At 43.8% G+C, this 72,089-nt stretch overlaps 2 long non-coding RNA genes across 2 annotated transcripts; both read right to left on the reverse strand.

Annotated features, from left to right (window-relative positions):
• Positions 1 to 3,209: 3,209 nt before the first annotated feature.
• On the reverse strand, positions 3,210 to 34,275 carry LOC137336123 (uncharacterized). The gene is made up of 3 exons (XR_010966578.1): positions 34,146 to 34,275; positions 31,282 to 31,404; positions 3,210 to 3,318 (listed from the first exon to the last, which is right to left on the reverse strand). It is a non-coding gene; the product is annotated as an uncharacterized lncRNA (long non-coding RNA).
• Positions 34,276 to 34,731: 456 nt separating this feature from the next.
• LOC137336122 (uncharacterized) lies at positions 34,732 to 41,763 on the reverse strand. The gene is made up of 3 exons (XR_010966577.1): positions 41,591 to 41,763; positions 39,367 to 39,437; positions 34,732 to 36,422 (listed from the first exon to the last, which is right to left on the reverse strand). It is a non-coding gene; the product is annotated as an uncharacterized lncRNA (long non-coding RNA).
• Positions 41,764 to 72,089: the final 30,326 nt, after the last annotated feature.

Here is a 72,089-nt window from a genome sequence, read left to right on the forward strand (position 1 = left end):
CCCAACATAGTCAGAAGATTTCCAGCAACGGCTTCTCTCCTCTCCCCTTCACTGTTCGCTCAGGAGCCCCCAAGGAATTATCCTTGGCCCCCTCCCTCTTCCTCATCTAAATGCAGTCCCTCGACTCCATCAACTTCAGGCATGCGGTCAGCTTCCACATACATGTCAGTGACTCCCAGCTCTACATCTCTGCCACCTCATTGATTGTCCCTGAGCTGTCAAACTGCTTATCCCACATCCAGGCTTGGATGATCCCCAACCTTCCTCCAGCTTATCAGGAAGTCAGGAAGACATTATTTTCATCTTTCACCGCAAACTCCACTCCCTTGCCACCGATTTCTTCCCCTTCCCTGGACACTGTCTCGGGTTCAACCTTGACAAGATGTTCAATCTGGAGTTTCAGGCCCCATATCTTTTCCACTCCAAAGACCACTTACTTACATGCCCACATCACCTGCCTCCACACTTCCAAACTCGACAATTCCAGTGCTCTCCTTGCTGGCCTCCCATCCTCCACTGTCCAAAAAGAAGAAAAACTTGCATTTGCATAGCGCCTTTCATGACCTCAGGACGTCGCAAAGTGCTTTACAGCCAATGAAGTCCTTTTGAAGTGTAGTCACTGTTATAATGTAAGAAACACCGCAGCCAATTTGAGCACAGTGAAGCCCCACAAACAGCAATGTGATAATGACCAGATAATCTGTTTTTTTGAAGTAAGGTTGGTTGAGGGATAAATATTGTCCACGACACCGGGGAGAACACCCCAGCTCTTCTTCAAAATAGCACCTCCGACAGTGCAGCACTCCCTCAGTACTGCACTGAATTTTTGTGCTCAAGTCTCTGGAGTGGGACTTGAACAAACAACCGTCTGACTCAGAAGTAAGAGTGCGACCCATTGAGCCACGGCTGATACTGCCAGCTTGTGTAAAAATCCACTGCTCATACCTGTCCTACACAAAGTCCTATTCTCCCTTCATCCCCGACCTATCTTGGTTCCCCATTTCTCAAAGCAGTACATTTTTTTAAATGCTCATCTTTAAATCTTGCCATGGTTCCATCAGTCAGTAGATTAATCAAAATTATATAGGTTTGGACGCCAGAGATAAATATCGACAGAAAGTACAAGCACATTTATACGTCTATATACTTACAAATAGGATATCCAGCGGGATGTGTGAACTACTAACCAATTCTCAGCGGCAATTTCTCAGCACAGAATATCAAAGAATTACTGAAAACAGTGCATATATACATATACACCTGAAAGACAGTTCCAAAGCAATGTCAGATGACTTGCTCTGGACCTATCAATTCTGAGATTATTGTCATGTGATCCTTACATGTCATATGCTATTACACCAGTGGATGGCAATGTCCCACCACATTTACTTCATTCTCACTGGAAGGTGGGCTGAGGTTTCATTTCTTATCAGTAAAAGATAAGGCAATTGTGCGTGGTTATAAACATCATACCTTTCCAGAATAATGGCAACTGAAACCAGATATTGTGTCTCCAAACTAGTCATAATTCTTACACAAAACTTTTGACGCTTCTTAAATTATATTAAACTGACCACACGTCCTTCTTGCTTAGCTTTTGCCTGGAACAACTTAATCTAAACCATGCGTTAGCCTCTATCACACAGAATATGTTCTCACAATGCAATGATATTAATACTGACTTCTGTATTGTGAAGCTATTTTACTCATCATTTCTCACCAGATGTTCTAAACTGTCTACTGGATCACACCCAATGTATATTTGCATTTTCTACACTTTTTTCTTTACTATAGCCCTCTATGCTAACTATCCCATATCACCCTTTCACCTATGACAAGCTGTTAACCTATTACATTATGCACTATCCTACAGACATGACCTTGCTCCACTCCATCGTTGCAACTTCCTCTGGCCCTAAATGACCCTCCCGCCCCCAAGCATTCCATTCCTCTGACTCCAGCCTTCTGTGCATCCCCTCTTCATTCATCCCTCCATTGGCAGCAGAGCCTTCACCTGCTTGGTTCCTCCTTTCTGGAATTATATCCATAAACCCCTCTGCCTCTTGACTTCCCTCTCCTTTAAAAACCCTTCTCAGAACCCATCCTCTTTGACCAAACCTTTGGTCATCTCTCCTGACCTCTCCCTCCATTGAGCTCTTAATCTTGGACAATTTGATCCTTCTCCCTGAAAGGAGGGTTCATGTAAAACTTTTACTTGGGGATGGCAACTGCCAACTCAACAAAACCCGATGTGATTTTTCAATATGAAAAAGAGAGTAAACAACCAGTGTGCAATCAGTTGCTACCTGCTGCCATCTTCCAGTTGCTGACGTGTCCAATGCTGCACAGAAGGTGGGAGAATTGGTTGTTGTAATCCATGAGTGTTTAGCATTCTCCATCTGCCAGTACAGGTTTTAGAATTCATATCAGGGGAGCAACATACCTCCAGATGAGAAATTAAAACCAGCACTCAAGGTAAAGTATAGGCCGAGCGGCTTTTCTGCACTGTTTTGGAGCAAATACAAGACAAATACTGCTATCATACGGGGCCTAGGAACACCAAGTGCCTGTAAAAAGCTGTGTAACTTTTATCCTCTATATTTCTCCTTTTCACAGGCTGGAAGTCTCCCCACATCACCTTATCTGTGCTCGAGAAGATGGATCAACATTTCTTCCCATGTCCCTACCAATGGATTGCATTAACAAGATAATGCGAGGAGTACCATGGGGGGACTCGCACTGCCTACCTCCCAGTGAGCGAAAGCAGGCCCTCAACTCAACACCACTCCATCATCTCACAGTTGAAATGGCAATCGTTGTGTTTTGGAAGCTGAAGGTGGGAGAAAAAAGAACACTGTTCAGGGCGAATTGCTCGTAATCTCTTAATTAGCCCCTTCCATCCCCAGGGGCAGATATTCAGAGCATCGGTGTGAGGATGCTTTACACAGTTTTACAGCGACAAGAGTGTTCAGTTAATTGAGTAACTGATGCTTATGCTTTCAATTGACTGCACTTTGACTCACCACTAGCAGTAAATTTAGAGCATCCAACTCAACGTTGAATGGATCTTATACAAACTTACTCTTCTACCGAGCCGAAATTGGCAATGTGACCCGAGCAAAGGAACGCAATTGACGACAGTGGTGATGCCAAACTGTCACTGTCCAATAACCCTTAGTTTTCAAGTACGTTACCGTGCTCCAGCTGCCATTGCTGCTCATTAGCACAGCTCCTTCCCAGCCGTCACCCCGGACAACACGGCCTGGCGTTGTGGGCTCCATTCAGTGCTCAAAGACTCAACTGCACCGATTATATATCCTGAATGAAAGGAAAAAAACATGACTTTCAAAAGGAAGTGGAAAAAGTACGGAACAGTTTTCTCTTTCAATTTAAAACACATGCTGATAGACTCCTGAAAACAACATCTCGCACACTGATACTTCCGTATATTTCTCCTCAACTGCATTTTAAGACATGAATTCGAATTGCACGAGAGGCAGAAGAAGGATGCAAACCAGAGGTATTATAGTGTCAGCTAATCGGTCTATTGCGACACAATTTGATGATGCTGCTCCATTGTATTTCCTCCACACCTTATAGAATTAAGAAAATGAAATTTTGCAATAACAAAGCACTTGGACTGCTCACAATGCTCCCGATGAGATATTCCCCTCTTCTCTATTTTCAGACAAAAAAATGTCAGTATCAAGACGACCACAACCTATAATCCTTATTACCCATTCTGATTTTTTTTTTCAAAAATAGATTTGCTTTAAACTCCAGATGTCACAAAGAGGATGTTGCACTGCGTTAAAGATATGGAACAACTTTTAAAAAAAGAGAAAGTATTACATAGAATTCACGCCATTCGGTATTTACACTCCACACGAGCGTCCTCCCACTCTATTCACTTCATCTTGCCCTATCGACATATCCTTCTATTCCTTTCTCCCTCATGTACTTATCTAGCTGCCCCTTAAATGCATCTGTGTAAGCCATTCATTGATCTGCAGCCTGAAATTTACAGGCAGTTACATCTGCTTTGTGAATGACCTCAGCATTTTACAGCCCGCCATGATTATCTTGATTTGCTTGTTTCGAGCAGAGTCCTCAAAGGTCAAGTCAGCAGCAACCGGTACAAGACAACAGTGCTCCAGGATCCCCAGACTCCCCTTGAGCAGCTCCACACGAGATCAGCCAAATATCACAAAGACAATGTTAGCAGACCTAAAGTTTAAACAAAACACTTGTGGGAACAAAAAGTAACACATATTGTGCTCTGTTTCTAATTCCACTGCACCCATTCTGTTCAATTTGTGTTCCCTTTTGCTAAGTGCAGGCCTGCCAAGTCACACTCTGAGTGGGATTCACTTTGTTCCATCTGGAAATGCAGCCAGTTCTCCCATGCCCCACTCCTTGAAAATATATTGCATCACATCTTGCGCTGTGTTCAACAAAGCTCACCCCAATAAATGTAACAAGGTCAGAAGCTCAGGAGAGGTTCTTGAAAATCTGACTCCAATTCCTGGTCCATTGTCCATTTGTGGATACCCCAACTTATCCACAAAGCTTTCGGGGCAGACTTCGCCCCACCTAAACAGGACAGGCCTGCTGGTAAAACCAAAACCCGCCGGGCACCAGCACAGCAGGTGAGCAGAGCAATAACGCAATGACTTACCAATAGGTCTCAGGGTCTACCGTGCATCTTACACCATGTACACACTGAGAATGCAATATAGATCAATGTGTAAAGTTCAAAAAGGTCACATCTCGGTGAACGAATTACATTTCTTTTGCAAAAACATCAACTGGAAAAAAAAGTCAATCAAATGATTTTCATGACACACATTTTCTGCAGTTGATAAAATTCCCCATCGTAGCCAACTCTGACCTCGGGATCAGTTGTTTCCAAAAGGAAAACCGACACTACCCGTAAATCGCATTAGGTATTTTGGAATGCACTTGGTGCTGTTGCAAAATAAAACGCACAGACCCAAGTTTTTTTTGTACCTTTGCCCATTCTGGTACATCATTGGCAATGGATTTGCTCTGAACTCAGCACCTGCCTGTCTTGCAATTCTTTCAAACCTTTCATTCCGCCAAGGAATTGGCTGAGAGAATCCCAGGATTGTGAAACATTTGCAAAAATATTTCAGATTCTGTGCTCACTTCGCATGCTGGTAGGGATTAGTGCTGGGAGGATGTTTGGCTATTTGCTAAATTCAAAGCCCGATACTATACATGCTGCCCGTCCGCATTTAGCACGCTGTCCAGGTGACCACGTCCTCTGGTACAATTTTCCGTTCACCAAAATTTTGCCAAGTTATAGTCCAAACCTCCTCTATTTGGGAAGCTGGGCTGGTTCTTGACGAGGGCAGAGGTCACATCACAGAGAAGGTAAGTGGATTAACAGATAACACTTGGTCCATGTGATCTCTTGGACTGGTTTCGATCACCTGAGGGGGTGGGAGAGGAATTTTCCAGAGTATTTTTTCCCTTATTGTCCCTGGCTTTTTTCTCCAGCGTATTGCCTCTCCCAGGAGATGACATGGCTGGGGTTGGGAGGCGGGGGGTTGGCGCGGGGGTAGGAAGTGTCTAGTCATGATGTTCCAGCCATCCTGAGTGTGGGGCAGGCTTGATGGACCAGCTGGTCTTTTCCTGACCATCATTTTCCCAAGTTCCTATTCCCTGGCTTCCCTCTGGATCCTTGAATGTAAACTGGTAAGTCCCATTGATTTGGCTACTTTGAGTTTGAGAAATTTCTTTAGAAACATTTCTCTTTTAACAATAACCTTCGTCTCTGGTGGTTCCACAATCCAGATATCCTCCTGCTCTGTGTGGGCAATGTCCTTATTTATCACTTCTGTCATTCCTTCACTTTCCACTACAAGCAGGTAGATGGATCTAATTGAGCCACAATCTAATTGAGTGACAAATCAGGCACGAGGGGCTGAATGGCCTACTCCTGTTCCTAATTTTACTCCATCCTTCACATCTGTGCTGGCTTTCTTTTTTTATCAGTCGTTCAACTCCCCTGTGAAACCCAGCCTTGGCCACACTCCCTCTTTCCCTCTTACTGTATTTATCTCTGCAAACACTGTGTATTCTTGTGGCGTGTGGAAGTAAAATAAATAAAATGTCCGTTTGAGTGAGCCAGAGAGACACAATGAAAACGCTACTGAAGAACCCCATGACCCTCTGTCCTTCCTTTCCCGATGAAGCAAAGATAAACACTAGCAAGTGGCGATTACGGCAGAGACACAATACCAGAAAAAAAGGGCAATTAAAACTGACCTTTTTCACGTATCCCAGCTGCTAGAGAGAAAGCAGCAAGTTTCCAATCTATTGAACTGAAGGGGTATGACCGTGGCAATCACACAGGGCAGCAATTCCTATGACAAATTTATATCGAATTTACAGCACAAAAACAGGCCATTCGGCCCAACTGGTCTCTGCCGGTGTTTATGCTCCACGTGAGCCTCCTCCCTCCCTGCTTCAACAAACCCAATCAGCATATCCTTCTGTTCCTTTGTCCCTTGTGTACTTACCTAGCTTGCGAGTTCCACAGTCTTACCCTCTTTGGGTAAAGAAGTTTCTCCTGAAATCCCTATTGGATTTATTGGTGACAATCTTAAAATTACAGCATTGAAGGAAGCCCTTCAGCCCATCATGCCTCTGCCAGAAATATTGTGTGTTCTTAATGCTTGGGGCAATTGTGTGAGAATGGAACAAAAGTACCCTTGGGTCAGTTCTGAGGTGTGTGACTACACATTTAAATGTACACTTTACAGATGGAACATTGAGAGCACCATGGACTGTCCATATTGAACAAAACAACGTGATGTCAGACCCTGCAACCTGACCCCTGGGAATTACATCTCAGTAAGAGACAGAGGGGTAGATTTTGACTTTGTGCGATAGTGTGAACGGGTGACAGCGAATTGGCAGCCCATTTTACATCTCTCCCCATTTTTATTTCCAGCGACCTCAACGGTCACCCTGCCGACTTGCTATCACCCGTTTTACACTATCGCACAAAGTCAAGATCTACCTCAGACAGTGGGGCGTTGGCCAGTCTGTGATCTGAGATACGCCAGCTTACACGGTTGCCTTATTGCTGGATACTCAAGTGCCGTAATCTCTACAGGTAAATATGTATTGCTGGATGAAATGAGCATTGGAATTAAATGTACAGTAAAGCGCTGCCTCTAGGATTGTAGGGTGTGTGAAACTTTCACGCAGCACTATTGTAGGTGTTTGATTTTCCATTAGTGCAAAAGTGCAATGGCGCATGTGTGAATTTTTCATACTACGTGTACTTAAGCTGTCCTTCCAAACTTGACTTGTACCAGGACAGAGAATAGGGTTAAGTGCATGGGCATCTTTCAAGACAATAAACTAGATATCCTATTAAAAAGGGGAGAAGCAGAATGCTTTTTGCCAAATTGCTCAATTTATTTGGCCTTCCTGTTGGTTGATCAACTGCAATCATTTCGTTTTAACAATTCGTGGTGCAATCTATAAAGTTTTTGCTCTGAAGGAGCACAGAATGGAGCCTGAGCAAGGAGGTGTAACAGAATTTACTCAGTACACTCTCAGCAATGAACTACATATCGTGCTTCCACTGAAGAACCGTGTGGAACTCACTTGCTTGGATCAAGTCAATGTCGAGCCAAACCCGAACCAGCTGTTTGGCCCGGTTGATCGGTTCCAATTTTCCATGGAGCATTTTAGTGGTTTTGTCGTTGCTCACAAGCAAAGCTTTTTGTGATATTTTTCAATTCAGAAAGATCTTTTGCGGTGAAGTGAAATCAAAAGATCTTCACAGAAACCACATAATGAGAGAACAATATTTGGGAAATCTCTGCACACAAGACACACTAATGCCTTTTGAAATTCTCACACGGGATGTTTATTCAACTTTTCGTGCATCATTGGGTGAAAAACTTATTTCTCATTGCTGGTTGTTATTTCTTGTAATTCATGTACAAACCTACACAAAACATAAATGGAACATGCAAGCACTTAAATGCCAAAAATGGGCAATAATGGTTTTATAAAGCATTTTATATCACACTCTAAGAGGCAACTACAGATGTTAGGTAGACCCACTGCTGTCTGAACTGTCGTGGCATTGTTGGGGCATCTAAAAAGAGAGGGTGGGGGGCGTTGGGCCACTGGAGGACAGAAGAAAAAGGGAAGGAAAGAATGGAAGGAAGGGAAATGGGATTGTTCCCCAATTGTGTATAGTCACTGGCCAAGGAGAAGGTGGGTCAACGGATCGCCAGGCCTTGGAAGACAGAGGGCAGAAGTGGGTCTGTCAGATCTTTACCTGACTGTTTCACCCTCTCACCGGTTCTACCAAGGAAGTTCAGTGGAGGTTTGTACAAACAAACATTTGATGGATGTGTGTGGTAATCAATAGCAAAAATGCCAGTGCTCAGGAACAGAACTTATTATCTCTCCGCCCTCCAGATATTGGGCATCCCCATGTCAACAACAATCACAAATTCAGCACAGCTCAGATGGATGGGTATTAGAGTGCCCCAGCCTCTTTGCCAATAATGTGCCACTGATTCTCACCTTAAGAGACTGCCTTCAGTTGTACCAGCCAGAGTTTCCCTTTCTCCCAAGAGATACAAGACTGGATTCAAACTCAGATCCCAGAGGTGAAGAGACAGTTCGACAAGGTCCATGATCCTGAGCTCCAGCAGAGAAGCTGTGCTCGCAGTGGGGAACAGGTCGGAGACAGAGCTACAGCACTAGAATTCTGATCCTCTGGCCAGTGAGCTCGGCTCCCTGTTAGAAGTGCAGGATCATGGAATCATCCCTCGCACCCAGTCCCCCACACCTTTTCTGCTGATAGTATATTTCCGTCTGCGAAAATGAAAATCAGTAAGATAACTGCGTGACTTGACACGTCGAGTTTGAGGGAGGTCATCAGAAAGAAAGGTGTCACAGCACAGTACATTGTGCCCGTCAAGAATCATCCATAAACCAGTGCAGATTACACAAAGTGCAAAGCCTTGGATTGCGTTGATGGAGCACACAATGAAGTCACATAGAGGCCGTTATAGCCACATTTAACAAGGACTTGGAGACTGAGCTTCAGCCCCTCAGCAAAGTCTGACCCTGGGCTTGGTCTAGACAACTACCGTACTGAAATCGCAGTAATGTTAGCAATAGACTAAACTCCACAGCACAGTGTATCTACAAGCTACAGAAGCCAACGTTTGAAAACTTCGACACATTGGAAAACTGTATGCGATTGGCCTCCGAGCTCTTTTGGCATGGAGTCAACCTTTGCATGATCTAAGAAATCTCCAAGCCAAAGCCCATTTTGGTGTGGCGTGTGCTGAGCACCTTTACTGATCAACTGACCAAACCCCAACTGTCTCAAACTGACATGGTGTGCAAGAAACACTATCCTTCCAGTCACTTTGTCCAGTCCCAGCTACAGAATCAAATATATTTTCACAGATAGCGTGTGTGTTGTATGGATTTAACCCCATGTTTGCCTCCTTGACTCAAAGGCAGAGATATTGAGTGTTGAGGCTTAAGTATTCATCTCTGTCTAAGCGTTGTTTTTCCTTCCGCCATGCCGACTTTTGCTGCAGCTAATTAGGTTTGAATAAGTGTTTGCATTTGTACCACACTCCGAACCTTGGATTTTCTGCTACCACAGTAGAAGTTCATTTTCCAAATGCCATGCGACAAGGACGGTTGTTCCTAGCTGCCAAAAGGCTGCGATTCTGAGGCGTTTGCAGAAGTGATGAAAAATAAGTTAAACAGCAAATAACACTTCTATAGAACAAGCTTTCACACACAACGACCATCCAGCGTCAAAGATAAAACAGAGCATGGTCCTCACAACACATAACAGTGGCTTGTCATAATAAGTCCCCAATGCCAAGGAAGTAGTATACTTTTTACAATAAGAATCAGAGAAACTTTGCTGTACATAGTTATCCAAAAACTTTGTGATAATGCAGTGATTTTTCTATCAGACAGTTTTGGACAAAAAACAAAAATCCAGCAGGTTTTTGTTGCGGGGTAGGGGGTTAATTTAATCCAATTTCCCTTCTTAATTTATATTATGAGTAACGCAGTCTCTTTCCTTCTTATTTTGTGTGACGGTAGAATCTCTACTGTTAGTATTTTTTTTTTGAATAAAAGAACTTTCTCCTCCTCCCTAAATATAAAATTCAGAGAAAATAAAAAACACAACAATGAGGTGAATTGAATGAAAAATTGCTGCTTGCATCATTTTATGAAAAAATGTTGCATGAACAAGAAGCGGTGGAAATCACAACTCCAAGTCTGAAATATAGCTGACCATGCTATTTTACCAAAAAGCACCGACAGAGAATCATTTAGTGGTTAGGGCAATTAGGGAAGAGTATGAGTGAACTCATCAGTCAGTCGGGAGAGACAATGGGGATGAAAGAGAAGGGTAAGTAAGAAACACAAGGAGCGATTGCACAGTATAAAGAAAAGGGAAAAAACATGAAAGAGGTATGATGCACAATGAAAATGTTCATCGCCAGGGTGGATTATCACATCTCAGTCCTGGAACAAAGGAACTTATATATAGCATCATGCACATCTTCAAGACATCCCAACGCATTTAACAGCCAATGAGGTACTTTTGAAGTGTGGTCACTGTTGCAATGTAGGGAAAGACGGCAGCCAATTTGCGCACAGCAAGGTCCCACAAACAGCAATGAGATGAATGTGTAGATAATCTGTTTCAGTGATGTTGATTGAGGGATAATATGTTGGCCTGGCTGCTGGGAGAACTCCGATACTCTTCTTTGAATAGTGCCATGGCACTTTGAACATCCACCTGAAAGGGCAGATGGGGCCTCGGTTTAACGTCTCATCTGAAAGACAGCACCTCTGACAGTGTAGTGCTGCCTCAGTATTGCACTGAAGTGTCAGCTTAGACCATCGGCTCAAGTCTCTGGAGTGGGGTTTGATCCCATGATCTTCTGACTCAAAGACAAGAATGCGATCACTGAGTCAAGGCTGACACTTCGAGTATTTCCTTCTTGGTCCGCTCTTACTTTCTGAATGCATGAAATTAGTGCAAAGTCCATAGGAAAAGAATGATCATGATCTCTGTGCATTGTTCTAACCAGATGGCAAACACATTTTTGTCATCATACCTCCTACTTAAAAGGAGTCAGTGGCATCAAATTTCAAAAGTTAAAGATTTGTGAAATAGTCCCTTTCATTTTTGTTGCCATTTCTTTCCTGTGTTGTGACACAAAGTGATGGTGGGAGCTTGAATTTCAGTCTAATTTCAAACGTACAGAATTATTTGCCCTATGCTGCCCCACTCTGCACCTGATCAGAATGATGGAATTTTTGGCCGAAATGTTCTCGTACCTCAGAGTGCACAGATCGAGCACGTAACACGAGTCCAAGAACTTCAGATCGGATGGAACTAGTTTACCTGTCAGCTCTTCAGTAGATGCAAAGTCGACGTGAAAGGATAATTTTTTTTTCCGTTGCTTTTTCCACAGAAACAATAAATGCATCTCCTGAAGTCTTGGCTTCCTGCTCAATCTAAAGGATGGCCATATCCCACATGTACCTGTGCGTGCATGCCAGCGAGATTGGAAACTAGAAGAGGCATAACATGGCTAAACAGCTGGCATGGAAGGAACCCTAAGGCACATCGTGTGGATGTCGGATCAAAGCCTTTATTTCTTGGAAAGACACAGCCCAAGCAGCTAAATACAAGCTGTTCAGTGCAAAGAAGTTATGCAATGTTTAGAAGAGTCAAGGCTTTAGAACGTTTAAACCTTAACAGCAGATGACACGGCCTCCTTTTTTTTCCTAGCGTTACCAAAAGGATTGTTGCAGAAAATATGCACTTCTGGATTGATGTATGGAAAAAGAAAACACAACACGCACACACATCATTCTGACTCTCACAGCTGTGGTTCTTCCAGCTCCAGCACCAACTAACTGAGTCATGCAAAGCTGGATAGCTGTGGCTGGCCTACAAGAATCTTGAAATATTGTACATTCCATAAATGTATATATGAGATTCACAATCATAGCAACCGAAGGGTATCAGGGACAGAGAGGTCGAGGTGGTGGGGGCGGGGGGAGGGGGAGAGGTGAAGAGGATTACGCAGTCATAGAGAAGGGGGCATGGGAGAGGAGGCAACGAGGAAAACAGTACCAGAGAGTGCAAGAACAAGAACACGTATGAAGACAAGAGGCGACAGAGCAAGAAAAGGGCAGAGTGCAAGAAAGAACACAAGCAGAGGGAAAGAGTGAGTGTGGCCAACCAAGTGAGCATTAGCACAAGGGGAAAGAACGAGCGCAAGAGAAACAGCAAGAGAGCCAGCATGAGTGGACTGGCACAACAGAGAGCACAAGCACACGAACGAGAGAGCACGAGCACACAAACGAGAGTGCACGAAACAGTGTGCGAGGGAGCGAGCACGAGAAAGATAGAGATTGCAAGACAGAGACAGCAAGAGACAATGGGCAATATGAGGGAAAAGGGCCGTGGCGTAAAAAGCGAGCAAATGAGAGAAAGAATGTCAACACATGAAGGAGAGCAATAAGAAGATTGCACAGGAGAAAGCGTGCAGAGAGACGAAGATTGGCGTTGAGAGGGAGATACGTGCAGACTAAGACACAACCAAGAAGCCAGGCGGCAGGCCAACTATCATCTGGTTCAAATATCAACTGATGGAATAAAATACAAGAGAAATCATGACAAGTGCAGGCTGAAAATAATCCGATTTATTTCATTCCAACCAAGAGGAACACAATATGTAAACTGGCTGGATTTAAATAATGTCTGGATTGCATAAAATGTCAACAATTTTCTCACAGACTAAGAGCGGTAATTAAATAAAACAAACTCCAGCGCAACTCTTCTGAAGAGTTGCTTTGCTGAAGTGGCCCTGCGAGCCAGTATAAAGGACGGCACTCCCTCATATTTGCCCGTCTCATTGACTTTGTTGGTCTTCCAGGTATGAATCCAGTCAGTGCCACTCAGACATCAGGCCAAAGTTCTCTGCTGCAATCTCAGGCTCACGAGCGTCACCTTCGGTGCTAAACATTGCAACTTAAATTTATATCGCGCCTTCAATGTAGAAAAAAACAGCTCAAGGCGCATCAGAGTCGTAATCGAAAAATTGACACCAAGTCAAAGGTGGAGAAATTAGAAGGCCTAATTAAAAGATTGGTCAAAGAGGTGGGTTTTAAGGAGGCCCTTACAAGAGGAGAGGGGGTAGGGAGACAGAGGGGTTGAGGGAGAGAATTACAGAGCAAATATACAGAGGCAGCTGAAGGCATGGCCATCAATGGTAGGGGGGCGGGGATGCGCAAGAGGCCAGAGTGAGAGAATGAAGCGGGGGGGGGGGCGGGGGGGGGTGTGGTGGGTTGTCGGGCTAGAGGAGGTTATGGAGATAGGGAGGAGTGAGGCCATGAAGGAATTATAACACAAGGATGAGAATTTTGAAGTTGAGGTGTGGGGGAACCAGGAGCCAATGTTGGTCAGTGAGGACAAGGGCGATGGGTGAACAGGATTTGATGACAAATATATCCATGAGCTCCTTACTCTTGTTGTTGGAGGGTAAGGGTGAGGGAGCAGGGTTTAAGGAGACAGTTGGTAGTGAAGAAAAGAAGCCAGGGGTCTTGGATCTCCAAGATGATTGTGAAGCAGTGGGTAGTTTTGGCAGAGGAGAGCTAAGCCTTCTAGCACTTAATGTAGTCCGGGCACATCTGGTGATAACTGGCTAAATCCAGATACGCTGGGCTTCAGGGAGAAAAGATGGGACATATGAAGGGGGGTGGGGTGGGGGGGGGGAACAACCAAGATGGAAGGGAGCCACGGTTTTGTTGAGGACAAGGGTATCAAAAGTAAAGGTGTGGGAGTGGTTTTGCAAATCAATGGCCACAGAAGTTTTGTGGAAAATGGAGGGCTAAAGGCTCATCAGTTGAGGGTTTGGAACATCAATTGTAAGTGACTTGGGGGCACAGTTTTGTCCAGGGGTGGACACAGAAGGAAGTGAGGTTGGAACAGGTAGGGAATGTGGGTAGTGAGAAATAAAAAGAAGTGGTTGGAGATGGCAAGGATGAGGGAGTGGCCATGAATATGGGTAGGAAAGCTAGGACAAAAATGAATATAGGAAAACTACAAAAAGGGGGATTTGAAAAAATAAGAGGGAATACAAGAAAAAGAATTAGCAAAACACAGCAAGGACAACATAAAAATAAGACAGACAGGAAAAATACCACCTAGTTCATCAAGCCCATCCCATCCAGACATGGTGCAGACCACATGGGCACCAAAGCCCTACCCAGCAGAGACATGCAACATCCTGGGAGAAGGAACAAGATAAAGAGAAAAAGTCTGAGGTCAATTTGTGAAAATCGCTTAAGACAATAGAACAAAGTCATGAGTATCACGGAGCCCAGCTCCCCCACACCAAGCTTCTCTTACTCACCATGTCAATTAAGCTTCAATTAGAGAACCGTTTACAATTTTGGGCAACTCAATATAGAAAGGATATAAAGGCAACTAAAGTTGCAGCATAAATTCACCAGGCTGGTTTCTGGGATGAAGGGTTGAAATACGAACAAAGACTTGAAGCATTATTTCAAGATTTAAAATAATCACAAAAAGAATTAAAAGGTCAAAGAAAAAATTCCCTACGTAATGGGGGCACTAGAATGTGGAATTCTGTGCCACAAACCATTATTAAAGAAGGGATCGGTAAATTATTTTAAAAGAGAGATGGACAGCTGCACGAAATAACATATTAAGGATACAGGGAGTGAGATTAGACTGGCACCGACTTGATGGGCCGAATGGTCTGTTTCCGTGCACCAATATTCTATAATTCTGTGAAATTGGGGAGAGTGGAGAAGTGAAAGTGCTTTGTATCATCATTACTATTAGCTTAGAAATAGATATCATGCACTGGATTACTGCAATGTTCATATCTAGTAAATTATCCCAAAACTTTGTATCTTAAGAGTGGAGGCATCCCAGCTTGGGATCATCTCAAACTGCAACAATGGAAAGCATCCTCATGGATGGTCCATCATGTCATTTGAAGGCAAACCCAATTTTCTTTCAATTGAGCACAAACTTAATACTGAGAGCACACAACTGGTAATGCAGATGACAAAGTACAGAAGACGATAATGTGACGGCTTCAGAACACAGAGCAACGCTTCACGCTAACAGACTGTCAAACTTAATCTTTCACAGATAACAATACAAGAGCGAGAGCTTTAAGCGGGTACCCAATTCTGGATCACTTACTGCATTAGTGAAATGGTTTAACAAGTAATGGTCAATTCAAATCTCTCGATCGGATTCTCTGCCAGTTCATGAGAGATAACAGATGGCTGGCAGGATGGTAATATAATTAACTCCTCCTGATGATTCCATAAACCTTAAAAGCAAAGCCTATAGATTGAATTACGCCCTTGAACTCACTGCCAGCTATTTCTTATCCCTCGTGATATATTTTTCAGCTTGGTTTTTAACTTTTCCAACTATTATCCTGAGTGGGGCCAAGAGAACATCATGTGAGTGAAAGGCAATGTAGAGATGTTGTGATATAAACTTAATTTGATAAACAAGGTGAAATGCAGGGCAGGACAGGGCCATGTCAAAACAGGAATTTTTTTTCCGTCTTTCATTTTTGTACAGTTTAAAAAATTGGTAGGATTTAAGGCGGAGTCTGCTCCTTCACCAAGCTTTAAAATGGTGAAGACAAGAGACATTCTGATTCCACCTCTGAATTGCTTTAAGATGTTTTTGTGCATTAAAGCCCGACAACCCTCTGAAATCTCTGGACTCTTGCGCATCCCCGATTTTCTTGGCTCCACGATTGGCAACCGTGCCTTCAGCTGCCTAGCCCCGACACTCTGGAATTCCCTCCCTAGACCTCTCCGCCTCTCTACTTCTCTCTCCTCCTTTAAGACGGTCCTTAAAAGCTACTTCTTTCACGAAGCATTTGGTCACCTGTCCTAATGTCTCCTTATGTGGCTTGGTATCAAATTTGGTCTGAAAACGTTCCTCTGGGGCGCCTAGGGATGTTTTTCTAAAAAGGTGCTATAAAATGCAAGTTGTTGTTGTGAAGGTGCTGTATAAATGCAAGTTGCTGCTTTTGTTGCAAGAATGTGGGGGAAAGTAGTTAAAATAAAAGGTGCTTCCTTCAGGTGTAAATGCAAGTGAAGACTGTTGAGGGCTTAAGACAATATATGTTTTGCTTCTCATTAGCATTCCGAGTAAGCATTTTCATGCATTGCGTTTTGATCAGGAGTGATTGACAGCACCTTTTCAAAGGGATTAAACCTTACAAGACAAAAGAATTTTTCAATGGTCATCATTTCTGTCAAGGATGTACCTAGGCTCCACAGATCGAGAAGCTTATGTATTCTCCATGTGGCTTTTTATCGCAAAAGATTGCAGACTGCCTAACAAAAGAAAGCTCCTCCGATCTATCCCAAGAAACTGTTACACTCCAACTGATACCACCGACCTCCCTCCCTCAGCTGATGAATTAGTGCTCCTCCATCGCCGAGAAACAACAAAACAGCATTAGAAAAGTACACCTTACTTCAGGATTCAACTCTCCATTGAATACAAAATTACCATTTGCCACAAGTCATTTTTCAATTCCAAAGCTGTAGGCTTTTATAAAGCGCAAATTCAAAATTAATCACATATGGGATTTTTTGCCAGATTTCAAGTTTACAAAACGTACAATACGTGCAATAAAAAAACAAAATCACAATTTGCTATTTCAATCTAGTTGACTGATACATGCATATGAGTACACTTGAGCATACAACACACAAAAAGGCAGAAATGACTAAAAGTAGTCAATCCACAGGTCCCTCCATCTGTAAGTTTGTATCAAGAGGAGAAGATGGATATAAATGAAGAAGTCTACTTGACCCATCTTACATTTAAGGGGAAGCTAGATCAGTACATGAAGCAGAAAGGAATAGAAGGATATGTCGATAGGGTGAGATGAAGTAAGGTGGGAGGAGGCTCGTGTGGAGCATAAACACTGGCATTAACCACTTGGGCCAAATGGCCTGTTTCTGTGCTGTAAAATTCTATGTAATTCCCTGAAACTTTACACAATTATCAACATCTTTATTTCAAATGGATTAATGCCTCTGCTAAAATAGCGGCCAAATGCACGTTACACTAACGTGACAGCATCGCCTACAGAAACTGCATGCTAAAACCTTGCCTTTCAAGATTGATGATCCAATCAGAACACAGATCTCAGTCAAACGTTAGCTATTTCAGTCACGCTGTGACACTGATCTGAAAATATCTTTTCCATTTTCTGCAACCCTGTCCTAATAATTGTATTTCCATTGACATTTTTCAGTCACGGACTCAGTTAATACTGATTTTGTAAGTCTAGGTTGCCGTAAAATGTGCACAATTTGATGAATTACAAGGCCTATAATTTATTTTCTCCAGCCACCTCCTTAATGGTGTGCAGCACAGGCAGAACCAGGCGTGCAAGAACTCAAACATTTATCAAGTGTTTTTTTTCCCGCTTCTGAAGCTTAGATTCTAATAAAAATGTAAGTAATTTTTTGATGATTGTGCAAAGCTTCATTCTATGTTGCATCAGCTTTTTTTTTTAAATAGGCAGAAGGTATTGAAATTCATGAGCTTGTGTTGTTTGTACTTGCTATTTTGCATCAGTAAATTTGATAAAAGCTGCACTGCCTGCTTTCAACAATTCAAACTATTCACAGGAAAATCTGATTTCCTTTGCCAAATATAGATAGAATCAGAACTGGTCCAGTTTCAGCATTTAACTCTAACTCACAACTCCGTACAAATGTCTTTGAACTATTCACGTGAAATCTGTAATTCAGCCAGTTAGCTTCTTCCGACATTCCACAAAGAGATGGGCTGTATTAATACACGGTCGAAGTGCATCAGTGTCTGCTCTCCGGCACTTGCATTCCAGATCAATTTGTCAAGTTTTTCTTTCAACAACAACAACTTGCATTTATGTAGACCCTTTAACTGAGTAAAACATCACAAGGCGCTTCACAGGAGCATGATCAAACCAAATTTGACACCGAACCACCTAAAAAGATGTTAGGAGTGTGATCAAAAGCTTGGTCAAAGAGGTAGGTTTTAAGAACCGTCTTAAAGGAGGAGAGAGAGAGACAGAGACGTTCAGGGAGGGAATTCCAGAGCATAGGGCCTAGGCAGCAGAAGGCACGGCCGCCAATGGTAGAGCAATTACAATCGGGGATGTGCAAGAGGCCAGAGTTGGAGGAGCGCAGAGATCTCGGAGGGTTGCAGGGCTGGAGGAAGTTACAGAGATAAGGCAAGGAGGCCATGAAAGGATTTGAAAACAAGGATGAGAATTCTAAAATCGAGGCGTTGCCAGACCAGAAGTCAACGTCAGTCAGCGAGCCCAGAGGGTGACAGGTGAATGCGCTGTGGTGTGAGTTAGGATATGAGCAGCAGAGTTTTGGATGAGCTGCAGTTTACGGATGGTGCAAGATGGGAGGCCGGCCAGGAGAGCATTGGAATAGTGGAGTTTGGAGGTAACAAAGGCATGAATGAGGATTTCAGCAGCAGATGAGCTGAGGCAGGGGCGGAGACAGGCGATGGTGTGGAGGTGGAAGTAGGCGGTCTTGGTGATGGAGAGGATATGGGGTCGGAAGCTTAGCTCAGCGTCAAATAGGATGCCAAGGTTGCAATCAAGTAGGGCACAGGGCACAGGGCACGTGAATAATACCTAAAATAGTCCACTATGGAACATTGTTGGAAAACACAATGGGGTGCAAACTGGTCCTGGGCAGGAGCACAGAATGGGCCATAAAGAAAAGTTTGCCCATTTTACACCCCACCAATCTTTTCCATTGAAGTCAATTTCACCCCCAATGTTTGATAAAGTACCACATACAAGAGCTGTGAAAAAAATGAAAAGGAAATGGATACAAAGATGGTGAAGGGACAGAGAGTCATAAGTCACGGTTCTTCTTATTTTCGATCAATGGGATTCGACAGTGTTGTGTTCCAGAGATCGATGCATGGCCCTCTTTTGTTTCTCATTTATATAATGGATTGTTGTAGAAGATTGCTGACGCTGCCAAACAGTGACAAAGAATACAGGAAGACTTGCGCAGCTTTGAAACCCCAACCCCTGCCTCCCCTCCCACCCCTTCAACCCAAGAAAGATAGGGAATAAAGGCCCGTGCCCATAATCTACATTCTGGGAATGGTGTAGAACTCAAAACCCAGTCACAGAGGGGCAAGTCTGCTGGGGAAAGTTAGTGCAATGAATTCCAAGATACAATGGGTAAGGTTAGTGATTTTATTTCAACAATCATGTTACTTGTATGCATTATGTTATAAATTTAAATTTATGGGGTATAATGGGGCAGGTCAGAGCACAATATGGCCACTTAGAAGAATGTGAAAACATTTCTCATCATTGCAACTGGCTTCTGTTTGAAGGATGTGATTAGTTCTTTTTCTCTGATTAAACAAACGCTTTAATGCTTTAATCTTTCAATGTGAGCCAATTGGAATGCTCAGTGTTAGTTGCCATGCAAGTTGAACCAATTAGGAAGTTCTAGTTTTATGGTCACAAGTTCCTCCTGTGTTGCACAGATGTGCGCACAAGGAAATAGCCAAAGGATTGAAAGCAATAAGTTAATAGCCTTGTAACAGACAATGGTAATCAAATGCTCCATCGAACATGATGCTTCCTGTGCTACTGTAAATGCCTTCAGTCAAAAGGAAACTGGTCAGAGTTGAATAATGCAAGTTGTCAGTTAATTCAATGTTCTGGAGTTCACTTTGGGGGCCAGGGAGAAATTTCAGACAACTTCGTCTCAAGGGCTGTAACTAAGAAATATAGCGGCCAGCAAATTCCTCACAGATGCTTCCACTCCACCAATGTTATTATGCCGGAAGTGCAGTGTAAACCCCACTTAAGGCACTTTTACACCAGACTTCCAACGAAGTAACACTGACGGAACAGGAGCAGCTCCGAGGAATTTCCCAACCATTCACTAAATGGTACAAACGTTTGGCTTGTATGCAGCATAAACATCTGCAGAGACCAGTTGGGCCGAATGGTCTGTTTCTGTGCTGTAAGTTCGATGTAATCTTTAAAAGGAGCAAAGGAACAGAGAGCTTTGTTCCACAAAGATAGGGCAATAAAGTTATTTTTCAAAGCGCACAGGATCCTACGTTTTATAAATAGGGGCATAGCGTATTAAAGCACAAAAACAATGTTAAACCTACACAAATCATTGGTCCGGCCACAATTAGAATATTGTGTCCAGTTTTGGGTGCCCTACTTAAGCAAGGATGTTAAGACCATTGAGTGAGTGCACAAGAGATTCACCAAAACGATGAGAAGCTTTAGTTATTCAGAGAAATTAGAGCACTTTTTGAGAACAAAGACCGTTAGGAATAGATCTGATAGAGATATCCAGAATAATGAGGGGTTTTGAGAAAGGAAATCAGGAAAAACTGTTTCCACAAGTCAATCAGTAACTAGAATCATACAACCATAGAAAGGTTACAGCACGGAAGGAGGCCATTTGGCCCATCGAGTCCGCGCCGGCTCTATGCAAGAGCAATCCAGCTGGTCCCACTCCACCATCCTTTCCCCACAGCCCTGCAAATGTTTTCCTTTCAAATACTTATCCAGTTCCCTTTTGAACGCCATGATTGAATCTGCCTCCACCATCACCTCGGGCAGTGCATTCCAGATCCTAACCACCAGAGGTTCATCACCGAAACAACGAAGGGAGGTGTTATTACAAGGTAGGATGTCCCTACCTGCAAAAGTGGTGGTAGCAGAAGCCATAAGGGCTTTAAAGAGAAGTGGGTAAAAATGTGAAAACAAAAATTTTGAAGGGTTCGGTGAAAGTGGTGGGCTCTTTCAGAGAGACAGCACGAGCACGAGGCGCCGAACGTCCTCCTCCTGTGCTGTAAACGTCATTGATTCTAAGTTGAATGGAAACCACCTTGAGTAAAGTGTACATTGTCTGTGGTAAAAGTGGATTTGATGGATCATGTGGCTTCCCCCCCTCCCCAAGCTCCCGGCTTTCTTACATTCACAGACAGCAGTCTTTCGAGAGCCAAGATTACACAGTGGAACCCTGATAAACACAATACATCGTAGCCAAGAAATGTTACGCTTGGATTATATTTTCTAGACACCAGGGATAAAAATAGTTTATTCAAGTCTTTTATGCCACGGCCCATTTAATCATTCATTCAGCAATTTAACCTTTCAAAAAAAAAATAGAAAACATTTCTTATGTATAAAAAAAAGCATTATATGCAAAAAGCGCTTAGACTTGTTGAAACGAATACAATGCAAGAAGATAAGAATGCAGGGATGAGAGGGGACTGTTCAGCTCATGCTGCTTGGTCACATCTTTCATGATTTCTTTCAACCCGCACTGACCATTTTCCATTTGATGAACAGCATATAAAAAGGCAACGGCATTGTGTAATACTTTATGCCTCATTTAGGACTTGTATGGAACACAACTGAATGGGGCTTGGTTTGGTCCATTGGAATGTTATATTTGGATCAAGTGTGTGTTTATCTGATGTCAATTGTACAAGATCTGCAAATTAGTGTTTGTTGTGGATCTGCAGCTGAATCACAGAAAAATGGTTAACTATAAGCAGCACAATATTGCCTAGTTCAACAAGTTCCACATTGAGATGTTTAGAATAAGCTTAGACTGAAGGCGATTTCTTTTGCCTTTCTTTCACCGATTTATTCAGTGCATTCTGCGTTCATCAAGGTTGGAAGTGGTTTGAGCACTGAGGAATGAAACACTTCCTTTTTGGAAAACCATTATCAGCATCCAACGTTTCCAGGCCAAGCAAAGCAAGGTGAAATACAGAGCGAAGTTCGCTCCACTTGGTCCCAACAACGTGCCAAACCCAATCTCAGAAAAGCACCCCCTGCTGCACTGGCGGAACATTTTCACTTCCCACATCAGACACCCTGCTCTGTAGCGAGCTTGCCAATTGAGTGGCAGGTGTATTATTACAATTGGCAGCAAATTAGGGACAGATTTGCGGCGTGGGCCCAAACCCAATTGGAACTGGATTGATTGCCTGAACTCAAAAGTACACAGGACTCTTTCAGTCAAAGGAGACTTCAATCCCCCGAATCTTGATTCAAACCCAAGACTAAGACGTAAGTGCTCCCCGCTGCATCACACAGTCCCCCTTCTTCCTGTCAATCCATTTGTGTTTCTATCTGCCAGTCTAATATCACTTGGCACGTTCAAAAAGATCTGTATTCGGCAGAGTTTTGACATCATCCCAAATGTTATAAAAAGGAAGTATTTGCACATTTAATCAGCATCTCCCAGAACTTTTATTACAACACTTAGTCTTCAAAACTGCTGATCAGTGAGGAATCTGAGCAGCCACTTTGATTTCCGATGTGACACCATGAAACCTTGTTGCAGTCACCCAAGGGTTCGTGATGCAAACATGCCTGCCAACTTGCTGCCTTCAACCAGCAGTTTTAAAACGTAAAGGGCAGGAACAAAAACAATCTGAGCCACTGCAGGAGGTCAACAGATATATCCCTCGCCTAAGACTAAATGTTACAAAGAACCCAGTATCATACACTTCTCTTCAACTGAGATCAACAAAGTTTCATGATGCCGACTAAAGCGCCAATCAACAAATGACATGTCCTTTGTTCAATGAACTTCAATTTAATTATCCTGAAGCAAAGATTGGAGGTGGAATCAGCTCTGGGTGGCTCAAGTTCATGTGTGGTCCAAGGAGAAGGGGCGGATGGGGGGAACTATTAGTTGAAAGTGGAGTAAAACATGTGGAAAGTTGTTTTTTTATATTAGAGATATTTTTCCAGCAGCTGCAACTGTAAATGCAAGTTCTTTGTATTTCTTCAGATTTAAAACTATTTGCCTCAAAGCACATCGTCAGGCCTCTGATTCCAACGTGGCGAATCCCACGAGGGATAAGAAAGTTGTGCACACCATGGGCTGCATTGTTCAGCCCGAGATACCAATTACAAAATACCATTTTCATCACACTTTCACGCTCCCTAGATGGGCATGCAAGATCTCACTGGGGATTATAAGTCAACCTATGGTTCCTAAAGCAACTACATGTTTGAAGTTGAGTTTGAAAATGCCCGGTGAGAAGAAAGCAGCTCCCAAGAAGGGCTGTCAGTAAAGCCGTCAGTAAAGCAGCAGCAAAGGGTGGCAAGAAGGGGAGAAGGTTGAAGTAGGAGAGTGACTCCATTTACGTCTACAAAGTGACGAAGCATGTTCACCCCAACACCGGCATCTGCTCCAAGGCCATGAGTATCATGAACTGCTTTGTGAACATTATTTTCGAGCGCATCGAGGGTGAGGCTTCCCGCCTGGCCCATTACGACAACAACTTGCATTTATATAGCGCCTTTAACATAGTAAAACGTCCCAACGCTTCACAGCAGCGATTATCAAACAAAATGTGAAACCGAGCCACATAAGGAGTTATAACGACAGGTGACCAAAAGCTTGGTCAAAGAGGTAGGTTTTAAGGAACATCTCAAAGAAGGCGAGAGAGGTAGAGAGACAGCGAGGTTTTGGGAGGGAATTCCAGAGTTTAGGGCCTAGGCAGCTGAAGGCATGGCCGCCAATGGTGGAGCGATTAAAATCGGGGATGCGCAAAAGGCCAGAATTGGAAGAGCACAGAGATCTCGGAGGTTGTAAGGCTGGAAGAGGTTAGAGAGATAGGGAGGGGTGAGGCCATGGTGGGATTTGAAAACAAGGATGAGAATTTTAAAATCGAGGCGTTCCCGGACCGGGAGCCAATGTCGGTCATCAAGCACAGGGGGTGATGGGTGAAGGGGACTTGGTGTGAGTTTGAATACGAGCAACAAGCGCCATACCATAAGTTCCCGGGAGATGCAGATCGCCATGTGCCTGCTGCTGCCCGGGAAGCTGGCCAAGCACACCTTGTTGGAAGGGACAAAGGTGGTGGCCAAGTACATCAGCTCCAAATAAAGCCCCAAAATGTTCTGAAAAAACACACAAGATGCCAAAGAACACATGTTGTCTTGACAACCCCACAGTCACTGATGAATGTCAAAGGCATCGAATTCTCTCCAAGTTTATTTTAACACTGATCCATCAGCAAGTCCCACAGTATAAAATTATGAAAGGTATGGACAAATTGGATCCAAGGAAACTGTGTACATAATTTAAGCACAAAAGGTCATATTTACAAATTGAAGGCAACAAAATAGGAAATGCAGGAGGAACTTTTTTTTAAACAACAAGGGTAGTAAGGATGTGGAACAGATTACCAGTATGGGTGGTGGAGCAAGAAATCATAATGGGTTTGAAAAATGAACTAGATAGGTTCTTGTCGTCAATTGAGATTCAGGGTTTTCGAAATGCACCAAGGTGGATCGAAGGCCTCTCCTGCCTGAAACTATTACTATAAGTTGTTTTTTCAAGGTGAAACTGTTCACACAATGTCAAATCGAGCATATGGGAGGCATTCTCCCATTAAATAACTAATTCGCAACTGTGTTACTTGATTATGTCCAGCCAGGATAAACACTGCACTGAATGGGTACTTGATTCAATCCTATTGGTTCTGCTATTCACAAATGGAGAGTCATAAATGTACAGTGACATCTGGTGGACACAGGACCTACCTTGAGGAATTATTTTGGATGAGATTCTGCTACTGGTGCACCGATATATGTTACAATAAACTAACTGGATTCAACTTTCATATTCCTGGTTCTCCTCAGAGCAAATCTTGGAAATGCTTCGTGCACCAAAGAGGAAGGTACTGAATGGAGGCCAAGTACTTTCCCCATTGCACAAGCAGGCTAGACAGAATATATAATCCAATCTACAGAACTGGATTAATTATAATGAGTGTTGAGCTTCCATCAAATTGCCATGTTCAATTAATCATGCCAATTGAACATACCAAATTTTGACCTTAAACCTCAGCATTCATAACTAAATACACAAGTTTTTGGAGATTTGAATCATTCAAAGTCTATTGGAGTATTGCAGGTGCAAGAAACTGGTGTGGAACAATCTCTTAGTTTATGAGCTACATATAGAAAATACAGGGTTGGTTGTCAGTTGACGTCTTCAGAATTTGCAAGAAGTTCAGGTACAGCCTTCCAAAAGGTGTTGCAATAATTTTATTCTTGCAAATCTTCAACCTGACTCTTATTGAGGGGGAAGGTCGGGGCAGGGGTTGGGGGGGGGGTTAGGTCATGTCATCAACAGCAACAACTTGCACCTTTCGAGCACAATGTTGCGCCTTTAACATGGAAAAAATCCCAAGGTACTTCACACAGGTGCCATCAGGTAAACATGGACGCCAGGCCGAAAAGGTAGATAGTAGCAGGGGGTGACCAAAAGCTTGATCCAAGACGTGGGTTTCAATGAGGGTCTTAAAAGGAGCAGAGGGGGGATGGAGAGCTGGCGGCGCTTAGGGAGGGAATTCCAGACTGCGAGGCCCAGGCGGCTGAAAGCACGGCCAACAGTGCGAAGGTCACGAAGTAAAGCATCTATCAGACTGGTTCACCAGGTTTGAAGATGGTGGTTCGCATGTCGATGGGGTGGGGGAAACCCAATCACATTTTCCCTGAAGAAGTTATTTGAATAGTAATACCAGCAGATCACCACCTGCAACAGTGCAGTCGGCACTGTGGTGGCCTTTCTGCAAAATTTTCAGGCCAAGCAACTCCTGTTGTATCAGTAACATAAAAACTTGCCAACATCGCAGCAAAGTCCCTCTCACTTCAACGTGAGGAGTCATTATGAGAAGGTGTTGCCCAAAGAGACATTAAAAACATTTCTTTTTAGCCCCCTGGTGCTGCAAAAATCCAAGCAGACCCAGTAACATGCCAGAAGTTATTAGCCTACTACTGTTGTAGGAAATTAAAGTTTACTTTTCCTTTTACTCAATATTGGAAGCAGTGCAAGAGAAGCAATGTACGTGAATACAATGCAGATGCCTGAGCTTGTAGGAAATCAGTGGCCAAGCTCCCATCGAGCTGCAAATGCATTCACTGGTCCGAGCCCAGCAGTTCAGGATTATCTTGCGAGCTAATTAATGACATTTCTAGCTTTTGGAAGATACACAAGTTCTTAACTTAATATAACAATTAATGACACATTAACAATTGCTCTGAAGCAGATTTTGATGTGTACATTAAGCTAAAGAATATTTCTTAAGTCCCAGTATTCATAATTTTTGCAAGTACTACAGTATTCCAAGAAGCATTGCCCATGAAAAATGAACTCAGTTTATATTCAATGGCATAAAAAAGGACTTTCTGGAGAGAAAGGCTATTACATAGAAAGTGCCTGTCTGTCCCAGCCAGTGTTGGGACAAGTCTTAAGCAGAAGTGCCCAGCGTAGGGCTAACACCAAAAATCGACATAAGAAATCCATAAAGTCCAGATTCTAGCTAATAATTCAAAATAAAAGGTTGAAATCATGGTTGTATTCTACAATTCTTAATGCATACAAGAATTTCACATCTACTACATCCCAAGGGCAGTTAATTATCCTCTTCCTGTCTTCATTCTCCAAATTCACAGAATATTTACATTGTGTTCAGAGGCAAAAAGAAGCAAAAATCAGGGTTGATTAAGAAAGGCAAATTATTTCTCCTGCCACATCTATATATACATCTACCAAAACATATCTACATGTACATACATATCTACATACACATATATATCTACATATTCATATACCTCTACATCTATCTGGCTCTATATCTCTAAATATATACACAGACAGAGAGAGAGAGATATAGAGTGGCTACAATTACATTGTAATAGTTGGTATAAGATCATGAAGACAATAAGTACAATTGGTGAACAGGAAGTGTGCACTTTACGCTAGATTTTTAAAAAAATATATTTATTTCCTATCCTGACTCATAGCCCTTCAACTCTTCCATAGCCTAGAAATGGGCTTTTAACCTACTTTGAGGCTTGAACCAAAGCCCCTCGTGAGCTGACTACAAAATGGTAGGCAAGAGAGGATAGATTTCCGAGCAGATTTTTATCTCCATGAAACACAACATTCTGAAACACAACTGTTATTTGTTATTTATATTAATGATTTGGATGAGAATTTAGGAGGCATGGTTAGTAAGTTTGCAGATGACACCAAGATTGGTGGCATTGTGGACAGTGAAGAAGGTTATCTAGGATTGCAACGGGATCTTGATAAATTGGGCCAGTGGGCCGATGAATGGCAGATGGAGTTTAATTTAGATAAATGTGAGGTGATGCATTTTGGTAGATCGAATCGGGCCAGGACCTACTCCGTTAATGGTAGGGCGTTGGGGAGAGTTATAGAACAAAGAGATCTAGGAGTACAGGTTCATAGTTCCTTGAAAGTGGAGTCACAGGTGGATAGGGTGGTGAAGAAGGCATTCGGCATGCTTGGTTTCATTGGTCAGAACACTGAATACAGGAGTTGGGATGTCTTGTTGAAGTTGTACAAGACTTTAGTAAGGCCACACTTGGAATACTGTGTACAGTTCTGGTCACCCTATTATAGAAAGGATATTATTAAACTAGAAAGAGTGCAGAAAAGATTTACTGGGATGGTTTGACTTATAGGGAGAGGTTGGATAGACTGAGACTTTTTTCCCTGGAGAGTAGGAGGTTTCGGGGTGATCTTATAGAAGTCTATAAAATAATGAGGGGCATAGATAAGGTAGATAGTCAAAATCTTTTCCCAAAGGTAGGGGAGTCTATAACGAGGGGGCATAGATTTAAGGTGAGAGGGGAGAGATACAAAAGGGTCCAGAGGGGCAATTTTTTCACTCAAAGGGTGGTGAGTGTCTGGAACGAGCTGCCAGAGGCAGTAGTAGAGGCGGGTACAATTTTGTCTTTTAAAAAGCATTTGGACAGTTACATGGGTAAGATGGGTATAGAGGGATATGGGCCAAGTGCAGGCAATTGGGACTAGCTTAGTGGTATAAACTGGGCAACATGGACATGTTGGGCCGAAGGGCCTGTTTCCATGTTGTAAACTTCTATGATTCTATTCTATTCAACCTCTCCTCATCATTTACAATCTGGTAGCATAGCTAACGTGAGGAAGTGATTTTGCAGGGAACTCTCAAGGCTGAATCCACACAACATAATTTTGCAACACTGTGAAATGGAACCATCGTCCCAACGTAAGCACTTGGACTTTTGCACCTAGGACAGAATAAAGATTTGCAGCTCTGGACCTTAGTGAAAACATGCATCATGATGTGAATCAGAACAACTGTAGATGCAGAGACCCAACCCAAGTAAATGAATGGAACTTCACCTGTGAAATTGCACAGTAGATCATTTTCCATTCAAATTTCAAAAGGAAAAGTCATGGGGCACCAGTCTTGGCACATCACACCTATTCATAGTGAGCAAAGTGATTTCACCCAACTGGAAATAGCAACAAGTTTCAAGAATGACATTTTTTTCAGAAATAATTGCTTTTTTTGTGTTGGACTTCGACATAAATTAACATATTATTGACCAAGGTGACGTTCTGGAGCCAAATAGAGAACACTCAGTCCTTACACAATCTGCGCAATGTCTCAAGAACAACATCTCAGTTTGTGTTTCCATTCAGTGTCAGCCAAGGAATGTTGATTTTGAGGCTCGTTATTATTACTTGGAAAGGCCTGGAAGTCCTTCAGCAGATAGTTAAAGTCGCACAAACCGTTTGCAACAATTCTTACTTCTCCTTTTGGAAACAACGAGTTGTGTCAATGCTCAAAATAGGATATCCCGCTTAGAGACAAGTTGGATTTTACTTGCCCTCTTTTGTGTCGCTCAACATAGAGGGATGGTTGTTCCTATTCACCTTTGCAGCACCACTGAGTTATCTCATGAGTGGGCAGGGACAGCCAATAAGATGATGCATCAAGCTGCAGCAAGGCTATCTCCAACACTGGAGAATTACATCCAATGTTGACCTGGGAGTGTCTGGGATGTGACTGTGTCAATGTTTCGACTTCTGAACTGGGAATAACAAAAGACAGACAAGCCTTTGGAGCCTGTTCTCAGACAGAGAACCAAACTGACAGTGGGATGCAAGAGACACAGAAAGGAAAACATGCAAGACTCCAATGTTTTTGTTAAAAAAAGAAAAAGCACAGAAATTTTAGGGTATGCTTTCTTATTTAGAAATAAAAATCAAGTAGAAATAGAAGAAATGGAAGAGGGCACACAAAGAATGGGAGAGAAGTGTAAAAATGTGTGTTTTTTATCAAGTTATTATCACTGTAATGAAGTGACTGCTGAGAACTGAGGAACTGTCTCAATGCAACGTTTGGTATTTTTTTCAGCATCATGATGCGTGAACTGAAAGCAGAGCTCGTTGAAGAAGTCTGCAATTCCCAGGAGCTGCCAGCAGTCGAAGGGATCATTCTCATAATAACAGTTCAGTTCTGTTCGGAGAACATCTTGCTTGGAACACATTCTGCTTGACAGAATTGCAGACAAGCAAATGCATAATCCCACCGTCGCGTGACAAGTATATTAATTTTCTTGCCGTCCTGTTTAAAAGGATGTCAAGAGGAAACCCCCATTGAGTCTGATCATCGTCAGACCAACAGCATTATCATCTACTCCCTCCAAAATGATTCCGTCTGCTCAAGTTAAGAAGCAACCACAGTTAAAAGTGTCAAAAAAAATAGAAAGACTGGACACTTTTCCTGGAAGCGAATGACAATCAAGGAATCCTACAACACAAATGGAGTCCTATTTGAAGAATCGCCTCCTTTTAAAAACATCAGAAAACAAACCGCTTCTTTATAATCAGCATATCAACAGATTTTCCTTTGCTGCAGTTAAAACACAAATAGGGACCATGACAGATTACCATTGTGTGGCCCAATATAACTCCAAATCCCAAGTTGTAAGTTTACAATTCTCTTTGTTCCAACGCACCTTTGAAACAGAATCAAAAAGCCTCTGAAAGCAAACGGCAATAGCCTGAAATGGGAAGAAAATCTACTCAGCGTACTAAGAATGCAGCAACAGTTGTTTTCAAGTATGCAGCCAGGATGAAGGAAGCAGAGTTAGCAATGTAAACACCAGGAGCCGGTTCACATGATACTGTTTTCCCAGAATCTAAATTATAATAGCGGCAATCTGCAAGCAGCTTTCGTTTTCCTTTTATGTTCCTAGATTACAAAGAGATAACCTTTGTGTGTCACCGAGCACATGTCATCACCTTCCAGCTTGATACTTTATTGGCTACGGTAGTATAATGGTTATGTTAGTGGACTAGTAATCATAGAAACATAGAAAATAGGAGCAAGAGAAGGCCATTCGGCCCTTCGGGGCTGCTCCGCCATTCAAAATGATCACAGCTGATCGTCTAACTCAGTACCCTGTTCATGCTTTTTCCCCAAACCCCTTGATCTCTTTAGCATTAAGAAATATATCTATCTCCTTCTTGAATACATCTAATGACTTGGCCTCCACTGCCTTCTGTGGTAGAGAATTCCACAGATTTACCACCCTCTGAGTGAAGAAATTTCTCCTCATCTCGGTTCTAAATGGCATACCCCGTATCCTGAGACTGTGACCCCTGGTTCTGGACTCCCCAGCCATCAGGAACATCCTCCCTGCATCTACTCTGTCTCGTCCTGTTAGAATTTTATATGTTTCGATGAGATCACCTCTCATTATTCTCAACTCTAGTGAATATAATTTTACAACACCAAGTTATAGTCCAACAAATTTATTTTAAATTCCACAAGCTTTCGGAGGCTTCCTCCTTCCTCTTGCATGCATCTCTAATTTCCAGAGGCCTGGACTAATGATCCTGAAAATAAGAGTTCAAATCCCACCATGGCAATTTGAGAATTTGAATTAAGTTTAAATAAATCTGGTCTTAGTAAAAGTGACCACGAAGCTGTTCGATTGTCAAAACCCAACTGGTTCACTAATGTCCTTTAGGGAAGAAAACCTGCCGTCCTTACCCTGTATGCAACTCCAGTCCCACACCAATATGGTTGAGTCTTAACTGCCCTCTGAAGGAGCCTAGCGAGCCACTCAGTTGTATCAAGCAGAAGGCCCACCACCATCTTCTATGGGCAATAAATGCTGGCCTTGTCAGCGATGTCCACGTCCCGAGAATGAATTTTTTTTAAAAATCTATTGATAGTTCATTAAACCTATCAGCTGCCTTTTTTAAAACCAGTTTTTGAGCATGCTTTACCTGCAACCTTGTGTTCAAACACAAGATCCTCTCTCCTGTTTTGGCCAGTCATACAAAAGGAGCTGCTGTGTCTTCCCTTTGCAATTCTGAAGTAGGATCTCCACCCAAGCACATTTTCAAATACTACAATGGGAATTGGAATATTGGTTAAAGAGATTTAAATCAGATAAAATACTTTACGACAATGACTGGAGGTTCCTTTCAAAATAAAATATTCTGTGAACCCATGAAGTGGTAATGGCTAGTCAGAGTGCCCGTTTGCACACTGAGGAACGCCACTCTGGATTGTCCCACACCACGGACATGAATTTATCGGGGGTGCAGCGGGGGCAGGTGGAGGGGTGGAATTCCTGTCGGGAAACCCAGAAGTACGGGCTTCCTGGATGTCCTTACAATTTTGACGTAAGGATGTCTTTTACTTTTTTGGACGGTTTCCCAACTGACAGGCCAGCCTGATTGACAGGTTGGCCTCAGTCAGATGGAAGAAGAGGAGGAGGGCGAGGACATGAATAGTTAAGTGTTAAATTGAGGGGTGCTAATTAGGAAGGGAGGGGGGGGGTCAGTCATCGGGGTCAGGGATGGTGGAGGTGGGGGGGGGGGGGGGAGGTCCAGTAAGGGGGGTGGGGGGTCGGAGGTCCAGGAAGGGGGGTGGGGGGTCGGAGATCCTGGAAGGGGGGTGGGGGGTCGGAGATCCTGGAAGGGGGGTGGGGGGTCGGAGATCCTGGAAGGGGGGGTGGGGGGTCGGAGATCCTGGAAGGGGGGGTGGGGGGTCGGAGATCCTGGAAGGGGGGGTGGGGGGTCGGAGATCCTGGAAGGGGGGTGGGGGGTCGGAGATCCTGGAAGGGGGGTGGGGGGTCGGAGATCCTGGAAGGGGGGTGGGGGGTCGGAGATCCTGGAAGGGGGGTGGGGGGTCGGAGTCCTGGAAGGGGGGTGGGGGGTCGGAGATCCTGGAAGGGGGGTGGGGGGTCGGAGATCCTGGAAGGGGGGTGGGGGGTCGGAGATCCTGGAAGGGGGGTGGGGGGTCGGAGATCCTGGAAGGGGGGTGGGGGGTCGGAGATCCTGGAAGGGGGGTGGGGGGTCGGAGATCCTGGAAGGGGGGTGGGGGGTCGGAGATCCTGGAAGGGGGGTGGGGGGTCGGAGATCCTGGAAGGGGGGTGGGGGGTCGGAGATCCTGGAAGGGGGGTGGGGGGTCGGAGATCCTGGAAGGGGGGTGGGGGGTCGGAGATCCTGGAAGGGGGGTGGGGGGTCGGAGATCCTGGAAGGGGGGTGGGGGGTCGGAGATCCTGGAAGGGGGGTGGGGGGTCGGAGATCCTGGAAGGGGGGTGGGGGGTCGGAGATCCTGGAAGGGGGGTGGGGGGTCGGAGATCCTGGAAGGGGGGTGGGGGGTCGGAGATCCTGGAAGGGGGGTGGGGGGTCGGAGATCCTGGAAGGGGGGTGGGGGGTCGGAGATCCTGGAAGGGGGGTGGGGGGTCGGAGATCCTGGAAGGGGGGTGGGGGGTCGGAGATCCTGGAAGGGGGGTGGGGGGTCGGAGATCCTGGAAGGGGGGTGGGGGGTCGGAGATCCTGGAAGGGGGGTGGGGGGTCGGAGATCCTGGAAGGGGGGTGGGGGGTCGGAGATCCTGGAAGGGGGGTGGGGGGTCGGAGATCCTGGAAGGGGGGTGGGGGGTCGGAGATCCTGGAAGGGGGGTGGGGGGTCGGAGATCCTGGAAGGGGGGTGGGGGGTCGGAGATCCTGGAAGGGGGGTGGGGGGTCGGAGATCCTGGAAGGGGGGTGGGGGGTCGGAGATCCTGGAAGGGGGGTGGGGGGTCGGAGATCCTGGAAGGGGGGTGGGGGGTCGGAGATCCTGGAAGGGGGGTGGGGGGTCGGAGATCCTGGAAGGGGGGTGGGGGGTCGGAGATCCTGGAAGGGGGGTGGGGGGTCGGAGATCCTGGAAGGGGGGTGGGGGGTCGGAGATCCTGGAAGGGGGGTGGGGGGTCGGAGATCCTGGAAGGGGGGTGGGGGGTCGGAGATCCTGGAAGGGGGGTGGGGGGTCGGAGATCCTGGAAGGGGGGTGGGGGGTCGGAGATCCTGGAAGGGGGGTGGGGGGTCGGAGATCCTGGAAGGGGGGTGGGGGGTCCGAGATCCTGGAAGGGGGGTGGGGGGTCCGAGATCCTGGAAGGGGGGTGGGGGGTCCGAGATCCTGGAAGGGGGGTGGGGGGTCCGAGATCCTGGAAGGGGGGGTGGGGGGTCCGAGATCCTGGAAGGGGGGTGGGGGTCCGAGATCCTGGAAGGGGGGTGGGGGGGTCCGAGATCCTGGAAGGGGGGTGGGGGGTCCGAGATCCTGGAAGGGGGGTGGGGGGTCCGAGATCCTGGAAGGGGGGTGGGGGGTCCGAGATCCTGGAAGGGGGGTGGGGGGTCCGAGATCCTGGAAGGGGGGTGGGGGTCCGAGATCCTGGAAGGGGGGTGGGGGGTCCGAGATCCTGGAAGGGGGGTGGGGGGTCCGAGATCCTGGAAGGGGGTGGGGGGTCCGAGATCCTGGAAGGGGGGTGGGGGGTCCGAGATCCTGGAAGGGGGGTGGGGGGTCGAGATCCTGGAGGGGGGTGGGGGGGGGTGGGGGGTGGGTCGGAGATCCTGGAAGGGGGGTGGGTCGGAGATCCTGGAAGGGGGGTGGGTCGGAGATCCTGGAAGGGGGGTGGGTCGGAGATCCTGGAAGGGGGGAGGGTCGGAGATCCTGGAAGGGGGGTGGGTCGGAGACCCCGGAAGGGAGGATAATCGGTTCGGAGATCCTGGGGGGGGTTCGGAGATCGTGGAGGAGGGGTGGGTCGCTGCAGTAGAAACACTCCTGCTGCTCCGGACTCACAAGCAGCGCTCTAAAAGGCACTTACCTGCTGTTTCGGGCCTTCTTACCTCCTCTCACGTGGCATGACAGGAAGCCCCGGAATCCCGGCCCCAAGGGTTTAAAAACAAAACATCAGTCAAAATGGAGGCCCGCAATCTCCTTGAAAGTTTTAATGATTGACCTCCTCCTCAGTGAAAACTGAAGTGGGCGGGATGGAGGCGGGTTGCAGCGGCTTTTAGATTTTTACAATTTTTACTGCCCCCCCACCCCCCCCACCCCGTCGTGCCCCCCGCCCCCGCCCCCCCCACCCCGCCCCCACCACCCCCGCCCCCCCACCCCGCCCCCACCCCCCCCCCACCCCGCACCCACCCCCCCACCCCCCCGTCACCCGCACCCGTTTGTTTTCCCCATTTAATATCATGCCCCAATTGTGATGATCTGTTTCTGTGCATAGAGCCTGAGTTGGTTTGACTGGACAGTCCACTACAAAGGGAGTACGTGCTCACACAAGGCATGTGTCGCTGTCAGCTGAAGGGGACATAGGAACAGGAGTAGGCCATTCAGCCCCTCGAGCTTGTTCCGCCATTTAATTAGTTCATGGCTGGAAGGAGACACCATCAGCCCTCAGTGCATCGTATTCTGACAGAAACAATTTATTGCCTTTCAGAATGTAAAAGCTAACCAAGAACTACTAACATTTTCCAAAGACTTGCCCATTCTACGCTGGCACTCTCTTTTTTGCAAATAACCAATAAAAACATACAGCTGCATCAAAATGGGTCTCTTTGCTCCTCTCAAACCTTTTCCCTGTCTCCGACACATAAACACAGTGCCGCTCTACAAAACTATCCAGAAATTAGGCTGAAATGCCTTTGTCCTCAAGGAAACTAATTGATTAAAGTGCCATGTCTATATTAAAACATGAATCATTCGCAATTGTCGGTCTTACAAATATTTGGTTGTGTTGGCAGCACCGTCCAAAAATGTTTTCTAAATTTCATGTTTAAAGATAGATTTTGAAAACATGCAGCACTCCAACTATTGTTTATCAGTCAGTGGTTAGAAAATAATTAAACCTTTATAAATCATTGGTTAGGCCTCAGCTGGAGTATTGTATCCAATTCTGGGCACCACACTTCAGGAAGGATGCCAAGGCCTTGGAGAGGATGCAGAGGAGATTTACTAGAATGGTACCGTTACGTGGAGAGACTGGGGTTGTTCTCCTTACAGCAGGAAGGTTAAGGGGAGATTTAATATGGTCTTTCAAATCATGAAGGGTTTTGATCGGAGTGAACAAGGAAAAACTGTTTCCACTGGCACAAGGGTCAGTAACCAGAGGATACAGATTGAAGGCAATTGCAAAAAGAACCAAAGGTGAGATGAGGAGAATTTTTTTTTACACAGCGAGCTGTTATGAACTGCAATGCACTGCATGAAAGGGTAGTGGAAACAGATTCAATAGTAACTTTCAAGAATTGGAGAAATACTTGAAGGGTAGAAAATTGCAGGGCTATGGGGAAAGAGCAGGGGACTGGAACTAATTGGACAGCTCTTTCAAAGAGTCGGCACAGGTACGATGGGCTAAATGGCCTTCTTCTGTGCTGTAAGATTTTATGAACCTCATCAATTAAATAGGATAAACTTCATATCACAAGTAACCATGTAAATAAATCACACCACAATAAATACATTGTCATATAATCAGTAAATGTTGCTGTAGCTGGAACAATCAAGGAGTAACAGATCCACGATTCAACAACGAGAAATGGGATAGGGGTGCGAGGCCACTTGATGCCAGGGCAACAGGGACAAGTAGTCTGAGGAGTGTCCAACGACAGTCTGAACTGCACAGGCTGAAAAACCTCAAATCATTCTTAGCTTCTCAGCTCAATATTAACTGTGGAATCAATTATTAACCAGGAATTCTTGTTCCAAGAGTCAGGAGATCCAACCACAACTATGCATTTTGGCCCATTTCACATGTTGCAACAGCCATTGTCATCTCCATTTAGTGCATTAAATTTTCATCCAATCTCTCATCTCGACAGAGCTTGGTTCGTGGAAGACAATGGTTTTGGTAGACCAACATTTTCTGAGATTTTGCAAAGCAGGATTTCTTCTTTCAATCTATTTCTGACTTTGTATTTCCCATGCTTTCTCCTCCTATGACGTCTGTTGGCATTTCTCATTCATCCGCACTGATTGCACAAATTCACCCTCCACTCAAATGACCTCCAACCTCTTGCTGTGTTGTCCACATGTGGGAGATGCCAAGACAAACTCATCGTGATCTTTCCCATGCCAAAGGCACTGCCTGGGAAAGCTGCAGAGAAGCAGGAGAGAGAACTAAATTAAGCTGGATCATTTAAATGCTTCACACTTAATTTGAAACTGGTAATTTTTCTGAACATACACATTTTAAAATGTTTTGCGCATTGTCACTGAATAAGTCTAACAACAATAAATTTCCTATCAACTCCATCTAACATTCCTTTACCTTTTCAATGAGGAAAATCACGTTTTGATTGTTCCTGGTTTCATTTTCTCATATTATTAATACTACACTGATGTTTTAACCTGCTTTTGATTGGACCATGCTGTAGTATTGAAAATAGAACCATTTGCTCAAGTTCTCAGGTCATGCAACTACCCTCGCAAGGCTTCTGCTACTTCTGTCTGTGAACTCACTGCCATTTCCCTATAAAGGATCACTGCTAACTGCCACCACTCCACAAGGTATTGTCCAGGTATCCTGACCAATATGACCCCCTCAACCATCACCACCACTAAGCAGGATCCTTCATTTCACTGTTTGTGGGATCCTGCTTTGTGCAATATGGCTGCTGTGTTTCCCGACACAACAACAGTCACTGCACCTCACAAGGTAGTTACATATGAGGAAGGCCTTTTCAAGCATATCTGAGTTCATCCATCCAGAATGATTCCCACTGTAGCATCCAATTGTCTTTTAAATGATTCCATGGTTTCACCTCCACTACTCTAGTCCATTCTGTGTTGATCACTCTTCACGTGAAGAAGAATTTCCTCCATCAGTCCTCAATTTATCTGTAACTGGTTTGAATCTTTGACCCTTTGTCCTACTCTTGCAATTCAATTTCAAGTAATCATCCAGACTTACGTTTCCCATACTGTTTACCATCTTTTAAACCTTTATAAGATCAACTTTCAGACATCTCTTTTCAAGACTGAAAAGCCCAAGTTTCTCCAAAGTCAGAACCTGAACTGGGGATCAGACCAAAAGTAATTCATCATCTCTGAAGCATTTTTGGACATTTCAAAAAGAAGCGATGAGGCGGTTTGTAAATGCAACTTTTGTTTCATTCTTCAGCTGGCATCTGAATGTTTCACAGCTCTTGAAGTATCTACACCCTCAGTCGGTTCCAAGTGAAACGTTTTGTTTTTACTACAACCAAATGTTTGAAACTGAAAATCTATTGTCGAAAAACATGTTCCCCATTTTCTCGAAAGTACAAATTGCAGGGAGCACAGTGAGCCTGAGAGATAAAGGAAATGTTAGCAGATAGGATGGAGAAGGAATATTTACCACGTATGGCTCCAACAAATGACATCTGCTAAATGAATACTTTCTTGTAACAGAGCAATCTTCTCATGAACATGGCACCGAGTGGAGGGAAGAGCTCCCACCTTGAGGCAATAGCAATGTCTTCTTGCCCTTCTCAGGGAACTTCATTCTTGAAACTAACACTTCAGCACAAATTACACAGAAATATACAGGAGAGAACATACAATCTGTATAAATTCAAAACCGGTTTAATGCGATGAGTACTGAATTAATACTGTTCACAATTGATGAAAAATGTTTCAACAACCCGTTTCATGTTTTCAAAAATTCATTCTGAATTGTTGGAACTGCTACTTGATCTCCTGAAGGATTGTACAAAGCTTTTTTTTAAAATGTACCTCTCCCTCTCTGACTCAAACTGTCACCCTCTCAATCTTTCTCTTTATAGAATCATAGGGTCAGAAAAATACACTAGCACTATTCAAAATGATAAACATAGAATCATAGAGCACAGAAGGAGACCATTTGGCCTATCATGCCTGCCCTTTGAAAGAGCTATGTGATTTGTCCCATTCCCCTGCTTTTTTGCCACTGCCATGCAAATATTTCCTTTTCAAGTATTTATCCCTTTCCCTTTAGAAACTTACTATTGAAACTGCTTCCACCACCCTTTCAGGCAGTGCATTCCAGATCATAACACGCTGCATGAAAAAAATTCTTTTCATTTCCCCCCTGGATTTTTTTGCCAATTACCTTAAATCTGTGTCCTCTGGTTACCAACTCTTCAGCCAGTGGAAACAGTTTCTCCTTATTTACTCCATAAAAACCCTTCATAATTTTGAACATCTCCATTAAATCTGCCCTTAACCTTCTCTGCTCTAAAGAGAACAATCCCAGCTTCTCTAGTCTCTCCACATAACTGAGATCCCTCATCCCATCCTAATAAATCTCCTCTGCACCCTCTCCAAGGTTTTGACATCCTTCCTAAAGTGTGGTGCCCAGAATTGAATATAATCTGTAGCTGAGGCTTAACCAGTGATTTTTCAAGGTTTACAATTACTCCTTCCTTATTCCCTATTCTTCACTCTCTGTATGCTTCTAATGTACTTCCTCTATAAATGTTGGCCTCTCTCTTTTTCCATCCACGGTTGCTCCCTCCCCCTCATATCTGACCTCATCCTTATATTTTTATTAGGACTTAGCTGTCAAAATGCTAAAATGCTTTTATAAAATGCTGGGAGGCAGCTCTTGACGTCTTTTAGATTAATTAAGTTGGTACTGAAATGAAATGTATGCTCTAATGGTTAAGTGCTAAAATGCTCTTAAAGTGGTGCGAGATGGGTCATGACAGTAATCAAATTAGGAATTAAATATTTATAGAATTGGTCCAATGATTGATGGTCAGTAAAACAAAGGAAGCAGTGCTAAAACACTTCTATAAAATGCTCAAAGGTGGGTCCCTGTGGCTAGAGTGAGAATTAAATAAATTTACTGCAAATATTAAATACAGACATTCCAATATTTTAAATGGTCAATTAACTCTGTGCAACACAGCTTTTATGATATAAAGTTACACAAAATTGAATCTATCTTGTTTGCCTGCAGAGCAGTTCAAAACTAATTCTTTCACCATGAAGTACCCTGGGACATCCCAAAAGGCGCTATATAAGTGCAGTTTTTTTCTTTCTTTTGTATTGAGAATGATTTTGTTGAAGAGACTTACCACAAGCTCACCAAGACTGACTTGTGACCTTCTGACAGACTTTGAAAGGCACATATTTCCAGAAGGATCATCTGGAGCAAGGAAAATACAGTGACATGGTTACCAGTGATCAATGAACTCATGACAAATGTACCTTTTTTTAAAATGTAAATATATAAATATCCTTTTTTTTTTATTCATTCCTGGGACGTGGACATCGCTGGCAAGGCCAGCGTTTATTGTCCATCCCTAATTGCCCTCGAGATGGTGGTGATGAGCCACCTTCTTGAACCATTGCAGTCCGTGCGGTGAAGGTACTCCCATGGTGTTGTTAAGTAGGGAGTTCCAGGATTTTGACCCAGTGACAATGAAGGAATGGCAATATATTTCCAAGTCAGGATGGTGTGACTTGGAAGGGAACGTGCAGGTGGTGGTGTTCCCATGCACCTGCTGCCCTTGTCCTTCTAGATGGTAGAGGCCGCACATTTGGGAGGTGCTGTCGAAGAAGCCTTGGCGAGTTGCTGCAGTGCATCTTGTAAATAGTACACACTGCAGCCACTGTGCACTGGTGGTGGAGGGAGTGCCAATCACGCGGGCTGCTTTGTGCTGGATGCTGTCGAGTTTCTTGAGCATTGTTGGAGCTGCACTCATCCAGGCAAGTGGAGAGTCTTCCATCATACTCCTGACTTGTGGATGGTGGAAAGGCTTTGGGGACTCAGGAAGTGAGTACCTCGCTGGAGAATACCCAGCCTCCGACTTGTTCTTGTCGCCACACTATTTATGTTGCTGGTCCAGTTAAGTTTCTGGTCAATGGTGACCCCAGGATGTTGATGGTGGATGGGGGATTCGGCAATGGTAATGCCACTGAATGTCAAGGGGAGGTGGTTGGACTCTCTCTTGTTGGAGATGGTTAATGCCCGGCACTTGTGTGGCACGAATGTTACTTGCCACTTATCAGCCCAAGCCTGGATGTTGTCCAGGTCTTCCTGCATACGGGCACAGACTGCTTCATTATCATCATCCCACAAATACAAGCAAACAGAGGCTATATTCAAAATGTTTTAATTAGAAGACTCACAATGAATTGTGTACGAACGATTTTCAATTTAGCAGCAAATAGAAAGAAAATAAGAAGTTTCATGACTATCATTGCAGTGAAATAGGAATTTATTTTCTTCATTCTCAGGATGTAGGCATCACTGGCAAGGCTGGCATTTACTGCCCAATCCCTAGTTGCCCTGATTGTAGCGGTTTGGTACAACTGAGTGGCTTGCTAGGCCACTTCAGAAGGCAGTTAAGACACTTGAGCCAGAAGACACTCTTCTAACCTGAAGAATAGAACGTTTAACGGGAAGGATAGGCTGTAAATTGAGCATTAATTCAACACAGTTTACCCATTGCACTGACACATAATCGACAGCTGATGTCAAACAATCGAACTGCACATCAAGTTATCAGATGTAGCGCAAGACCAAATCCACAACGCAGTCTTGTGTCCCTTGGGCTTGTCATCAGTGCACAGGAACTATTACAAAGCCAACTTTACGATTAAAGTTGCTATGAGAAAAGAGTTTACTGTATCTTCTACCACCAGAAATTTCACCAGCACTTAGCTTTAGTGAGCAGGGTTTCCAGTCGACTCCTGTCCATTCAAAAAGTTGAATCATTTTAATTTAGCACTGTAAATAACACAGCAACGTGGACATTTGATGCTTAGAAAAGCTGAATTGTCAGATCATTTGAATTAAGCAAAATGGAATTAAGAGTAGGCTGCACTTGGCTGAGCAGAGTAGTGCAAGCAGGACAGTATAACTCAGTGCTTTACACCTGATGTTACCACAGTATTTCCAGTACAAGTGCAGCATAAAACAATGCTTTAACACAAAGAAAAACAATCAATCGTTGCATGTTTTTGCTCTGATAGCAAATAATCGAAATTTTGGAAAATGGTTGAAAACAAAATGGACGTTGCATTAAGACCTCTGCAAAATAATCTCAGACAAAACATATTAAAAAGAGAAATATTGTTCGTTCCATCTGGACGAAGAGGAAAACAAAAAATGCAAGTGATTCATTTTGGAGATGAGAAAGTGGGGAGAAAATTCCCAGATTGTCACCCAGCCGCAGAGATCACATATCAGCACATAATAAACAAGTGGTTTAAGGAGCCCAGAAACTCAGTGACATGAAGCAGGTCAGCAATTCCCTCAAGTAATTGCAAAACAGCCATGGCGGCCACGCTTACCGGGACAGCCACAAGCCGGCGGCCTCCTCATTCCCCACCGCGCTTCTTCACACCACGGTTAACCGTATTCAAAAAGGGAATTAAAAGTTTTAATAAATAAATTCACAACGGGGGGAGAAGGAGGTGCTCATGGTGGTGGCGGTTGCTCGCCCGCGCTGTTACCAGGGCAACGTTACCTGCCAGCTGCGCGCTCACCTGTCCCTGTCCCCGCCCCCTCGCTGCCCATTGGACCATCTCTTCGCGCTTCGCACCCACCCCTCGCGTGTGATTGGTCAAGGCAGCTGTCAATCGTCACTGCCGCAATTCAGGTGCGCAGAATTTTCCTTCTTTAAGACTGAAGTGCATTTTTAAAACAAAATTATTGTGCTGGTGAAAGTTGAAGCTATGATTTGAAATCTGCAGTGATTCTCAGGAGGCGGGGGGGGGGGAGAGGAAATCTCATCAAGTATAAGAATATTTCAGATAAAATATGCTGTTCCCCATATTGCTGGGTCCTCCAGTGGGGGACATGCAGTTTCTCAAGAGATCTTGTCATCAAATGAAAAGTTCACTGACCTGAATGCTGCGACAAAACAAATAAACTACAAATGCTGGAATTCTGAAATAACCAAAGTGCTGGAGATACACAGCAGATGCACCAGCATCTCAATGGGAAAAGTGTTTCACGTGAGATGGCCTCACCAGAATCGGTGCTAGTGAACAGCGGTGATACAAGATTCATGATCTGAATTTTCAATGGAACCATTTCATTACGGTAAACAATATTGTGCAGTCTATGATATATATATAAACAATGTTTGGGAACTTGTTCAAAGCTGCAACACTCTTGCTATTTATGATTCCACCTGAAGTAAGTTGCTACTACTTTGCTTTTGAACACAAAACCCCAATTGTTTCTGTATCTAAAGATCATTCAAACGGGGCAGAGAGCTGGAATGCCACACTAGCAGTGAATAAGCAATATTACAACATCTGGACAGGCAGAGGCATATAAATTGAATTCTGCTTTATTGAGACACCATTCCCTACGAACATCTGGCTGGATAGAATGGAGTGAAATGAGGATATAGAGAGGTGAAGGGTTTGCAAAGAAAAAGAAACACTTGCATTTATATTGCGCCTTTCACGATCCCAGGAGGTCCCAAAGCGCTTTACAGGCAATGAAGTGCTTTTGAAATGTCGTCATTGTTGAAATGTAGGAAACGTGCAGCCAATTTGCACACAGCAAAGTCCCACAAACAGCAATATGATAATGATCAGATAATCTTTTTTTCGTGATGTTGGTTGAGGGATACATGTTGGTCAGGACACCGGGGAGAACACCCCTGCTCTTCTTCGAAAGAGTGCCATGGAATCTTTCACCTCCACCTGAAAGGGCAGACTGGACCTTGGTTTCACGTCTCGTCCGAAAGGCAGGTGAGAAAAGAGATTGAACAGAACAGATAGAAAAGCAAAGGCGGAATAGAGAAACAAAGATAAGAGGAAACAGATAAAACTTTTTCACGTTATAGATTTTTTTCCCATATTTTGTTTTTTCCCCTACAATTTTCCTATTTTGTCTCCACAAGCCACTGACTCTTAAGAGTTTCATTCCTGATTTTTTTTGATTGCTCGCTTGGGAGGTATCACACGGCCAAAGAAATGAGTTTTTCGGAAACACTGGCGATGCCCAGAGCGTTTGACCTTTTAACATTATCACGAAGAAGGTCAGTTTTCCGCATCAGAAATGAGATTAGCACGAAGAAATTACCCTGGGGGACAAAGGCACTGACGGCAAATGAGTCAGATCTTAATCATATGATGACTACAAATTGGACGGAACCGCTCAAGGTTCTGCCAGACAAGCAGCAGCTCACTTAAAACAAGTGGTTTTTGCTCAGTCTCATATTCCGTACTCGGACGATTATAAAATGATTCATTTTATTTTTTAAAATTTATTTGCAAGGCAGTTGGACCAATTGAAGTGATGACGCTGTAAACCACAATACCACAGCTTTAACGGCTTTACAGTAACATTTGAACCCTGAGATTTTGCGTAAGTGGCTTACATTTATTTGTTGGCAGCTGCTACTATATACAATTTGTACAGTGCATCAATTCTCGTAAAGTTTTGAGAAATCCCTTCAAACTCACTTGAATGCTTTTCAGAAAAAAAAGGCCCCATACTGATGAGTTAAAGGGACACCTCCTTAAATGTCTATAAAATGATCAGCCAATCTTCACCTGTGCAAATCAAAAGCTGTGGATGCTGGAAATCTGAAATAAAAACAGAAAATAGTGGAAATGCTCAGCAAGTCAGGCAGCATCTGCGGAGAAAGAAACAGAGTTAATGTTTCAGGTCGATGACCCTTGTCAGAATTGGGAGAAGTTGAAGATTACATAGTTTTTAAGCAAGTACAGAGCCTGGGAAAGGGGAGGGGAGGAAAGAACAAAAGGGAAGGTCTCTGATAGTCTGGAGGCCAGGAGTGATTAAATGACAAAAAGGGATGATGGTGCAAGGCAAGGAGGGTGAGAATGGGACAAGTAAAGAAAAATAAGTTCAGTGGAGCAAGAAACGATGGGTCTACCTGGGCAGTCCTGTTTGTCAAACATGGCATGGTGACATCAAAAATATATCATCACGTGATGTCGTGGAGTTATAAATGACACTCAGTTTTTTCATCCACTCCGAACAACTCTTTCTGATGTATGTTTAATGGCCACAACTCCAGGGATGTGAGCACAACATCTAGGCTGACACTCCAGTGTAGTACTGAGGGAGTGCTACACCATCCGAAGAGCCGTGGTATCTTTAAACCGAGGCCCTGTCTGCCCTGTCAGGTGGACGTAAAAGATCCCATGGCACTATTTCTAAGAAGAACTGGAAGCATTTTCCCCGGTGCCTTGGCCAATATCTATCCCACAATTAACACCTTAAAAAAAACAGATTATCTGGTCGTTATCACATTGCTGTTCGTAGGACTTGCTGTGAGCAAATTGGCTGCTGTGTTTCCTACATTACAACAGTGACTACACTTCCAAATAAAAGTACTTCATTGGCTGCAACACACTTTGGGACATCCTGAGGTCGTGAAAGGTGCTATATAAATGCAAGTCTTTCTTCCTTTATAACTCTCAACCTGCCATGAATTGCAAGGGTGCAGTACAGGTTGGCACTCAGGTGAGAGCACGGTTTTCTGTGTAACTGGAAAATCAGCTGATTTAAGTAGTTCGTCTCAGTGCAGCTATTTAACACCAGGGTGTCCTGATGAAAGTAAGACAGGTCTGAACTACATTCAGAGACGTTTTGGGGGTGATCAAAGTTGGGGAGCAGAAGAAGGCAGTCTGGCACAAATCCATCAATTGTTTACATTGCCCGGTCTCCAAAGACAGCACTGGCATAAGAAAGAGCCCTTATTTGCCTCATTGCCAATCTCAAGTCATGGTTCGGCCAGTTTATAGTGTCAAACAGAGCTCATATTTCAGCCCAAACTTGTGATGAAAAAGATACAACATAAGCTGAATTATAACAGGTGCAGATCAATGTGGAAAGAAAGAAGGACGGTTTACGTTTATCTCACATCTTATCATGTCTCTCAGAAATATCTGCAAGTGCTTCAGACACTAAATTACTTTGAAGTGCAGTGAATGTTGTTATGTCGGTAGAAGCACCAGCCATTTTGCACACAGCAAGATCCCACAAAGAGCAACGGGATGATTGACTAATTAGCCTGTTTCTTGAATGTTAATTGAGGGAAGGCTGCTGGCCAGGACATTGGGAGGTCCCCTGCTCTTCTTCATATCATGCCCTGGTATCTTTAACATCCACCTGAACCACCAGAACAGACAGCCTGGGCCTTCCATTAACATCTTGCTTGAAGGGCTGTACCTCTGACAATGCAGCAGTCCCTCAGGATTGTCAGCCTAGGTGATGAGATGAGGTCCTGGAGTGGGGCTTAGCAGATAGATTCAAACAATCAGAAACCTTTCAGTTTAACTTTCAGAAACAATTTCAACTTCTTCCAAATGCACCCATAATATTTAATAACTATTCCCATAGATTTCTATTAATGTCTCCTCTATTTTGCCAGAAAAGGGCAATAAGTGGGCTTCACAATCAGAATCTGCCCATTTCCAATAAAGCCTATTCACTGTGAAGTACTTTCCACGTTGACCACATTGGTGTCCCTTCCAGTCTTTTGTTTGGGGCAATCCCCAAAAAAGTGCCTGATCCCAATAAAAGAATGGCTCAGGTTAATTCGAATCATCTCAGTCTGACTGCCAGAGACTACAACTGCAAGGTCAAGGAACACTGCCAGAGTGATCGTGTACAAGGAATGCAGGATGTTGGACACTAAATACATTTGGTTTCCATCAATCTTTCTGGGAAGATCGCCTCGTTCGGATTGATCCGGAAAGGCTCGATGAGGCAAAGTTACTTATATTTTTTTTGTCCTCATCAATATGAAGGCAGCGCTGGTGAATGAGATACATTTCCAGTTTATACAGGCACCTCAGCAGCATCATTACTGTTGCAATTTCAGGCTTTTACAGAACTGTTTTCTCTCTCTCAACAGTTCCAACAAAAGAACCTTGTTTCCTGGCTTTGGCAAGCTGTGCCTTTTCAGCAATTTATCCTTGTAGATTTGCATTTGTCCCTTGGATTAATAAAATATGTGATTTGCAATAATCTGACTACTGGATTAAACGTAGTCCTGTGCAACACCATCACACTCACATTAGACATGGTGAATATTATTCAGATACGACCCTAGCCACTGTTCGGGCTGAGATCAGATAACCAGGGCCTTGTTGGTCTCTATGGCTCAGAGATGGATATTTTACATCTTTCCCAGTGAGGAAGCCCAAACGAATCAACTTAACCAAGTTGCATTTTTTATACACCATGAGCAAGTAGTGAATAACAAAATACAAATAATGCACATCTTTATGCAAATGCTCAGCTTGATAAAAATTCACAGAAGCCTGCAAGATAGATGAGGGAGGCCATTCGGCCCATTTTAGCTCTTCTATCCAGAATAAAAGACATATATTTCCTCCCCCCACCAATCATGTCATCTTACTGACTCTTAAATTAATCTAAGACTTTTGCCTCCACTTATCCTGCCCAGAAGACCATTCTGTGTTGATCACTTCTTGACATCTATCAGAATCTTTTCTTTCACCAGTTTTAAGCTTATTCCCTTCTTATAGTATCTTAGTATATCTTAAAATAATTCTCCGTATCTGGGTTACTTCTATCAGGTTCTCTTTCAGTTGTCTCTTTTCAAGGTTGAAGAGCTCCAATTGCTCCAGTCTTTATTTGTAACTGATTCCTTGGACACAACCTTATGGTTCTTCTCTGCACTGTCTCCATGGGCTTGAATGTTTCTCTTATGTCTTGGTGACCAAAACTGAACATAGTGCGCAAAGTACAGTCTATCCAGGGCACTGTAAAAATTTCAGCATGGCATCCAATGGCTTCCAATCAATTGATCTAGCAATATAATTAAGCACTCCATTCATCGGGAAAATAACATTTATACATGTGCATATCCAACTTTTAGGCTTTAGCCTAAACATTCACTCGCTCCACCACCAGCACACCGTGGCTGCAGTGTGCACTCTCTACAGGATGCACTGCAGCAACTCACCAAGGCTTCTTTGGCAGCACCTCCTAAACCCACGACCTCCACCATCTAGAAGGACAAGGGCAGCTGGTGCATGGGAACACCATCGTCTCCAAGTTCCCCTCCAAGTCACACACCATCTGGACTTGGACATATATCACCGTCCCTTCACTGTCTCTGGGTGAAAATCCTGGAATTCTCGACCTAACAGCACTGTGGGAGAACCTTCACCACACAGACTGCAGAGTTTCAAGAAGAAGGCTCACCACCACCTTCTCAGGGGCATCTAGGAATGGGCAATAAATGTCGGCATTGCCAGCGGTGCCCACATCCCGAGAATTAATTTAAAAGAACAACCAATGATTGACACAAACAACTTTAAACTTTGTGTCAAAAGACATTGTTTGCCTCTGTAATTAGAGATGAAATGAAACCACTTTAAAATTTATAACCAAACAATGGCGTTAGCAGAGGTCAAAGATCAAGCAATCAATGAGGAAATAAAAATAAAATATTATGGACTTTTAAGTATGAGAATTAAGGTGAAGGCTGAGGATTTCCAACTTCTGAAGCATGGAGTTTAAAAGTGACCAGTCAATCTTCTGCTAAGTGATTAGATGCAGATTGACATCCACCATTTACGCATAAGCCAAGTCACTGATCTCAGCGCTGCCGTCAGAAGGGACTTGCTGAAGGGAAGTCAGGCGTTTCTTCACAGAGGAGGGGAAATAAATCAAAGGGAGAGTTGAAAACACTCTCACATCTTGTAGGAGGTTAAAGTACAGTCAGGCACCTGGAAACTAGCTGTCTGCTTGGTGACCATCACAGATGGACTTGGAGACTGGTAGAAAGAGAGACTACAGAAGGAAAAGAGGAAAGAATGGTGCAAATTTTAAGTTAAACAAATTACAAGGGACCCACTGGCTGTCAGAATTGTACAAGTCAGTTGTTCGGTCAGGATTTAGTTGCGAGAGAGATGTTGCCGAATGCCTGTTTGATTAATAATGAATGAAGCGTGCTAAGAAATACTTAGTGTCAACACTGATACAAAAGGGATGGAACAAGTAGATTACTCAACAGATGGTGCTCATTTTTGCCATTATGTGGCTTTGGATTCGTGTCTGCCTGCAGTGTTATGCACGCCATTCTGATCCCTGGTTGCACGATGGTGAGATGCAAGAGTAATGCCTGCGGTAGAACCACGATGGGAAAGCTCTCCCTGGCCTTCTAAGTCCTTTTTTGTTAAAGGAGTATTTTTACATGCTGGGACAGTTATAAACACCTGCAACATTCCTCCCTTCCCTCACATTGAAAATTCAGCACAAACTACACCGTGTTACAGTTTCATATATAGAGAGAGAGGGACAGAGAGTGAGGAGAAAGAGAGGAAAGAAAGAAAGTCAAAGACAGACTGAAAGAAAGAAAGAAAGAAAGAAGGAAAGGTAGATTCATATTGCACTTATCACAACTCAGAAACATTATAAACTGTTTGACATGTCATGAATTATTTTTAACCAGTGACTTGTTATGCAGGCAAAAGTGGCAACCATTTTGAACAGCAAGATCTCACAAACAACAATGAGACAAATGACCAGCTATTCTGCTTTTGGTGGTTGAGGTTGAGGGAGAAATGTTGGCTTGGACACTGGAAAACCCCCCTGCTCATTTTCAAATTGTACCATGGAATCATTAATGTCACCCCGATTGCTGCTGAAATCCTCATCTCCAAACTCAATTTTTCCAATGCCCTCCTTGCCGGACTCTTAAGCTCCACTCTCCATGAACATAAACTCATCCACAACTCTGATAACTGCATCCTATCCCACACAAAGTCCTGCTCAACTAACTCCCCTGCCCTTGCTGGCCTCCAATGGTTCCCAACCTCTCAGCACATCCACTTCAAAATCCTTGACATTGTCCCTCCACCATCTTGGTACATTCCTTTCTCTCCAATCTCATTCTGTCTTCTGCCCGAATTTATGCTCTCTGCTCCTCTAATTCTGGTCGCCTAAGTGTCTAACACTGCCTCTGAGCTACCATTGGTGGTAGGGCCTTCAATTAACGACAGTTTTGGAATATAGTCTCAGACCTGGATTGAGCCTGCTCAAACTCATTACACATTACAGTCAGTGGACAGAGGAGATTTTCATGCCATAATTCTGAGTTGGAATTGAACACTCCTCTCTCGCACACTCTCCACAAATCCCTCCGCCTTTCTACATCCCTCCAAATAGTCAAAAGCTTCCTTATCATAGACTGTGATCGCCCTATCCCGATTCCACTTTCCTTTCACTTTATTTTGATGAATTTCTTGTGACCAATCCTTTGGACTAAACTGAAGCTAACCTGACGTCAATCCCAATATGAAAAGTAAGATATGAACTGTTTTGCCTGCTGAAGGTAACATCATGGAAAATCTGGTGTTTGAGTGCTCACCCTTATGATGGTATTATTATATGATCCTGCAGATCCTGAATGTCTTCATCTTCATTTATTGTCTTGCCAGCTGTGTGGAGTGTGCCAACTCTCTGCATGTCTTCAAGAAGGAGCTGGACTGGTTCTTGACTAGGGCAGAGATCGCATCATATAGAAGGTAAGTGGATTAACAGATACCGAACATGTGGTCCATGTGATCTCCTGGACTGGTTTCGATCACATGAGGGGGGTCAGAGAGGAATTTCCCATAGTTTTTCCCCCGCTTATTGGCCCTGGGTTTTTTGCCTCTCCCAGGAGATTACATGACTGCAGGGGGTGGGGTGTAGGAAGTGTCCAGTCATGATATTCCAGCCATCAAAAATGTGCGGTAGCCTTGATGGACCAGCTGGTCTTTTCCTGCCCATCGTTCCCTTATGTTCACATTATTCTTCCTCCATCTTGGATCGATCGCCCAGCACCACAGAAAACTGTTGGGTTGCTTGCTCCTAGCAACGATTTTTGAGGATTAATAAAACGAAAACCCTATTCCCACTTTGCATGAGAACATCTCAAAGTAGCCGCCATCAGTTCTTTTTTTGTCTGCTCCCTCTCCGACAGAAACCCCGCTGGATATCACTTTAAGTCTTGGCAAAACTACAATGACTGCAAGAATAGTTTCACTGCCTGAGGCCAACTTGTTCCAGCTAAAAAGAAATTTAAAATAAAATGTGTGAAGAGAGCTCCAATGTATTGTGCCATGATGAGATACAGATTCTTATTTGCAATCAGCAGCCCTACCTTTTGCTGTTATTTAACAGGCCCTCTCAGTCGCTTTTGTCTGTGTCACTAAAGAGTGTTGAGACGTCAAGTTTTAATTTATCAAATCCTTTATGTACCTTTTGACTTTTTGCTTTGTTTGCCGCCTCATTCCCTTTTTTCAAGTAATTCCATAACCGATGGTAAATAACCCATTTTTATGTCCGTCCTTAAAAAGGAATCTTGTGAGAATTATTTTGTGTACATTGTAGTTTGAAAAAGAGGAGGAAAGAAAGAACTTGCATTTATATAGTGCCTTTCACAACCTCAGGACATCCCAAAGCGCTTCACAGTCAATCAAGTATTTTTTTGACGTGTAGCCACTGTTGTAATGTAGGAAACACATCAACCAAATTGTACGCTGCAAGGTCCCACAAACAGCAATGTGATAATGTCAAATAATCTGTTTTAGTGATGTTGGTTGAGGGCTAAATGTTGACGAGGATCAAAATAGTGCCATGGGATCTTTCACATCCAGCTGAGAGGGCAGTGGTTTAAGGTCTTGTGTGAAAGATGGCACCTCCGACAGTGCAGCATTCCCTCAGTACTGCACTAGAGTGTCAGCCTAGATTTTGAGCTCAAGTCTCTGATGTGGGACTTGAACCCACAATCTTTGGACTCGAGGCAGAAGTGCTACCAACTGAGCCAGAGCTAAGACATTCGAGCTAAGACAGGTGTGGGGGTTGATATTGCATTTGTTACATTTATACCTTCTAACCAGTATGAATTTTGTGATTTGAAGATTTTCCCATATTTCTGGTGTTGGCCAGAGTTGCCACAATACCAAAGGCATAAATTCTGACATTCTTTCTTTTGTACTTTGAGCTAAGACATGCATTGAAACTCTACACAGACAGAAAGCTCGCATCTTCCTTAAAGCCTGAACATGAAGTTCAACACACACAGTTAATTCTGTGCATTACTCAAATGTCCAGAAATAGCTGTCGAGTCAAACAAGAAGGCGAGAATCGTGCCACTTCCACTGGTTATTAGCAGGCTCTGACGTTCAAGGACTCAGTGCGCCATTAGATATGCAGGAGTTGTACTGAGTACTGCCTTGAGCTACTAATAAAAAGAGAGAGGTCAAGTCATTCAGAGAAGTCATTGTCTCAACCATTGCTGATGGGCCATTCGGAACAACCATCATCTCAGCCATTGTTCACACTCATGAAGTAGAGAGAACAACAGGTTGAGGTCACGGAAACAGCAAACACTAAAATAGTACAGCCCAGAACTGAAAGGGATGCTGACGTCCCATTGACGTTACAAGACACGCAAGTCACCGACTACATTGTTTAACATGTACCAACAGCAAGTTAAAAACACCACAATGGCTTTTTGAGGTTGACTGAAAAGGATAAGATACTTTCGAAAAAAATGTGTTTTTTTTTCCTTCTGCCAATATCCCTTCAATACTGCAACCAGTTGAAGTTTCACACAAATGGCCAGATGTAATGTCCCTCCACTATCTTCCTTCTCCCACCCAGGGCACACAGCCAACATCACAAACTCATGGTGTGAGGAATCACAAGTGCTTATAAAACCCTTACCACTCTGCAATGCACAGCACAGTATCTTAGGGCCCAGTTTCTCAATGATAAATCACCCTAAACCATTTCTCTTTGGAAAAGTGGAAAACATGGTCAAGACTGTGTTTATGGTTGGGTTATTTCCTTGTGATTGATGTTGGTCTTTCAACCACTGTACAGTGCTTACTACAATTGCACAATCAAACCCTCAATTGCCTTGACTAAAATCTCAATTTTTTTTTTTATTCGTTCATGGGATGTGGGCGTCGCTGGCGAGGCCGGCATTTATTGCCCATCCCAAATTGCCCTTGAGAAGGTGGTGGTGAGCCGCCTTCTTGAACCGCTGCAGTCCATGTGGTGAATTCTCATCACTTCCTCATTTATATTTTCTAAACAAATATCAGTATTAATATTAATATAATATTGCATCTCAGAACATAGGAACAGGAGCAGTCCATTGAGCCCCTCGAGCCTGTTCCGCCATTTAATGAGATCATGGCTGATCTGTACCTCAACTCCATTTACCCACCTTTACTCTATATCTCAAGACAGCCTCACATAATAAAAATCTGTCATTCTCAGTCTTGAAAATTTCAATTATCCCCCAGCATCCAGAGCCTTTTGAGGAAGAGAGTTCCACATTTCCACTACCCTTTGGGTGAAATAGGGGTTCCTGATTTCACTCCTGAATGGCCTAGCTCTAATTTTAAGATTGTGCCCCCTTATTCTAGAATTCCCCACCTCAGGAAATAACTTCTTAAAAGGAATCATTTTAAATACATCAATTAGATCACCCCTTAATTTTCTAAACTCTAAGGAATACAACCTAAGTTTATACAACCTGTCCTCATAATTTAACCCTTTCAGTCCCGGTATAATTTTGGTAACTCTGCGCTGTATCTTCTCTCAGGCCAATATATCCTTCCTGAGATATAGGGGTCGATTTTGCAATGGTGGCGGGTTGGCAGCGGTGGGGGGAGGGGGAGACGGTGAAGGTGCACATGGCAAACCCTCATGAACAAAACTTACCATTTCCGACGCGATCGCATGCTGATTGCTGATGATTGACGTCCTCTCCGGGTTTCGCATCCGGCAGTGAACCTGATTTGACAGGCTGGCTGCCGTCAGAAGCTGCAATGCGAGGGCGGGGGGGGGGGGGGGGGGGGGGCGCGGTGGGGAAGAGAGAGAGCGAGACGTCATCTGGCACTGGACTGGAAGACCGGGAGCAAGAGTGGAAGATCTGGGGGAAGAATGGAAGATCGGGGGTGGGGGGAGGGGAGAATGGAAGATCGGTGGGGGGAGATAGGGGAAGATCGGGGGGGGAAAATAGGAGGACATCGGTGGGGTGAAGAGGGGGACATCAGGAGGACATTGGGGGATGAAGAGGGAGACTTTGGGAGGACGTTGGTGGGGGGTGAAGAGTGGGACATCAGAGGGGGAGACATCGGACATCGGAGCAGGGTGCAAAGGTAGGTTCATTTTGTGTTTTCACTACCATCTATGGTTTTTTATTTAATTTATTTAGTTTTTTGTTTCCTGATCCGGCGGGCGTGAATCAGAAGTGGTGGGCAAACCGCCCAGGTAAGTTAAAAATCGTTACAATCATTTAATCTGTCACAAGTAAAGTGCCTTAAGGTACATTTGGCTCTTTAACTGTCATCGCACCGGCTTTAATTGCCCGCAGGATGTCTGTTTTCGGGTCGCCTGCATGCACATAGGTGGGTCTCTGGGAAACTCGGAAGTCGGCGGGTTGGAGCCGGCTTCCGAACCCAAACAGGATTTCCGCGATATTCGGAGCCCCCCACCCCCAACGCACCCACAATTGCCTCCTAAAATTGAGCCTTTGGTGCCCAGAACTGAACACAAAACTCCAACAACTGAAGCAAAACTTTCTCTCCTTTGTATTTCAACCTTCTGTGCACTAGCTTTTCGTGATTTGTGCACCTGGACACGCAAATCCCCTTGCTCCACTTGTTTCTAGTGTCTTGCCATTTAGAAAATATTCCAATTTGTCTTTGTTGGATCCAATGTGGACGACCTCACACTTCCCCACGTTGAACTCCATCTACCACAATTTTGCCCACTCACTTAATCTGTTTAAATCCCTTTGTAACTTCCTGCTCCCATCTACACTACTTACTGTTCCACCGAATTAGTATCATCCGCAAACTTGGACATACAACTTTCTATTCTTTCATCCAAGTAATTTATATGTATGGTGAAAAGCTGAGGCCCCAGTGCAGACCCCTGGGGAACACCACTTGTCACATTCCACCAATCAGAGTATGTACTCTTTATCCCTACTCTGTGGAGGATATAGTTGAGACACTGGATGGGCTAAAAACTGATAAAGAAGAGGTACTAGAAAGGCAAGCTGTACTTAAAATAGATAAGTCACCCGGTCCAGGTGGGATGCATCCTAGGTTGCTGAGGGAAGTAAGGGTGGAAATTGCGGAGGTACTGGCCATAATCTTCCAAACATCCTTAGATATGGGGGTGGTGCCACAGGACCAGAGAATTGCAAATGTTACACTCTTGTTCAAAAAAGGGTGTAAGGATAAACCCAGCAACTATAGGCCAGTCAGTTTAATCTCAGTGGTGGGGAAACTTTTAGAAACGATAATCCAGGACAGAATTAACAGTCACTTGGACAAGGGTAGATTGATTAGGGAAAGCCAGCATGGATTTTGTTAAAGGCAAATCGTGTTTAACTAACCCGATAGAGTTTTTTGATGAGGTAACAGAGAGGGTAGATGAGGGCAATGCAGTTGATGTGGTGCACATGGACTTTCAAAAGGCATTTGATAAAGTACTGCACAGTAGGCTTATCATCAAGATTGCAGCCCATGGAATAAAGAGGGCAGTAGCAATGTGGATGCAGAATTGGCTAAGTGACAGGAAACAGAGAGGAGTGGTGAACGGTTGTTTATCGGACTGGAGGGAGGTGTACAGTGGTGTTCCCCAGGGGTCGGTACTAGGACCACTGCTTTTCTTGATATATATTAATGACTTGGACTTGGGTGTTCAGGGCACAATTTCAAAATTTGCAGTTGACACAAAACTTGGAAGGGTAGTAAACAGTGAGGAGGATAGTGATAGACTTCAAGAGGATATAGACAGGCTAGTGGCATGGGTGGACACGTGGCAGATGAAATTTAACGCAGAAAAATGCAAGGTAACACATTTCGGTAGGCAGAATGAGCAGAGGCAATCTAAACTAGAGGGCACAATTCTAAAAGGGTTACAGGAACAGAGAGATCTGGGGGTATATGTGCACAAATCGTTGAAGGTGGCAGGGCAGGTTGAGAAAGTGGTTAGAAAAGCATACGGGATCCTGGGCTTTGTAAATAGAGGCATAGAGTACAAAAGTAAGGAAGTCATGATGAACTTTTATAAATCACTGGTTCGGCCACAACTGGAATATTATGTCCAGTTCTGGGCACTGCACTTTAGGAAAGATGTGAAGGCCTTAGAGAGGGTGCAGAGAGATTTACTAGAATGATTCCAGGGATGAGGGACTTTAGTTACGTGGATAGACTGGAGAAGCTGGGGTTGTTCTCCTTGGAACAGAGAAGGTTGAGAGGAGATTTGATAGAGGTATTCAAAATCATAAAGAGTCTAGACAGAGTAGATAGAGAGAAACTGTTTCCATTGGCGGAAGGGTCAAGAACCAGACGGCATAGATTTAAGGTAAATGGCAAAAGAACCAAAGGTGACATGAGGAAAAACTTTTTTACACAGCAAGTGGTTAGGATCTGGAATGCACTGCCTGAGGGGGTGGTGGAGGCAGATTCAATCATGGCCTTCAAAAGGGAACTGGATAAGTACTTGAAAGGAAAAAATTTGCAGCGCTACGGGGATAAGGCTGGGGAGTGGGACTAGCTGGATTGCTCTTTCAAGAAGCTGGCGCAGGCTTGATGGAAAAATGGCCTCCTTCCGTGCTGTAACCTTTCTATGATTCTGTGATTCTACTCTCTGTCTCTGAACTCCCAACCAATTTTTAACCCACGTCACAAGGTTACCTCCAATTCCATACGCTCTCATTTTTGCTAATAATCTCTTAACAAATGTCTTCTGGAAGTCCACATAGACAACATCCATAGATTCTCCCCTATCCACCTTGTTAGTGATCTCCTCAAAAAATTCAACACTATTAGTCAGACATCACCGACCCTTCACAAATGGCAATCACATCATATTTTATTGGTAATGTAGAAATGCATAAAGAGATACCTGACCACATTAATGTAGAAATGTGTGAACAGTTGCTAACGGTCTCTCTTTATGCATTTCTACAGTTTGAGAAGAAAGAACTTGCTTTTTGCCTCATTAATATCAAGTAATAGTTTCATCCAACACTCAACATGGAAGTTATGTCTTCATTAAAAGGTCAATTTATTGGCCTCATTGGAGGAATGTCAACATTAAGTGTCTTGCTCGAACATTTCCCGGTTACGATTTGAATGATTGCTCTCTGCTATGGACTGTTGGCTCATTAACTTGTACTGTTGTCTGATAGTGTATTTATCCTGTAAATCTCATCAGGATATACTGCTGGAAATTAGATCAAAAGGGAATCCTGTGAGTGAATGGCACAGAGCTGCCAACCTTTACTCAGTTTGGTTTTGGTCTGTCTGTGAGACAAGGAGGCAATTATACTTGAATGGATTCAATTTCTTGCTTATACTTCTCTGAGTAACTCTATCCATGAATAAACCTGTTTGATGAATGAAGTCTGTTGCAAAAAGTGATTTGCTTGGACTGATATTATGCATCTTCTAAAATGACATGGAAGGTAGTGGAACTCCTACAGCAGTAAAAAGGTTTATTGTTCGCTCAGGGCACACTTCTGTTCATAGGAAGCAAGGGCTTGTCTCTGAAAGTGGATTTTGTTTTCTGTTCGGCAGAAGAAAAGGGATCTGGAATAAACTGGTAACATTAGACCGAGGCCCCATCTGTCCTCTCAGGTAAAAGATCCCATGGCACTATTTGAAGAGCAGGGAAGTTCTCCACGGTGTTCTGGCCAATATTTATCCTTCAACCAACATCACTAAAAAACAGATTATCTGGACATTATCACATTGCTGTTTGTGGGAGCTTGCTGTGTGGAAATTGGATGCCGCGTTTCCTACATTACAACAGTGACTACACTTCAAAAGGGCTTCAATGGCTGTAAAGCGCTTTGCAACATCCTAAGGTTGTGAAAAGTGTGGTAGAAATGCAAGTCTTTCTTTATCATCATATGATTTTCATCATTGATAGATAGCTGGAACCATTCTCTGTAAAGTAAAACTAACATCTTCTAGTTCTGACGAAAGGTCATCGACCTGAAACATCAACTCTGTTTCTTTCTCCACAGACGCTGCCTGACTTGCTGAGCTTCTCCAGCATTTTCTGTTTTTATTTCAGATTTCCAGCATCCTCAGTATTTTGCTTTTGATGTGGAACTGTTCTCTGTTTTTTATGCGTTTGAAGTTAGTGGGATGGATTTCTTAGTTTGAGTATCTGAGTAAGCTTACTGTATGGCCCCTGTGGAATCGTCTCCTTGGAGATCAGAGAGCTTACTGCAGAGCTATGTAGGATTGACTTGTCTACTCTCGTCAAGTCATGTTCTTCAGTCAGCAAAACCCAAGGCTGCTCTCCCAAACATCGTTTGATTTTTTTGCATAATGCTTAGGGATTATCCTGCCTGCTGCTGAGGTGACCTAGTTGAAATTTTTCGGGATATTTGAAGGGTGATAAAGCTGCGGAATAGAACACCAGGAATGGTTATTAAGCACCAAGTATAAAAGGGTTCAAGTGGCATTTCGATGTGTTTCATGACAGCACTGGGATTGAGGGACAATGTGAGAAGGCAGGTAGGTAAAGCTAACTCATGGAAAAGGGATAGATTCATTGGGCATAATGGCCTCTAACTGTTCCAAAACAAATTGTGGGCCTACAGGGGTGGGAGAGATTCACACTAGCAACAGATTTTTTTCAATTGAACAAGGCAGATCTAGAATGGAGGCCAGTGCTTTGCTGATGTGAGGCGTACTTCACCTCTTACTTACTGGGCAACAGCGCAGTCCACTGTCACTGTGAGAGGAACATTCAAATGGAATTGGTGTACGTCACATCACTTCAAAAAAATAAAACAGGGTAACTTTGTGTTCATCAAGGTGAATGTTACTGGTACTGGGGAATGGGAGATCTTTCGCCTTTGACACCCAGTTTCAGTCACATGCACTCCCAGGTCAGGCATTCTATACAGCATGGGTTAGACTTAGAGTAAAGCTTTCTCCACCCATCCCCAACAACGTGCCTTATCCACAAAAAGCATTCTTCTTTGTATCACGAGTGTGATGCTTCAATCTCTTGGGCATCTTGCAGTGAGATTGCCTGTTTAAAGTTAATCGGTGCCAAATTATAGGCACATTTGGTGCAATGGAATTATAACTGCTAGGAATCTGATAAATTCCCTCAAAAACATTACATCCAGCAGAAAAAAAAGACTTTCACCTCTAACCAAAGCCCAGAGGTGAAAGAATAGTTTGGGAGCCGACAGCAATTTCTGCTTGGTTGGGATAAAATAGCAGATGTTCCTGTTTGCAATGATTAAGTATTTTAATAGCTTTACAACTTCAAGATAGTCAGTGTACAGTTACATCATTCACAGGTAAAATGGCTGCATTGTGATTTTAGCAGACAGTGACCTTTTGGCCTTTCTTACCTGTATTATGGTGAACCCACACGGAACCACTGTGGGGCATTTTACTCATATACTTCTTTAATGCTTAGTGCCAAACACCACTCCTTCAAATCAACCCTCATTCCCTACGTTACATTACCCTTACATATCGGGTCGTTTAACAAGCCCAGGCATGTCAACAGAAACCCTTGCACTGTTTTTAGCTGACTGGATATGTCATCAGCCTTCTTGTGGTCTCCATTCTTCCTTCAATACAGAAAAAAAATTAAACCAACGCTAATAATCCAAGTAATACAGGATCAGAGATAGCAACCCGAATCAATAGCTTTCCTTGAGATTCTTTGCCTCTTCCCCACGGAGTCTCCTGTCTGTCTCTTGATGGCCTCAGAAGAACTGGTGAGCTGGGAGCGCACTCATTGAGATGTACTTAGCGCTGTTTGAGATTCACCGAGAAATAAAGGAAATCAAAAATGTAGCTTTCAAGACTAAACAAAGCTGCTTTAAGATACTTCAATACTTCCATATACTTAAAGACACAGAGCATGCCTGCAGTTCTGGGATTTCCCCTGGATTGCCAATGGTGTCCCTCTAACAAGTGTTACACCCAAATCCATTTGTCACCTGACTGTCAATTCCTTTTGAATTAATGGATCACTTGAGGACCAAAACCAGTAGCTAGCGTGACTAGGCGACTCGTAATGTCAATCCAAATGGCTTTTCCATTAACCAGTAGGAACATGGGAAAGCCAACTGGTCTCCTCGGAGCCGGTTCATCTCTGGGAGTGAACACTAAATGGACCAACTGGGTTATTTCTTTCAGCGAGCCTCACTTTAACTCCAAAGGTGCCATGAAGACAGAAGAAAAACACACCACAGACAAAACACTTCATTTTGTCACATCACATGGCATTTGAGTGGGGTGGAGAGTGTATACATTGTGATGCACGAGGTATTATTAATTATGTGGGACAGGCTGGATGGACCAGAGGGTCTTTTCCTGTCCGTCATTGTTCGTATGTTCGTACATGAACCGTTTAAAGTTCATAAGTTTAAGGGGCTCTTCAGGCTCAATTACTTGACATGGAGGTTGGCCGAGAGCATATTTATGACGTCACAAGGGTGAGACAAAAGTGGAATGAGATTAACCACAGGCATCCTGGGGTGGCACGAAAAAATACACAACCAACTGGACAAACTCTCTGAGGACTGTGGTTGCGACTCGGTGGACAACCAAGACGAACTGGGTATTACAACCGTCCGGAATTTTCCAGTGTATTTAAAATAAAGAACAAGGGGGAAAAATTCGATAGGGGCCGTTTTTGGGTGCAGGTAGCGTGATGTGCTAGTACCCTGTCCCCAACGACCACTGCGCATGCGCAGGCAGGATGCGAGTTTCGGCCCACCGGAGGACTTACCTGCAATCAGCATTCCATTCCAGGCCTTGCATATGGAATCAATGCAATTCGCACTTTCCACCACCAGAGGGAGTGCAATCTCTTAAAGGGAGGATGGTTCTTTGAAATCTCTTAAAGGTAGCTGGTACCTGTGATTTGCTGAAAATAACAGTCAACTGTCTGCACGGAGTCTGAATTGAGATCAGACATTGCACACGTAAAACACAGATGCAGGTCCCATCCCTATGTTTACACACTGTTGCGCACTACTAAATCCCACATCCTCCAATCTGCACGCCAGACCTCACCAATTTGCCGATCTGAGTTGGTACCAGGCCTGCGAGAGTGCATGCACCAAGGTTCTCTGCTGATGCACTAGAGACCTTGGTGCAAGAGGTGGACAGAAGGAGGGACATCCTATATCCACGGGGGGGAGGCAGGGGCATATATCCAAAAGGGAGTGGGAGGCAATGGGGGACGAAGCCAATGCCAGGCGCACAGCATCATGAACATGGATGCAGCACAGGAAGAAGTTCAATGCTTTGACATGAATGGTCAAGGAGAGTGAGGTCTACTCTGTCAAGTGGTGTCTCCTTCCAACTACATCACGCACTACACCCCGCATCACCCACATACCAACAAACTCTTTCCATAGTACTCAACTCTTCCAAACAGATGCTTTCTCTCACCCTTACACATTACCACTGTTTCAAGCCACCCACCCACAACTCACAGGCCACATAAACTGGCAACTATTCAACCATGACAGGCACATCACCCAGACACATGTCCAACATTTTTGCAGGAGAAGGTGGCGCATATCAAGAGGCAGCAAGTGGCAGTGGCATTTAGCCCGTCGAGCCTGTTCCGCCATTCAGTGAGATCATGGTGGACATGTGACCTAACTCCAAGTACCCGCCTTAGCCCCATATCCCTCAATACCCTTGGTTCACAGAAATCTATCAATCTCAGATTTAACTTTCACAAGTGAGCTAGCATCAACTGCCGTTTGCAGAGGAGCGTTCCAAATATCTCCCACCCTTTGCGTGTAGAAGCATTTCCTAACTTCATTCCTGCAAGTCCTGGCTCTAAATGTTAGGCTATGTCCCTGCGTCCTAGTATTCAAGTATAGGAGACCTCCAAAAACAGTTACAAATGTCTCGGCAGCCAGAAGCAATAATCCAGCCACTAACCTGTAAATTCTGCATGGTCCCTTTAAATAGCGCCGGTGGGGGGTCCTCCAGGAACTCTAAGACATGTTCAGCTAGTCGGGGTTAAGACTGTGCATTGAGTTGAGCGTTAAGTCCAAAAATAGTGTCTATTCCTTTAAATCAGCATTGCACACTGATTGAAGCCATTTTCTCCCTACTTTACATGATTCCAGCGTTCGTTATCTGCGCCTATGCTAACTTCTATACCAAGATGGCGTCCAGCGCACGTCACGCTGGAAACGTAGCCGAAACAACGGGCGCTACACGGTCCAACTTAGTGCCCCAAATCTCTATACTCCATCTTGTGTGTTGTGTGAAACTCAGCATCACGTTCTCAAGGCATAGTATTGCAGAAAATAACAAGAGAACAGTAAACAATTGTTTTGCAAAGACCGAAAAGTAGTCCTTCGGTCCCACATAGAATGGAAACAAAATCAATTAAAGTTAAGGAATTGGGTGAGAGAACTCCATGGGATGCAATTTTTTTTTCCTGCAGTGTGCTGTTCTGACCATTTCTTGTGGGGTATTTTTCCTTGCTGTACAATTATCTTCGAGGACACATTAATGCTATAATTGGGATGGTCGCCACGGAGAAATAAATACACAAAGGTCACCGTGAGTAATAGCTACAGATTGGTAATGCCTAGTTTGCTGCCCTTTCTTTAGGGGCGTAGCAATTTACAAGACTATTTCCCAGCATCTCTTAAAAGCTCCTAAATGCTTGCATAACAGCAACCTTTTAAAAAATACATGCACACACATACAAAGGTCAAAACCAATCGAATCCTGTTTTTGAAAGATTCACTGACTGAGTCAGTCAGGATGCAAGAAATGTTACATTTACCCAAAAGTAAAATGCTTATTTATTGCATAACAGAAAAACCTTCCTTTCCATATACGTTCCACTTAAATGTGAACCACCTTGACACATAAACATCCTTAAAATATTGTGTACCTGGGAGTGAGTTACAGGCTGGAATCTAATCGAGGAGTTCAAATGATTTATGTATGGAATAATGGATACCTGGGAGTGAGTTACAGGCTGGAATCTAATCGTGCGTTTCAGATGGTTTATACATAGAATAATGGATACCTGGGAGTGAATTACAGGCTGTAATTTAATCGAGGGGTTCAGTCGAAGTGAATCACCAGAGCCAAGGTTGTAAAATAAATAATTCTTTCCTGCACCTCATGTCAACTCAGGTCCTGCTGGAGTGCAATTGACTGCTTCAATGTAAATTGGATCACTGCTCGTTGCTGAGCCAAGCTTGCATGAGCCAATTCTATGCAACAAGGCAAGTTTTATCTCTAATTTCCGGAACAATTTCGATCATGGGCTATCATTTTTTTGTTGGTTATCCTCAAAGCCGTGTAATTAAAAAGCATGCAGCCACAAAGTATAAAACTGATTATTGTCATCAGTCATCCCAAAAAGCATCAGCCCAGATAAAGTAAGCATTACGAGGGATCTTAAATTGGAAACGCATGTTGGCTGAGGTGACCCGGGCTGATTGCCAAACATTTCCCCAGCATTCCTGAATAATGCTGACTATATAAGGCTGGCATGAGATGGTTTATGAAAGAACTGGGAAGGAAATGAGATATTTTGAAAACTATTTTTAATTCAGTTTTAAATCACGCTTCTTCTTAAATGTTGCATGTTCTCGTGTAAGTGATAATTCGTTCAAGCAAGCACTGGAGAGGGCAATTCCAATGAACTGAGCTGTCACTCAACTGGCTCCATGACTGTCTGAAGTATTTTTTTAAAAATTGACCCAAGCAACGCTCCATGTGAATGGAAAATTCCATCAATTTTGGGACAGGTCCAGCCTTTCAATGCAAAATTAAAACAGCACGGCTGACCAATCAGAAGGCCATTTTTCAAAGGCTCAGGGCGCTCTTGATAAACAGCAAGAAACAGACACACTTCACCAGAGTCTTGTGTTTCCATGGTAACTCTCAGTTCCCAATGTCCAGCGTTAGATTTCAGAGGAGGCATCAATGTTGTACTTCAGTTTTACATTTCTTGAACCGTTACATTTTGTCGGTACTAATTGCACTGTGTTTATTTATTGGCAATTTCTTCTGCTCAGTTGCTCATTATCTGGTGTGATTTGCAAAGAATATTGTTAATAGTGCACAGAGGTACTTCATGTCTTGTCGAATGTACCTTTGTGTGACTCCCTCCATCTGTTAGGACTGATCAGTTCCTGTCTTGCAGAGGCAGACAAAATGAATCTCCTCTCAACATGGGAACAATATTGAAAAGTTAACTCAGAACTGGGCAGAGTGCTTCCTTTACCTACACACTGAAGGCAGCTTACAGTCACGTTCCGCAATGTGAGGAATGATGCCAAGCATGATCGCATGGCATGGCTTCGGAACAAGAGCAGCAGTGCCAACTCATGCCAATGTGTGAGAGATAAGCCTCTTGCCCTGAGAGAAATTGTCTTTCCAAATGCAGGATATTCCACCAGTATGATGCCCTCTATATAAGATACACAGACCAAATTATTTCCTGGTGCCTAAATGTCAATAGACTTGCCACAGGCATAACACAACCAATGGTCCTTCATCTCACATCAACATAACTGCCCATCACCGTGCACAATAACACCAAATGCAGTCAAAAGGAAAGACTTTATGTGGAATAAAATCAAATTCCATGGAGTTCAATGACGAGCATTGTTACCTTTTTTAAAAAAATCTTTTTTTTCAGATAAAATAAAATCTAGAAATGTACCCTGAAGTGATATCATTAATCTCATTAAGGGTTCAGCTGAGATTATAAATTGCTCAAGTTTTGCTCTCGTGATCGATAATGGTAACTAATCCCCTCAATTTGATTACTGCCTGTAACTCCCTCCCATGTTTCCATTATATTCTGTAAACATACTTACCTGAGAGAGAGATTGGAGATAATGGTAGGGCATTGGGGAGAGTTATAGAACAAAGAGATCTAGGAGTACAGGTTCATAGCTCCTTGAAAGTGGAGTCACAGGTGGATAGGGTGGTGAAGAAGGCATTCAGCATGCTTGGTTTCATTGGTCAGAACATCGAATACAGGAGTTGGGATGTCTTATTGAAGTTCTACAAGACATTAGTAAGGCCACACTTGGAATACTGTGTGCAGTTCTGGTCACCCTATTATAGAAAGGATATTATTAAACTAGAAAGAATGCAGAAAAGATTTACTAGGATGCTACCGGGACTTGATGGTTTGACTTATAGGGAGAGGTTGGATAGACTGAGACTTTTTTCCCTGGAGAGTAGGAGGTTTAGGGGTGATCTTATAGAAGTCTATAAAATAATGAGGGCATAGATAAGGTAGATTGTCAAAATCTTTTCCCAAAGGTAGGGGAGTCTATAACGAGGGGGCATAGATTTAAGGTGAGAGGGGAGAGCTACAAAAGGGTCCAGAGGGGCAATTTTTTCACTCAAAGGGTGGTGAGTGTCTGGAACGAGCTGCCAGAGGCAGTAGTAGAGGCGGGTACAATTTTGTCTTTTAAAAAGCATTTGGACAGTTACATGGGTAAGATGGGTATAGAGGGATATGGGCCAAGTGCAGGCAATTGGGACTAGCTTAGTGGTATAAACTGGGCGAAGGGCCTGTTTCCATGTTGTAAACTTCTATGATTCTTCTATGATTCTATAAATATGTGGTTTGAGAGATGATGGAATGAGGAGGGCTTCATTTTCATAGGGAGATGGAATGAGGTCTAGGCCAGTGCAAGATGTACAGACAGGATGGGGTCTACCTGGAGTGTACTGGTCCTGGCAAAAATAAGGTTAATAGGGAAGGGGAGAAGAACTTAAACCAGTCAAGTGAGTGAAAAAGGCAAAGCAGTCTGAAATAGTAAGCTGGGGAGGGAGGGTATGGAGAGACATATCACAAGGCAGATAGGAGAAGGGGTAAGAAGTAGGATAGTGAACTGCGTTCAGTTCTGGGCATCACACCTCAGGAAGGATATATTGGCCTTGGAGGGGGTGCAGCACAGATTCACCAGAATGATACCGGGGCTTAGAGGGTTTAAATTATGAGGACAGGTTGCATCGTCTAGGCTTGTATTCCCTAGAAAATGGAAGATTGAGGGGTGATCTGATCGTGGTGTTTAAATTTCTTAAAAGGATTTGACAGGGTCGAGAAAATACTGAGAAAATATTTCCTCTGATGGGGGAATCAAGAATGAGGGGACATAATCTTAAAATTAGGGCTAAGCCATTTAAGAGGGGAATCAGGAAGCATTTTTTCAAACAAAGGGTAGTAGAAATCTGGAATTCTCTCCTCCAAAAGTTTGTGGATGTTGGGTCAATTGGTGCTTTCAAGATTGAGATCGCTAGATTTCTGTTCGGTGAGGGTATCAAGGGATATGAAGCAAAGACGGGTAAATGGAGTTGAGTTATGGATCAACTGTGATCTAATTGAATGGCGGAGCAGGCCTGAGGGGCTGAATGGCCTATTCTTGCTCCTATGTTCCTACGTGAACAAAAGAATAAGAAATAATGGAAAGGAAAAGAGCACTCAGAAAAATGAATGGGACAGTGTTGCAATATGAATATGTGAACGCACGAAGGATTAGAAATAAACTCAGTGAACCAGAGGCACTAATTAGAATGGATGTACATATGTTTTAGCTTTGACAAGAAATTGGCTTCAGCCAGGGTGGGAGTGGGAACGAAGTATTGCTGGCTTTAAAATGTTCAGGCGAGATAGCGAAGGAATAAAGGCAAGTGGACTGCCTCATTAACCAAGGGCATGATTATAGCTCCAGAAAGGAAAGTTAAGCTGCTGGCATTCTGACAGAATTGAATTGAGTTAAGAACAAGAAAGGATCTGTTGCATATTGTGACTACATTTTAGATCACTGAACAGTGGAAAAAAAATTGAGAATGAAATTTGTAGATAATTTAGGAAAATTCAAAGTAGTGACAGTCACAAAAATGTAGGAGTTGAACTACTCTTAGATAGACTGGGCTAAGACAAACGTTTGTGGTCAAAATGCAGAGGTCCAGGAGAATTTCCTCAATGAGAATGTCCAGCAGAAAGGACAAAGGGGTAGATCTGTTCCTGTGTAACAAAGCAAAACAAGTATGTGACCTGAAGGTAGGAGAAAAATTAGGAAATAATGACCATAACCTAATTCAGTTCAAACTGAAACTGGATAAAGAAAAGGAGGAATTGAAGATAAATGTGTTGGATTGGAAATTAGATCATCTCAATTGGATTATAGGAGACTGAGCCCAAATTAATTGGCTGTAAAATGGCAGATGAAGCAATGTACCAACAGTGGGACCTATTTAAATGTAAGATGGTTAACATACAAGTTAAGGGGTATGGTAGTGCAGTTGTTATGTTACTGGACTAATAATCCAGAGAATATGAGTTCAAATCCCACCATGCATTTTGTGAATTTGAATTCAGTTTTAAAAATCTGGAAATAAAATACTGGTATCAGTAAAAGTGACCATGAAGCTGTTGGATTGTCATAAAAACCCAACTGGTTCACTAATTTCCTTTAGGGAAGGAAACCTGCTGTCCTTACCCAGTCTGGCCGATATGTGACTCCAGTCCTACCCCAACATGGTTGACTGTGGTCCAGCCAACCACTCAGTTATATCAAACATTGGGCAACTAGGGATGGGCAATTCAATTCAATTGAATTTTTTTGAGGAGATCACAGAGTGCACAGATAATGGGAAAGTAACGGATATTGCACGTGTGGATTTTGAGAACATGTTTGATAAGATGCCACATCTGAGACCTGTTGGATAATTAAGGTACCTGTGTACCTTAACCCACGAACCCTCGTCCTCCACCACATAGAAGGCCAAAGGCAGCACATGCATGGGCACATGCATTGCCTCCAAGTTCCCCTCCAAGTCATGCACCATCCCGAATTGGCTGTTCCTTTATCGTCGCTGGGTCAAAATCCTGGAACTCCCTTTCCTAACAGCACTGTGGGAGAACCTTCACCACACAGACTACAGCGGTTCAAGAAGGCGGCTCACCACCACCTTCTCAAGGGCAATTAGGGATGGGCAATAAATGCCGGCCTCGCCAGCGACGCCCACATCCCATGAATGAATTTTAAAAAAACTAGGGATGAGTAATAAATGCCGACCTTGCTATCGACGCCACTATACCGAGAATGAATAAACAAAAAATATTTTTGAGGGAATGTAACTGTCTGGAGGGACAAATGGCTCAAGGGCACAAAGCGAAGAGGAAGGCAAAGTGGAAGTTTTTTAGATTGACAGGATGTGGGTTGTGCCTTGAGCATTTGTGCCGCGATCTCTTGCTTTCCATTCATTTATGGACAAAGTCACCAGGGGAATAATATCAAAGTACGCAGCCAATAGGTCGGGTGTGGCAGCCTGAAATAAAAAGGCGGGAGACTGCAGGACGACATCGACTGACCAGTGAAGTGGGCAGCTGCAGAGAACTGTACATTTTAAGAAAAGGAAGTGAAAGGAAGTATAACACAAAACGGTAAGACCTTTAACAGTGTGTTGGAGGAGAGAGAGAGAGCTGGGGGTGCAGGTACAGGGAAAGATCTTCAACTTGCTGCCCAGGCATCCAACTGGCATTGTGGATCGACCGTCCGTAATGCAAACCATCCAACTTTCAATAGCGGGTGGCAATTTGAAAATGTTCCCGGTTTATCCTCAAAAGTAAGAGTGCAGATTGAAAAGGCCATAAAAGACAAATGGGATTCTGGGTTTTACACAGGGGTAGTGAATACCAAAGAAATAACGTTGAATTTGTACAAGGCACAGACCAGGCTACAGTTGGAGTAATTGTGTTGGAGTTCTGGGCACCCCATCACAGGAAGTATTTTACAGCTATTGAATGGGTACAGCAAAGATTTACTGGAATGATAGCAGCAATGAGCAGTTAAAGATATAAATAGGATTCCAGCCTATAACTCACTCCCAGCTATCCATTATTCTCTATATTAACCATCTGAACCCCTCGATTAGATTCCAGCCTGTAACTCACTCCCGGGCATCCATTAATCTATACATAAACCCATTGTTTGCATTAGTGGTTTGTAGTTACTCGCAGGTGTCTTACATTAGCTACATAATTTGCCTGGAATGTCTCCAGCTCATTTTGTACAATTTATGAACATACGTTTGGTTTGTCACTGTGAACAGCTGAATAGGCATGAACTGAAAGGACATGAAAAATTCAGTTTTCAACAAAGTCCAATGTGAGGCACTGGACATTGCGGGCTGTAAAGGAAAAGTACTCGGGCTGTGCAAAACAGTTCCAGAAACGAGTGCGTATGCCTTCCTCCAAAAGGCAGGACGTCATGCTGTGACTCCATGTTTTTCAGTTAGTCTTAACTCGTAAAACGAATATCATTTCCACATTTTCCCCTTGCTGGCTGTCGAAGCGCGTGTCTCAGCTTGTTGTACAGATCAGACATGTCTGTACTGTGTGTGAGCAATCAGCTGACAAAGGTTCTGCTGGTGAATTCAGACATAGCTTGGAAACTGACTGGATAGCTCAGTTGGTCGAACATCCGACCTTTAATCTGCTGGTCTGGGTTCACGTCCCTGTTCAGACACCACTTTACTGCCACGGGCATGATGGCCTCCTTCTGTGCTGTATGATTCTATGAAAAGACACCCTAAAATAAAACTTTTCTTGAAAAAATGTGTAGCAATTGTTCTACTCCTACGTTAAGACGCAGTATTTTAAATTAAAAAGAGTTTGTCACGGTTACAATCACATGCCAACCTGGGAAATGAACAAAACTCCCCCCCATCCCCCCAAAAAAACCTGACAGCTGCAAAAGATATCAGTGTTTTGAGGCACAAAGATAAGAAGTGAGACGGAAAGTGCAGCGGGACGGGGGCTTGTTGTAATTCAAGCTGCGGGTAAATACAACATTCCATCACTTTTATTGCAGACAGACTAATTTAAAAGTGACTTAAGGGAGATTTAAGTGTGAAGGCGCAAGATTTATTGGCTGAGGGCTCTTGGGGAAATGGAGACTTTTGACACTTCATTTAGTTTTTTTCTCTGGCATACTGTTAATTCTAAATTTCACAGCAAAAATAATTTCTCCTGGAAGGGTTATGGATGTTTTAAATATGAAAATAAAGTAGCTCTTAAGGACCTCAATATAATTTTGCAAGGGGCCACATTCTTTCATTGGGAGTCTAACCCCAGAAAATATTGTGTTAATTTATCATTTTTTAAAGAAAGAGGCGAGATTGAATGAAGCAATTGGGATTCATTTGGACCTTACTTTCTGAAACAAAGCAGCTTAATGACTCACATCAGGCCTTGTCCTCACTCGTGTTTCTCAGTCCGCCGACTGAAAGATTGGAGAAACACACCTGAGGGCTGGTGTGAAAGATTGAATATCCTGTTCAAGGAGGCTGTTTACACACCTGAGTTACGCTATTGTATCATTAGATATTGGCACAGTATAAGCACAGACCTAAACCGAAGACACTCAAGTCGGGTTGCCAACCAGGACTGCCCTGGAGTCTCCAGGAATTAAAGACTAATCTCCAGGACACTGCTGCGAGTAAAACCTAGGAGATAAATCACTGGGGCAATTAAAAAATGGTGTTTTAAAAAATTTTCTTTGAACACTTTGGTTTACTCATGAGAAAATTTTGGACATGGGGAATAGGCTCTTTGACAGTCAAGAATCATCCAATCGGGTAATGAAGAGTCTATCGGATTTCTAATTGGCCATGGGAAGAGGGCACACTTTGAGGATGGGCATGTCGGGCAACCAATGGCGTGAACCTGGGGGGTGTGGAGGTTGGAGGCTGAGGTCATCCTCCAGGAATATGTCCAAATAGAGTTGGCAACTCTACGCTCGAGTGACTTAGCAATGACCAGCACCATTGTATCCAAGAGAGTTTCTGAGGCAGACCTGAAACTTTAACAGTCCCACCTGAAACATTAACCTGCCTTTCTGTTCCATATACTAACTCAGTTCTATTTCCAACTGAAGGCAAACCAGCCTTCCTTTTAAAAGAGCACCTTATAAAAAAGGAATGGAGTCTCATCATTAAAGCCTGGTTAAAACCCAGTTAACCCCATAATGAACGTGAATCACACTTTGTCTATCTGCCTCTTACACCTCAGAGCACCTCTGTTTAAATAGTGAGAGCAGCTGTCTTGGAACATAAGAACATAAGAACATAAGAAATAGGAGCAGGAGTCGGCCAATCGGCCCCTCGAGCCTGCTCCGCCATTCAATAAGATCATGGCTGATCTGATCCTCACCTCAAATTTAAATTCATGTCCAATTTTCTGCCCGCTCCCTGTAACCCCTAATTCCCTTTACTTCTAGGAAACTGTCTATTTCTGTTTTAAATTTATTTAATGATGTAGCTTCCACAGCTTCCTGGGGCAGCAAATTCCACAGACCTACTACCCTCTGAGTGAAGAAGTTTCTCCTCATCTCAGTTTTGAAGGAGCAGCCCCTTATTCTAAGATTATGCCCCCTAGTTCTAGTTTCACCCATCCTTGGGAACATCCTTACCGCATCCACCCGATCAAGCCCCTTCACAATCTTATGTTTCAATAAGATCGCCTCTCATTCTTCTGAACTCCAATCTACTCAACCTCTCCTCATATGTCCGCCTCCTCATCCCCGGGATTAACCGAGTGAACCTTCTTTGTACTGCCTCGAGAGCAAGTATGTCTTTTCTTAAGTATGGAACCATTAGCTTGTCCATCAGTACAATGGTGTTGAAATAAAATAATGTAAACACCTTTGAGCTGATAAGTTCACCCAAGCAGCCTGCACATAGCAGGGTCTCTACAGATGCACTGTCGTACTGAACAGATCAGTTCCTCTGTCAAAGTCATCAGCAGTTACAGCCATATAATCACAGTCTTGTTCCTCACTCCTGCATATTGTGCCAGAAATAGGCATTGTTTGTTGGACCATGTGGGATAGAAACTGTTCACAGGCCATTTTCAGGCATATAACGAGTTATGATCTGGAATGCACTGTCTGAAAGGGTGGTGGAAGCACACGCAACAGTAACTTTCAAAAGGGAATTGGATATATACTTGAAAAGGAAAAAATTGCAAGGCTATGGGGAGAGAGCAGGGGAGTGGGACTAATTGGCTGGCTCTTGCAAAGAGCCGTCACAGGCACAATGGGCTGAATGGCCTCCCTCTGTGATTCTACAATTCTATCTACAATTCTATAACTAGTAATACGCTGTCAGTGTGCGCCCAAACCGGAAGGTCCGAGGCTGGCCCGAAATTGGGCCTTGGGCCTCATTTACATTAATTGAGTGAGCTGCCAGCACCTGTCACCCCCTCCACGGGCAGCTGGCCCATTTTAAGTAAATGAATTTCAGGCTGCTTGCCTCAACAGCAGCAGAGGTCCGAAGGTAAGTCGCGGGAGGGAGAGTCATGGATCGGCAACGGGACGGAGGAGGGGGGAGCGACCACAAGTACAGTGGAGTTGGGAAGGGGAGTCGGGGTGGGGGTGGGAGAACTCCTGTTCCTCCTGCCGCCACAGAAATGGTCGCTGCTTAGGCTGCAGCGACCGCTGAAGAATCCTGAACAGAGCAGGCCTCGGATTCTGCTTCGCTCATCGGAATCCAACTCAGCAGATGGGGCCCACAACAGGCGTTGGGCCCCTCATTCACATACCAAAGGGGCCTCAGTCTGTTTTAGGCGGCTGCCAGGGTCGCATGAAGAATGGCCCGACCCAATATCAGGATGGACGTCTTTCAGGCATCCTTCGGGCCCAGGAAGTCGTTTTCTGAAATTGGCCCCTGTTGTGCCCATTTTATATTCATAAAATGGGCACAACCGATTGCAATTTTTACTCCTGTG

Source organism: Heptranchias perlo, chromosome 20 (assembly GCF_035084215.1).
Source record: "Heptranchias perlo isolate sHepPer1 chromosome 20, sHepPer1.hap1, whole genome shotgun sequence".
NCBI classification, from domain to species: domain Eukaryota; kingdom Metazoa; phylum Chordata; class Chondrichthyes; order Hexanchiformes; family Hexanchidae; genus Heptranchias; species Heptranchias perlo.